The sequence below is a fragment of the Lethenteron reissneri genome, chromosome 5, assembly GCF_015708825.2.
Source record: "Lethenteron reissneri isolate LAM-NWPU_2019-01 chromosome 5, ASM1570882v1, whole genome shotgun sequence".
In the NCBI taxonomy this organism is placed as follows: domain Eukaryota; kingdom Metazoa; phylum Chordata; class Hyperoartia; order Petromyzontiformes; family Petromyzontidae; genus Lethenteron; species Lethenteron reissneri.
In genome coordinates, this window is record NC_083783.1 from 10529727 (window position 1) to 10601815 (window position 72089).

General features: G+C 49.3%; 1 protein-coding gene across 9 annotated transcripts; it reads left to right on the forward strand.

Moving 5' to 3' along the window:
- The first annotated feature begins 6762 nt into the window (after positions 1 to 6762).
- Positions 6763 to 55935, forward strand: LOC133352526 (ensconsin-like). 9 transcript variants are annotated; one of them, XM_061568284.1, is made up of 16 exons: positions 6763 to 7311; positions 15368 to 15460; positions 17886 to 18049; positions 31797 to 31917; positions 33705 to 33812; positions 36818 to 36931; positions 39765 to 39895; positions 40332 to 40459; positions 40639 to 40901; positions 42657 to 42783; positions 43232 to 43412; positions 44380 to 44484; positions 45081 to 45137; positions 45684 to 45791; positions 47601 to 47824; positions 49508 to 49716. In XM_061568284.1, the coding sequence occupies exons 1-16, from the start codon at positions 7308 to 7310 to the stop codon at positions 49563 to 49565; spliced, it is 1986 nt and encodes a 661-aa protein (XP_061424268.1). In that variant the 5' UTR covers positions 6763 to 7307; the 3' UTR covers positions 49566 to 49716. The 9 variants fall into 9 exon arrangements, with proteins under 9 accessions (XP_061424268.1, XP_061424224.1, XP_061424229.1 ...); XM_061568240.1 differs by having other exon boundaries at positions 6773 to 7311; positions 49495 to 55935; XM_061568245.1 differs by having other exon boundaries at positions 6774 to 7311; positions 45684 to 45792; positions 47611 to 47824; positions 49495 to 55935.
- The last annotated feature ends 16154 nt before the right edge of the window (positions 55936 to 72089 follow it).

Genomic DNA, 72089 nt, shown 5'->3' on the forward strand with positions numbered 1-72089 from the left:
GACAAAGAGCACGGAGGTGGACAGAGCATGGACCAAGTGCGGCAACGTCAACCACTCGGCAATCAACCTCCTGACACTTCATAATCAACGATTTTTGGGTTTAGAACGCGATCTAAACCCAAAAATCGTTGATTATGAATAACATTGGTCGCGAAAGCCTACGTGTTAAACTCCTGACACTTGTCTGTCTACGGACGGCGCACGCCGAGACACGAGAGGTGGAAGATGTCGTTCTCCGTGCGTGTGCGCCACCGCCAATGCGCAGTCTCTGTCACCAAATAATTTGTTCAACTAATGTGAGGACTCTGATTGTAAATCTGTCGTGGATTTGCCCTCCAACAAACCGGTGTGCTGTACTAGTACGTGACAAATCTTACTGATTGGCTGTCGGGTGGTGGCGGGTTTTAACGACACATGTATATATTTACGCGATCTAACCCCAAAAAACCTGTATTATGGATATTGATCGCGAAAGCCTTTCACGTGTTAAACTAATGTGAGGAATTCGCGGAAATTTCGCGGGAGGGGAGGAATAGAAGGCACCTTCATTCACAACCTTTTAGTGCTGGTTTTGCAACTATTTTTACCACTGGTTTTTTTGTCTCAAGGTTTTTGGCAAAGCCTTAAATCAATTCGCCCGGTTTCCTAGTCGCTTAATAGCAACGCGACGCATACTGAGGTTTCGTTGACGTAACATCACAAGCAGAACGTGTACCCTCCGCGTGTCTTCACGCTAAAACAGCAAAAGTATTTCTTACACGGACACACGTCAGCCGCAAGGCCTCCCGCGGGGTGCAGAACGTCAGCGGCATTGATTCAAGACCAGCAACGGTGGTCTGGTTTCGACGCACAGTGTCTCATCAGCAGAGTCGCCGCAATCAATACCGGTGAGCTGGACAATCGCACGGACGGCAAGGAAACCCTTCACGGTTTGGCGTGAAATTATATAGTAATACATAACTCAATGGACAATCTTTAGTGTCGTCGTGGAGAATATATATTTTTTTTAATGGTTTGCAAAGGATTATCTTTTCGGAACTTATGTTGCCTCCGCGATAAAGATTCTCCGAGCGATGCATGAACACTTGTAACCGTATACACTATTACGAAGTGGTCTTGCGCTGTGTATAGAAATAGATTCAGAACATTGTGGATATACTGGAGGAATCCGATGAGCTACAAAGCTCGTTTTCACATGTCCAGTCGGGACAGATAGGAACTTCACAAGAACAAGCGGTACAAAAACACACGATAGTCGTGCAGAGTCCAAGAAAGGTATAAACAAATCACCCAGACGCACACAAACGCAAACTGAACCATCTTCATCCTGCCAGAAACACATCGTCAGTGCAACACGCTTCCCTGGACTTCTAACACAAGGGGCAGGGAAAGCCAGCGTGTCCACCACACACACAGGACCACGGGCTCGCGTTTCGTGTCACACCGAACAGCAGCTGAATCGCGTGGCGAGGAAGTTGCGTGGGGCGCGTTGGGAGTTTGGGACCCAGTCAACATGGAACGTTGGGGCGACGTTGGTGCAACGGTTCCAACCACGTCACCAACGTTGTCTCAACATTGGCTCAAGGTTGCTTGTTTGAGTGTCAGGAGAGGTATGTTCCCCAGAAGGGCGTGGAGGAGCTCCAGGGGACACTTGAGACTCGAGGGCGATGTGGACACACGTGTGCACATCCTGTTCCTCCTCCTCCTCCCCACCGTGCCGCTGTATCCCCGTGTCAGCCGACGTGTCGCGATCCACACACCGCATCGGCGAATACAACTGAAGGATAAACCATGCAATGTCATAACAATAATAAAGTGTTGAAAGCTATACAAGTCATCTTCTTGGTTCTTTCGGTAAAGTCACGTAGAATGGAAATAATAAAATAAAACATTATATAATAATTAATAAATAATAATTAAAAATTTCCACATTCTCCATGACTTTACCGAAAGAACCAAGAAGATGAATCCCTGCAGTCACGAAAGCTTTAAATCGAAAGCTATACAAGTGTTGAAAGATGTATATATTATACTGTGGCTATATTGTGAATGTAAAAACAATGTAATAGTTCTGTTGGGTATTTGCAGCATCATCATTTGCACTGCAATAATGATGAGTCGCAATGTGGATTATCCCAGTCCACCACAGTTGCCTATCACTGCAACGCAGCTGCTGTTGGTGGGTCACGTTTGCTCGAATTTATTTTGATCGTCACCTCCGACAAAAGGTCCCAAGTGCACTTCTTGCTGCGGTTTTAAATGGAACATCACAAAACGTGTTCTTTACGCGTCGGTTGTGTGTGTGTGTGTTGTTTTAAAACGCATTGTATTTTTGTCGTAAATTTGTAACCAGTAAATGTTTATATTTTTAAACGTGTAAGCATTTACATTTTTACGCACGTTAAAAAAACTATTCTCACGAACCCCCCACTCACTCACTCACCCCAACATACTCGCTTAACATCTCGTATTGCCCAGCTTGCTTCGTTAAATCTTACATTGTCAGAGTGGATCATAAATTATTCAGGCGCAGTGCAAAGCGTGGCAGGAGACCTTCTACCAACTCCCACGTGGCTGCAGACAGAATTTCACACGTGAAGGTCACTGGCTCTCGGCGTCTGAGTTGTAGTTTTGACAAACAAGGCGGAACGCGCTCCTGTTATAACACGGAACGCGCCCTTTATAACACGAAACGCACCCGTTATAACACGGAACGCCCCCGTTATAACACGGAACGTGCCCTTTATAGCACGGAACGCCCCCGTTATAACACGGAACGCGCCCTTTATAGCACGGAACGCCCCCGTTATAACACGGAATGCGCCCTTTATAACACGGAATGCCCCCGTTATAACACGGGACGCTCTCGTTATAACACGGAACGCTCTCGTTATAACACGGAACGCCCCCGTTATAACACGGAACACGCCCATTATAACACGGAACGCGCCCGTTATAACACGGAACGCGCCCGTTATAACACGGCACTTTTTAGGAACGTATCCACTACCGCGTTTAGCGAGGGGTTGCCGGTGTATTCGGGCGCAGGACGTGAAAGTTCGTTGCACGGCAACTGCCACCGTGAATCCAGTCAATCTCTCCTCTCTCTCTTCTGTCTCAATATGGATGAGGTTAATTGGGCGAAATTCTGTGTATTTGTGTATAGAATATCATTGTAGAATATATTCTATTATACAGGCACAATACTGCATTCGAGAATTCTGGGAGGTGAGTTGTATCTCTGTGTGAGTGCCGTTCGTTGCTGGTCGCTTGTGTTTTTCATTTACATGAGTGGACCTGATCGTGCTGTTGAAATTAAAAAAAAAACAGCGCTCAGTCCATGCAGGAAGGGCACCGGAGATTCTGATGACTTCCCACAGAGCAGCAGCGGTGATGAGATTTGTCGACCTTCCGAATGTGAATCGAGGGCACGCGAACTGCACTGCCACCACATCGCTTGCCGGGTGGAATCATCGCCTTGCCGTTCAATGCTCCCATACCTCGGGCACCACGGTGTCTCAGAGATGTTGACTACCTCGCCTGGTACACAGGAGGTCGTGGGTTCGAGCCCGACCCTGACGCCTGCTGCTACTGTATATTTGAAGTCTGCGTGTCTCTCTCCCCGTGGTCGCGTGGATTTTTCTCCGGGTCCTCTGGGTTTTTCCCTCCACACTTATAAACACGAGTTTAGAGTATTTGGCTGCTATATAAATGTCCACGTGGTGATGATAAGCCACTGAGTTGAGCCATCACTTGTGGCCAGGTTACTTCTGAATAAGAGCTACAGTGGCCCTTAGCTGGTAAAATACAAAATAGTTTTAGTTTACGACTCATCTGCTTACCTACCTATTTGCATGCCTTCCTACTTACCTTCCCAACCCACTTACTAAACATGCAACGTTGATCCTCCGTTTGGCACGCGGTTGGAACCGTTGGACAAACGTCGGGCCAACGTTACTTCAACGCTCCACGTTGATTGGGTTCCACCTCTGCCTAGCTCTTACCCATTCACGCGGCCAGGCACTCCCGTAGATTATCCTACTACCTCTTATCCTACCGTCGTTCCCAGGAGACGACACGTCATCGTTTGGCTATATTTACTCTGGGATTTTTCGCAAGTACAATTTTTTTAAAATAATAATTACATTCCACAAAGCGAATTACTCGCAGATATTAACTGGCAAGTGTTGTCTATTATTATTGTTGTTATTGTATGTGTATGTGTGTAGCGGTGTGATTGTGGCTACATGCAAACGTGTGTAGTTTGTTGTGTTGTGTTTGTGTTGTCACGTGCAGTAGCAGTGTCAGGGGGAGCGGTGGCGCAGCGGTTAGCGAGGTTCTACTTCCGGTGATTATCAGAACCGGTCCCGGGGCCTCCCCTCCCTAAGTCGACTCGGCCTCAAATGAGCACACCTCGGTGCGGTGTGTCAAACAAAACAAACACATCGCCACGCGTGCTTTGCCCTCTTGGTGTCTTTGGATAAAGGTGCTTGCCAACAGCCCTTGCCCCTACAGCCTGGGGCAGGCTACACGGGGGATCTTTGCCTTTATCTCTATCTCCCTCTTCCCCCACCCACCCACTCACCACGCTTTTCAAGTGCAACAAGCCCTGGGAGGGTGATGTCATTGGCTCCGCATTGAACGAGGGGGTGGCTGGCGTCTTTGTAGTTGTTGTTGCTGCTGTTGTTGTTGCTGCTGTTGTTGCTGCTGTTGTTATTGCTGCTGTTGTTGCTGCTGTTGTTATTGCTGTTGTTATTGCTGCTGTTGTTGCTGCTGTTGTTATTGCTGCTGTTGTTGTTGCGATCAACATCACCGCACGGAGCGAATAGAGCCAGGCCACACCGAACCGCACCGGTCGGTCAGGTGAGCCAGCCCAGGTAGTGGGGTGAGCCAGCCCAGGTGGTGCGGTGAGCCAGCCCAGGTAGTGGGTGAGCCAGCCCAGGTAGTGGGGTGAGCCAGTCCAGGTGGTGAGGTGAGCCAGTCCAGGTGGTGAGGTGAGCCAGTCCAGGTGGTGCAGTGAGCCAGCCCAGGTGGTGGAGTGAGCCAGCCCAGGTAGTGGGGTGAGCCAGCCCAGGTAGTGGGTGAGCCAGCCCAGGTAGTGGGTGAGCCAGCCCAGGTGGTGGGGTGAGCCAGCCCAGGTGGTGGGTGAGCCAGCCCAGGTGGTGGGGTGAGCCAGTCCAGGTGGTGGGGTGAGCCAGCCCAGGTAGTGGGGTGAGCCAGCCCAGGTGGTGGGGTGAGCCAGCCGAGGTGGTGGGGTGAGCCAGCCCAGGTAGTGGGGTGAGCCAGCCCAGGTAGTGGGTGAGCCAGCCCAGGTAGTGGGGTGAGCCAGCCCAGGTAGTGGGGTGAGCCAGCCTAGGTAGTGGGGTGAGCCAGCCCAGGTAGTGGAGTGAGCCAGCCCAGGTGGTGAGGTGAGCCAGCCCAGGTGGTGGGTGAGCCAGCCCAGGTAGTGGGGTGAGCCAGTCCAGGTAGTGGGGTGAGCCAGCCCAGGTAGTGGGGTGAGCAAGCCCAGGTAGTGGGGTGAGCCAGCCCAGGTGGTGGGTGAGCCAGCCCAGGTGGTGGGGTGAGCCAGCCCAGGTGGTGGGGTGAGCCAGCCCAGGTGGTGAGGTGAGCCAGCCCAGGTAGTGGGGTGAGCCAGCCCAGGTGGTGAGGTGAGCCAGCCCAGGTGGTGGGGTGAGCCAGCCCAGGTGGTGAGGTGAGCCAGCCCAGGTAGTGGGGTGAGCCAGCCCAGGTGGTGAGGTGAGCCAGCCCAGGTGGTGGGGTGAGCTGGATAGTTGAATCCCCCGGTCAGTTAATTCGGCCAGCCGGTCAAGTCAGCTGTAGTCAGGCAGCTGGGGAACCAGCCAGTTATCTTAGCCAGTTATCTTCACTAGTTATCTTAGCCAGTTATCTTAGTCAGCCAGTTATCTTAGTCAGTTATCTTCACTAGTTATCTTAGCCAGTTATCTTCACTAGTTATCTTAGCCAGTTATCTTAGTCAGCCAGTTATCTTAGTCAGTTATCTTCACCAATCGGTTATCTTAGCCAGTTATCTTAGTTATCTTACACAGCCAGTTATTTTCACCAGCCAGTTATCTTAGCCAGTCGGTTATCTTAGCCAGTTATCTTAGCCAGTTATCTTAGCCAGCCAGTTATCTTAGCCAGTCAGTTATCTTAGTTATCTTCACCAGTTATCTTAGTTATCTTAGCCAGTTATCTTAGCCAGCCAGTTATCTTAGCCAGTCAGTTATCTTAGTTATCTTCACCAGTTATCTTAGCCAGTTATCTTAGCCAGCCAGTTATCTTAGCCAGTCAGTTATCTTAGTTATCTTCACCAGTTATCTTAGCCAGTTATCTTAGCCAGCCAGTTATCTTAGCCAGTCAGTTATCTTAGTCAGTTATCTTCACCAGTTATCTTCACCAGTTATCTCAGTTATCTTCACTAGTTATTTTCACCAGTTATCTTAGTTATCTTCACCAGTTATCTTCACCAGTTATCTTCACTAGTTATCTTCGCCAGTTATCTTCACCAGCCAGTTATCTTAGCTAGTTATCGTCACCAGTTATCTTCACCAGTTATCTTCACCAGTTATCTTAGTTATCTTCACCAGTTATCTTCACCAGTTATCTTCACCAGTTATCTTAGTTATCTTCACCAGTTATCTTCACCAGTTATCTTAGTTATCTTCACCAGTTATCTTCACCAGTTATCTTCACCAGTTATCTTAGTTATCTTCACCAGTTATCTTCACCAGTTATCTTAGTTATCTTCACCAGTTATCTTCACCAGTTATCTTAGTTATCTTCACCAGTTATCTTCACCAGTTATCTTAGTTATCTTCACCAGTTATCTTCACTAGTTATCTTCGCCAGTTATCTTCACCAGCCAGTTATCTTAGCTAGTTATCGTCACCAGTTATCTTCACCAGTTATCTTCACTAGTTATTTTCACCAGTTATCTTAGTTATCTTCACCAGTTATCTTCACCAGTTATCTTAGCTAGTTATCTTCGCCAGTTATCTTCGCCAGTTATCTTCACCAGCCCGCCTGCCAAGCCGCTCATTCATTCCGGCAGCCCGCGACGCCGGTCATCTCGCCAGCCCGCTGGTGACCTGGCGCAGTGTTCGTCTCGTCAGACACTCAGCCAGTCAGATCTCATCCTGTCGCTGTTGTAGTTACCTCCACAGTACAGAGAGAGAGATTATTGTAGTTACCTCCACAGTACAGAGAGAGAGATTATTGTAGTTACCTCCACAGTACAGAGAGAGAAGAGAGATTATTTAGAGACACTAATCCAGCCACAAGACATCAACACACCACGCCTGCAAGCAATGGGTGAGTGGAGCGCGCGTGTGTGTGCGCACCACAACGACGTGTATTATTGTCTAGTTTGTTTTTAATCATTACACAATAAAGATAATCACGTGAAGGAGGCAACACTGCAGCGGTACGAATGAGTTGACGATTGTGAAGACGAAATTCGTGAAATCGTGCGCGGCTCGCTGTGATGGTGGCCCACACAAGCCGCGGCAGACGCCTTCTTTACATGATCGCACAGCATATTTGTGTCATTATAAAGTGTTTTATTTACAATTTGTAACGTTGACAATGATGTAGATTCGTCGGAGACACGGGTTGGCGTGGATAATTGGGTTTTTAGTTCGATGCGATGATGTTAAATTAGCCGATCTAAACGCACGGATTATTATAATAATCGATAACGTCGCTCGGTTGGTACAAATACAATTTTTCCGATGCAAAAATGACCTTGCGAATGTAACTCTATTTAGTTAACGATATTTAGTATTCGTGTCGTAGACATTGCACGAATCGCGTGATAAACCACGAGGGATGTGTGTTACTAATGTACGCGTGATGTTTAAATGTTTAATATCTCGTGTACAGTATCGGGAAACAATCTTAGGGAAATATCCACCAATTATCAAACACGTTTGTTGTCTGTGAACATGGATATCTAATCAAACGTGATGATATTTATACCGATTTCTGCTGGCAGTAGCACACCAACAACACGAATACAGGCCCTGTAACAACGTTACACGCAAACATCGTGTGTGGCCTTCAAATAACAATACAAATACATTTAATAGGCGACGTTTCGGGCAAAGGCCCTTCATTAGACTTAGATCAAGTGTATAGTGCATGCATTGCCTTTGCTTGAAACACTAATGGCGTAACTAATTGAGGTACAGTATTTACATGTTATATTGTGTACTGTCTATTTCCCACATTCTATAGACGATAGCGTTCACAATTGTATAACACGCACATTTATATATCTGCAATGTCTAAAACACGCTGTCACATACATGCAGTATATACTGTGTGTACTGTCATCTCTGTTGTAATGTCAACACCGTGGCCCTGAAGGGGGAAAAATGTGTAATAGGCGACGTTTTGGGGGATGGCCCTTTTTCAGAGAACATAAATGAGAGTATAATAAAATAATACAAATATAACACTATTTTTTTATTGATTTCCTTCTACGTGACTTTACCGAAAGAACCAAGAATATGAATCCCTGCAGTCACGAAAGCTTTAAATCAAAAAATAAATGAGAGAGTTTATTGGCCCCAATGTGTTGGGTTTGTTGCTATTTGTGCTTTTGCATCACTGCCAACGCAGCAGCAGCAGCAGCACCATCATCAACATCTAATAATGTTCACTGTAAATGCAATGCATTTGGTTGATGTGTGCGTCTTGTGTGTGTGTCGTGTGTGTGCGTTAGTGTGTGACGTGTGTGTCTTGTGTTGTGTGTGCGTGTCGTGTGTGTGTGTCTTGTGTGTATGTGTCGTGTGTGTGTGTCGTGTGTGTGTCGTGTGTGTGTCTTGTGTGTGTGTGTCGTGTGTGCGTTAGTGTATGTGTGGCGTTTGAATATGTGATGTACACGATATGGTGTGCACATCAATGTGTGTGTCTTTCATGCGTGTGACATTGTGTGCGTGTACGTATTCACGAGCACGTGTATGCACGTGTGTTATTGCACGTCTGTGCATATTAGGTTCATTGTGATGTTAGAACACATACAGTATCTTCTGTAATTCCCCGTACTGTAGTCTCAGTCAAACAACCCCCTTTGTTCAGGGATGCATATTTGTTTTGTGTCTTTCAATGGGCGTGTGCCTTTGTGTCTTTTCATCACTGCATTTGCATTTTCATTAACAACTGTACGCATGAGAAGGGGTGTGTGTGTGTTCGTATGTATGTAGGTAAGGGTGTGTGTGTTCGTATGTAGGTAAGGGTGTGTGTGTTCGTATGTATGTAGGTAAGGGTGTGTGTGCTCGCTAACAGCACTTGCCCCTACAGTATGTGAAGGCTACACGGGGGATCTTCGTCTTTGTGATACGATGACATCACCGCTAGTGGCTCTCAGATGTCAACATCAAAACACAAGGTCACAGCGCAGGGCTTGGTGGAGGAGGCCAGTACTGCAAATCTTATTTTCCGATTACTGTACAAATAATTCCAACGCTGCAAATGATGTCCCCATCAACTGTTTATTACAAAATATAATCAGCCAGCACCCACGAGAGCATTTTTTAAAAATATTAACTCAAACCCATGAATACTTCTCATCATGATTACAGTATTATAGCATCGTCATCCCAGTGACCCGTTGAAACAGCGCTTGGTAATTGTGCCAAAGTGGGCTGAAACGTTTCCAGAGCTGGGCTATCCGATCCTGTGAGCAATCGATTACCAATAATCCAGTTGACTAATTGAGATAACACGGATATTTATATATTTGTACGTTAAATTGTGTGCCGCTGGACGGGAGGTAATGGTTGGGGATTGGCAATGTCATTGGCATCATTGTTCGCATCATTATTGGCGCCGGGAGTGGCTTTGTCGGGGGTTTCCTGCCTTAGGGAGGCAAAATTTGGGTGGTGGTGTGGGCGCCTATTTTAAACGGACTCATTTAATCAACCACAAAAAAAGTGATCGATCATATACACATATATTTTAGCTTAATCGACTTAATAGAATAATCATCCCGGCTTTCAATCACACAGGCGTACCAAATACGCGTAATTAGGGCACCGCAGTGGTGAGATGTTCACTAACCTCGCCTGGTAATAATAATTATGACATTTATAAGGCGACAGATTTTGCAGACGAGTCAACAACTCGGAGGTGCGGAGCCAATCTCAAGGGCTGCTCGAAAGCCTGACTAAACAGAAGGAGAGGCCTTTAGATGTTTCGTGAAAGTCAAAGTGCATTTGATGTTACGGATGTGCAAAGGGACAGAGTTTCACACTGAGGGGGCAACAGCAGCGGACAGACGTTGAGCTCTTCAGGAGGGTCTTGGGTTCGATCCCGACCCTGACGCCTGTACGTTTGGAGTGTTGCATGTTCTTCCCGTGGCCACGTGGAATTTTACACGTTTTCTTTTAACTCACCCTGTCTGTTGTTGTCGTTGTTGTATCCTTAAATCTTGTAACTCAATTCTAACCCACTTCCCAATGTGGTATCGACTGCAAATTTGGTATACTTATGTCATACTGATGACTACTATATTATATCATAAAAAATAAAAAAGATACGATTTTAAACATTCTTTTTTATATGTTATGTTTCGGCTTGGGTCTAATTGTCCACTGTAATTGGCAAGCTTCGGGGCCACTTCCTGGAGTCGTGGAGTTCTGCCATTACTAGTACATTGCATAAAAGCGTGTTAAAAAAAAGTTTTAAAAAATATTACTTATTTCTCCAAGTCTTCAGGTTTTTCCCTCCACAATTATGAATGAACATCACGCGTATTTATAGTGTTTGGCTGCTATACATTTCCACATGATAAGCCACTTCATTGGAATGTTATTTGTGGCCAGGTCGCTTCTGAAAAAGCACTTTATAGCTCATTGTGCCTTATCTGGTCAAATAAAAGTAGTTTAACAAGTGTTGGGTTGATAACCATTCATTTGTGATTTCCCGACCTTTTTAGAGTAACGTAAATACCACGTTTAGTCGTTAGGGGCCGTCCATAAATGACGTCACTCACCTAGGGGGGGTGGGGTTCAGACATTTGTGACGCCGTGTGACGAAGGGGGAGGGTAAAAAATCGTCCCAAATCGCGTGACGTCATTTATGGACGGCCCCTTATGAAATTAATGTGTTGTCATGTTAGATTAATTTAACCTCGGTGTATCCGATCCATGGGCACTGGCAGCTGCTGTCCTCACGTTCACCCGAGCCACTTATGTCATCATTTCCTAATAACAATTATTTTTTAATTTCTAAAGATGAAAGTACAGTGGACTGCCGATTATCCGCGCTAATGACGGGGAAGACAGCCACGGATTGGAAATCACGGATAATCGAACAATATCAATATTAATTGGATCTCGATGCCAACAACCACTAATATAAGTATACATTATGTTTAGGTTAAGAGAGTTGAGTTTACATCATTAGACAAAAAACACACTCTGATAATATATGCATTGTCCTTGAAACTGATTGGTCCACACCAGAGACAGTGCTCGACCAGATGAGAGTGTGTTTTTTGTTTGCATTTTGACTGCAAGTATTGTGGTTAATGCAGACATGAATCCTTGTAAAAAGGTTTCAGTTTTGTTGCCAGAAAAAAAAGGGGAAAAACTCTATTATTATATTTTGGTACTGGCAAAGGAGGTCTAATGATGTAGATGCTCACCCCGAGCCCTCATTACTGTGATAGAGCATTGTCTTTGAGCTGTACGCCTTTTGGCGTCATGTGGTCGAGCACCAATTGAGACGAGGCTCAAAAGAAAGCTGTCTCTGGTGTGGACCAATCCGTTTCAAGGACAATGCATATATTATCAGAGTGTGTTTTTTGTTTGCATTTTGACTGCAAGTATTGTGGTTAATGCAGACATGAATCCTTGTAAAAAGGTTTAAATTTTGTTGCCAGAAAAAAGGGGAAAAATCCTATTATTAAAATTGAGTTTATTATCACTGCGCGCGTGCTCAGTGATAACACTTTCCGGCTCCCACGCAGAAGAGTCTGCCCACTAAGTGGATGACAGCAGAGCCACGCCAATCAATATCAAACTTCACCCACTGTTGTAAACATTTGCAACTACTGTACTGTAGAGCGATCACGTGGATTTTGGATTAACCGGAGCAATATATTTGGTTGATTCAAGTACGTGATTTGTAATAAACATTTCCAAAAGTCACAATGTTTAACTTTTAAAATTATTAATCGGGGCTTAAGGGAAAATTCATGAGTTATTCATTCATGTTAAAATGTCAGGTGTGCGGTTAATCCGCAAATCGGATAAACTGCACGCAGATGATTGAAACACAAACCCCTGCAACAAACGGTGAATGCACTCGCGCTTGGGTGTATTGCCACTTCGTGGACATTCCACATTCCCATGGCAGGGACCAGTTACATGCACAGAATGATCATTATCACTCGGTTAAACCTGGCATAGTGGTGCACACCTCCGATTAACCGCTTTGGGAGGACGACCACTACGGGGATGGAGCAATGATGTCGGGTCAACTGCTGGACCCGTGGTGCCGCGCGGTTCATAAACATTAACAAAAAAAATTTAACAAAAAAAAGGAACAAAAATGTTAAAAGTGCATTCAAGAAGCGTGAAGATAATGCATGCTTGGGTATTACTTTGGGAGACGGAAAGAGATCACGGAATTTGAACTGATAAGAAATTCATGAGCTTTAGAAGGGCATGTTGCCAATTACGACCGATTGGTTGAAGGATATTGACGCAGTGGCAGCCAAGGAACAGAACACGTGGTAGAAGACGTCCGTTGCGGAGATGGAGTTCTGAAATTAGCTCGTGTTCATGTGTTAAGTAGATTGTCACATCGGTGGGATTGCAGGAGATGGCTGTACCTCGGGGAGCGCTTCATCCACCAGTGGATTGACCACGGCGGATGATAATGATGATGACGATGGCGACATCACTGCCACAAACAGTACTTTGCTTAATTTTGTAATAATCTTCTCTGGACTAATGGATGGGGGTTTTTGTTGGTGTGCCATTCAAGTTGGCTCGGCCATGGCGGACTGTAATGGCATAAGCTAATTTTGCAGACGCAGTCAGCACACACAATGGCAAAGCCCCCCCCCTCCGCGCCTGTGCAAGGGAGCAGCAGCGGGGCTGATGATACATTCTGCCCACACGCTGCAATGGAACATTATACCATCAGTAGAAATCTGCGGCATCCCTTAATTCGCTGTCATATTTCACCCACGGACTCGTGCAACGTGATGAATTTGTGATGCTCTTCACTGGAAGTTTTAGAGTAATTGAGAGCATTATTAATGCACTCGATCATAATCACCAGGGATTATTTTTGTCACGGACGATGTGCTTGTACAATAATGAGATTCATAAGTAACAGCAGCAGTTTTCAACGTGTTCTTCTGTCGTTTTAGAAAGTTAGTCCAACGTCACATATCCAACTATCACATCATCTCCCTGACCAATTAACTGTCTATAGATGTTCACATATCCACGTTTCCCTCAAGTTCAAGTTCATTTATTAGGTATAGCCCTGTGAGCCATTCGGCTCTTCAATCGGGTACAACCGCAACAAACAAAAAACTAAAACACGAACAAAAAACATCTTAAAGTGAATATGTGACTAAGTGCAAACAGAAAATCCAAGAAAAGACAGCAAAATATTGCAGAAAAAAACACTGTACACCAACGCTGTGTGCAAAAATCCCAGTGGGATGCAAGTCAAACAACAACAACCACAAGACAACTTAGATTAAGGCCATCAGTCTAACTCTGTACTACAACAAACAAACATGGCTAAACCAAAAAACTTTTCGAAATCACCAAAATAAAGCCATGAAAGCAATGAAAAAGCAATCATAGGAACTGTGACGGAATTTTCACAATAAATGGCATAAACATGTACTACCAGCGAGTCGGATATGCGACCGACGCTACTGTTAGTTGAAATATAGTGAATTCATTCATTAAAGCTTACGGGAATAATTTAATTAAATCCATACCCAGAAAGCCTCATGAAGTGTCAAGGCTCTACCGAGATGCTGCTGTGTTAAGATGTTTGGCCATCTACATTTACAGCGAGTGTCCCTTTTTTGCCATGGTAAGCAGACTGATTACCCCGAGAAAGGCCATCGCACAAAATGTCCACGCGGCTGGGCCGGCAGCCGCAATGTTGCACTGCAGTCTCCTGGCCACCTCGCAGCCCAGTGGAAGTCTCGCACCACGCGGTGATCTCTGGGCGATCCACCAACCCACCTGCACAGCGCCGTGTCACGTGCGTGCACCACCACAATTCGATGTCATATTTCAGCATACTCGATATTGTTGTGTTTAGTTCGTTGTCCTTCCCCCGCACCTCCGATTAGCGTGGTTGGCTACGTACGGTGCTAAATAAATTCAACATAGCTTTGTAATTGTTTTTTATGCGTTTTATTGCGTAGTCTTTGTGCGTTGCTGTATGAACAAAAAATGTTTCGGTTCCTCAACTGCATTTTACCAGCCGCAGGTCTTTTAGTTATTTAAATCTACCTTTCTTATAACGTACGTTCTGCCAGTAGCATATAAATTAGTACAATGATGACGTCCAGTAATCACCATGCTGTCAATTACTCCGAAATTCATTACGCAAAACATTAATGTAAATGCATAATATCTACATTATCTAACCACAAACATGAATTCTCGAGTTGGTAATTTTATTTTAGAAAATTTCAACGAGCAAAGACAATCAACGGCGGTGTGGCGACAATTTTCCGAAACGGGACTATGCGATTGTCTGTACAGTGCGGTGCAGTGTATCTCAGTCTGTCATCTCGCAACGAACCGAGTGGCTGCTGTGAATTTCACTTGCGCGAGGGATCAGAAGCTTAGGCGGTGATCATGCCTGCGTGGGCTTCGCCTCGTCGCAACGGATTAGCGTCACCATCGGCGTCGCTGGCAGTGGCCGTACTCTTTCTAAAGCCACAGCACGTCAGATACTTTCTTTGTTTTAAACATATTGGTCGAATAAAGCGGACGCGTTCCTGACATTCGGCTGCTCTGCTATCTACCGTATACGATCCCTTAACCCGTCGTGATCAGACCCTATTGCCAAGGTGGAGTGCTCTTCTGACTCGAACGTCTGTTAATCAAAGTCGCTTTTGGGTTGCTGGGTTTTTTTCTTTTTAACAGGCAGGACTGCTGATGAGAAAGTTATAAAACCAGCGCAGAGTTAGCCCGCTTAAAACATTGGAGCGGGGACAGCGTTGGTGAGGAAGGCCCCGTTGGCCGGCAGACAAAAACAAAACGTGGTTCTATGCGAAGACGGAGTGCTTTGCGTGGTTATTATTCCTGCATTGTTATTTATTCATCGATCAATTGTGTGCGTGCGTGTGTGTGTCTGTGCTCCTTCTCAGAAACCATCTCCGTCTTAGAGGGAGCCAACGGGAAGATGGAAGACAAGCTGAGACAAGCCAAGGAGCGCCGCGAGGAGCAGGAGAAGTTGCTGGGTGAGAGGGGACGTCGGTGGGATTGTGTCCGTTCCATGGGACGGGGGATTAATTTACGCGAGACGTACGTATGTACGTTGAACTTCTTTCGCACCGCACGTAGCGAACCGTGCTATTCGGAGGTGAGCGGGAAGGACAACAAACTGCAGTTGTAAATAAATAAGTTTTCAATCTAGATGATTTAAAAGTGCATAGCTTCAGTGGCTTCCTAATATCGGAAAAAAGAGTGTTCCAGACGGCTGCAAAAGTGCATCTGAAAGCACGTGATGCAGTGACCGTCTTTGTTCGATGGCAAGCCATGTCAACGTATATATTTTAAAATGTTATTTTAACGATTTGATGGTATCATCATGCCTAATATGACTTGGAATAGCTCTAGTGGCAGCAGGACATCGCCTCTCCTATGTGTGTGTTGAACTTCTTCCGCACCTTACATAGGCAATCGTGCTAATAGGAGGTGCGGAGGAAGTACAACAAGCGAAACACCAAAAGCAGTTCTAAAGAATTTGAGTTTGTCAATCGAGATGATTTGAAAGTGCATAGCTCCAGTGGCGTCCTAATATCGGAAGGAAGGGCGTTCCAGACAGCCGCAGAAGTGCATTTGAAAGCACGTGATGCGGTGACCGTCTGCGATAATCATAAATTGTTGTGGGGAAAATAAATTCAATGTTATCAGTGCAAATTAGTATGACTATGTTAATGATGAAGAATAATTCTAGTGCAAATACTGCTAAGAGGATTACTGCAGTTGCTATTACTGATACTGCATCTGCAGCTAATTAAGCTGCTGCTGATGATGATAATACCCTTACTGATCATATCTCTGCTGCCCTTTTTGTTGCTAGGAACAACGCTACTGCCAATACTCCTGCTCATTATAATGGCACTGATGCTAATAATACAACACTGTTATTAATTCTAGATTTGAAGCTTTCGTGACTGCAAAGATTTATACTCTTAGGTTATTTTCGGTAAAGTCACGTAGGCAAAAAATAAAAAAATAATACGTTTTACACTAAAAATCATAGCAATAATAATAGAAAAAAATTATTTTTTTTCCAACGTGACTTTACCGAAAAAACCTAAGAGTACTGTTATTAATGTTACTACAGTGCTCTGTTGCTACTGATACAGTACTGGTTATGCTACTGATGATAATGATGATGGTGATATTGGTATTGTTGATATTGGCTGTCATACCAAAAACATACAGTGTAACTGGTATGGGCCAAACATCCCAATGCTAATTTTTGTTTTTAAATTATTAAATTGAGTTGAAGCATCGCAACATTTGCCTGCTGTGGTGAATACTAGGGAAGGATTCTGAAAAAATCTTGAGACTGAGTGGGGCTCTCCTGGGCAGACAAGTGAAATAATAATAATAATGATGCTGCAGATTCCATTTATATTCTTTCATCATATGACACTACTGCTAACACCTACTAATGATCCGGCTACTGCTAACAGTGCTGCCTTTTCACCATTATTGCTGCCGCTGATTGTGATGTTGACATCTGCTGGCATGCTGCTGTTGCTGCAATGGGATGATCACGATGCCAACGATGACATTCGTACTGACGCGACTGCCCTACCACTGCAATCGCTGCTGCGGCTACCCGGGGACGATGATACACTCAATCAGCGAATCATAAGCGGCAGTGGGCACAATCCTAACCACTGGATCTATCCTCCGCATGCAGAGAACACGATGAAATGGCGACAGAGTTAATTTTCACTGTCTACTTTCCTGGTAGCTGATAAACTGGAAGTATGTGGCACACAACTCGTCGTGGCCACAGCCATAGCACGAGGTGTGCTGTGCTGATCATGGCTTTTTTTTGCTGATTGCTTTACGGGCGATCGGCAACTTGCATCTCCTCTTGTCTCAAACATATGAAAGAGCCCCCCCCAGTGGCAGCTGTCGCTGTGTGGCACAAGGATGACTCGGAACCTGGCCTGCTAGCGGGCATTGGTCTGCCAGTGGGGGGGGGGGGGGATGACCTCTATGTCACTGACCCCACGTGGACCCAACTGGAATCGATCCCTGGCGAAGGCCGCCACTCACGTGGCCTGGCAGAGGTTCGCAGTTCGAAACCCAGCGGCTGCCCTGATTAATACTGCAGTGTGCGTATAAACCACGAAGATACTCGCGCCCTCTAGAGTGGACGTTAACGATCCCGTGACGCCGTTCGCAAGAGTTAGGCCAAATGTGGGCCACCGACATCGCGGTCCGAATTTGATTACATTTCAAAACATTACGCGCAAAATTATGCAATCGGAGTCCATGTAAGTATCGTCACCCCGCCACTACGACAACATGGCAAGTGCCTCCTGGAAAGAACTCGCAGGACTCGGCGGATAAACGCAACGACGACGACAACATTCACGCCGCTGACCCCCGTGCCGTTGTGCTCGCACTGTGCAGCCGCCCGGGAGCGAGCGTGGCAGGAGCGGGAGGAGCGCGCTCGCCTGCACCAGGAGCAGCAGAGGGACGAGCGTAGGCGGCGCGTCGAGCAGCAGAGGGAGCGCGACGAGAAGCGGCGCGCGGCGGCCGACGAGAAACGGCGGCACCTGACCACGGTGGAGCAGGTACGGCACGAGCCGCGACACACACACTCGGAGACCTGTCCTCCGTAGTGAACCACCACACACGCACTCAGAGACCTGTCCTCCGTAGTGAACCGCCACAACAACCGCCATTTGCCACTAAGTGGCAGTGATGTCACCACGGCGCTTGTGCCAGGCTTTGTGCATGTTGAGGCCACGTGAAGTGTCGAACGCCCGCTGGCAGGAGGTCACGGGGCAGACCCAGATTACACAGGTCGACTGAGACGACTGGTTGATGCACCACCTGTGCCCCCTACTGTGCCAACTTGCGGTGCTTTAGCCACCCGGCACTCCGTTCGTTGTTGTGAGTGTCGCTCCTCCGCCCTCCGTTGTTGTTGGAAGACGACTGCCTCCAACTGCCCAGTAGCGTCCTTCACGAGCCTCCTCCACAGAGGCCGATCTTGACACCACTGGTACCAGTCATCGGCAAGTCCACTCAGCTCCACGTCCTCCTGTACCACATGACTCCATCTCTGCTCTAGCCCGTGCCGCGCCCGTTTAGCCCCCTCGATCCGGCCGAATAAAAGCTGTTTAGGCATGCGGTGGCTGGGCATGCGGGCTACATGACCCAGCCAATGCAGCCTTGCCTGCCGGAGGAGCTCACCGATGGGACCTTGCTCAGATCTTTCAAGGATTTGTGAGCTCCTCACACAATCCAGCCTCGTTAAACCCAGGATGGATCGTAGGTAGGCCAGCCTAAATGTTTCTAATTGGCGAAGATGCTCCATTAGGGGGGTCTACGTTTCGCAAGCGTAGAGAAGGGAGGGAATGACTGTGGCCGAGAAGACCTGAAGCTTTGTGCGGAGCGACAGACTAGGTTGCTTCCACACAGCGTTACGCAACCGATGAAAAGATATTGCCACTCGACTAATTCGGAGTGAGACTTCTGCTGTCAAATTGGAGCCGGTCATAAGCACACTGCTCAGCTATGGGAACTATCCACTCTTTCCACAACTGCCCCATCACCAATTGGGAGTTGTAGGGGTGGAGTGTCTGATGGTACAAAATACCCAGGCAGGTGCCTATTTTTGGTGGGGCTGATGGTAAGGCCCCCACCTCTTAGTGGCAGCGCCTCCAACTCCTCCTCTGAGTGAGCAGCAATTACCAGATCGGCATATGTAACATGGTTGACCGCACCCGGGCTTGGATCGGCCTCCCATTGTATCGAAGGCTTCACGAACTACGTGGTCAAAATAGATGTTAAATAATGTGGGAGCCAGAGGACATTCTTGTCGCACCCCAAGGTGAACAGGGAATGGCTCTGACTCCCGGCCATGTAGTTTTACCCAGGCCCACTCACCATCATCAAGGTCCTTAATGATCATGAGCAGAGAGTCAGGACTCCGAAAGCACGAAGAACAACCCAGAGCCCAGGCCTACTGATCGTATCATAGGCTTCTTCCTCCAATATTTTAGGCACCGCAGCCTCAGCAGGGTCATCCCCACTTTGCCCCACGATGTTTTCCAGGCAGAGAAATTTCCCCTCCCCAGGTCCTCACAGTAATGCTCAGCAAATCTGCAAACCTGTTCCTGGGGATCGGAGATTGTATCACCATTCTTTTCCCTAATAATGGTAATATGTGTGGCGCTGCACGTTACTTTTTTATGGAATTAAAAAGCGATTTGTGATCGCAGGCCACTGAGGCAGATTCCTTCTCCTCAGCAACCCGTGACCACCACCCATCCTTGCAGCGCCTCATGGCTCTCTGAACCTCCGAGCGAAGGTTTTGGTAAGTCTCCTCATTCTCTGATGTGGGATGCTGTAGACGTTGAGAGTGTGCCTGTCACTTATTCTCAGCCAGCCTGAACACCTCTGTCATCCAGAATCTCTGGGGAGGTAAGGACGGTGTACCCAATGCAGCCATTGCAGCTACATGAGCCACAGTCCTAAACCTCGCCCATTTCCCCTCGACATCAGGAGGAGTGGGGGACGATGCCAACCCCAGCCGCAATCGATGATTAAATTCTCGCTTGCAATTTTCATCACCTAGCTGAGACCAGGCCACTATGGGTTTAAATGGGGTCCTGGGTGTACACCCACCACCGGAGTGGAAGAATGGCAGGCGCATCTTACAGATGACAAATCGATGGTCAGTGGGCAGATCAGCTCCACGGTAGGCCCTGGTGTCAAGGACATGGGCCCGCATCCAATGTTCTGTCACTAAGTAGTCAAGCAGAAGTTCTTGCTTTGACCCGGCATGCATCCATGATGTTGTGTGGATGCGCCGATGCCGGAAGAGCGTGTTGGTGATTACAAGCCTATGGGCTGCACAAAAATCTAGCAGCCTCCTACCAATGTTATTGAGATGATCTGGCCCATGCCTTCCAATCACTCCAGACCAGGTGCCACTATCATTACCAACTCGGGCATTAAAGTCACCCAACAGGATGACTTTTTCTCGAGGGGCCACTTTAGCTAGCACCTGTGACAGGAGGTCATAGAAGGCATCTGACCATCGGCTTTGCCTGCATCCCTCCACGGATGTTCGTCTTCGGTGGGGCATAAGTAACCACGACCACCACTCCTCGCCTCTGGTTGATGGGAAGTGGCAGCCTTTCCTCCGAAGTGAGCGTTGGAACATTCCACGTAGCCCCCTGCAGTGTTTTGTTGTTGTTTTTGGAGGAACCCTGAGGGTAAGGATTCAACCTCCTGGCTCCGCCAAATGGGGTTTGGCCAGGAGACGTCATGGACGCCTGTCCCACTGGGGCCTCCTGCAAAGGTTTAATTAGATTTGTCTTCCATGGTATCGTAATCTATTTGAAGGTGGAGGGGTTACCAACCCCTCGCACCCATCCAGAGCCCCCATTTGGCTGCTGTGGTGGCTACAAACGCCATGAGGGGAATGGCACTGCTCACCACAGCGTGGCCGTCCAACACCAACGAGGAGGCGGGGTTGTTTTGCCAGACTGAACCGCCACACGCAGTCAGACACCCATCCTCCATAGTGAACCGCCACACACGCACTCAGAGACCTGTCCTCTGTAGTGGTGGGGACTGGCCCATGGCGTCCTGTACCACCGGGACACGTATACAGACCCCTGCTCTCCAGAGACGTAAAAAAAACCTCTTGACTGCCTTAAAAGCCGAGATGGAAAAAACATTTATAACGGTTGACATTCTGAGCAATCCCTCTCCAGTGGTGGTACCAGCCCAGTGATTTGATTAAGCAGATATCGACAAGAGATGGTGACATTTGACAAATGCAGACAAATCCCAACTAACCGAGATTGGTCAAACGGTCCCCATGACCATTACAACGTGGGGACACCCATCACCTCGCAATGGATTAACACAAGTACTGTACAAATGAGGGCATGCTATCTTATAAACGCACGTGTTACGTACGTGTGCAATGCTGTATATCTATTATGAACGGTAAAAAAAACGTACAGCTGTGGCCCTGCAGTTGCTTTCTTATTACACCGCTGGCAGAAGGCCCTCTGGTGGGCCCCACTCGAGGGTGTTATGGCCTACTCTTCCACATTGCACTTTACCTCGCCGCACGCGAACCTGCCTATCGGCTGTCTGGTCTACCCATTTATGATTCTAGGCGGACAGAGGTGGGTGCGGGGGTGGAATCAAAACAAGACTTGCTCCCATTATTTCAGCTGTGTTATATAATGCTCCCAATGTTGTAATATGTCGGTGATGAGTTGTATTACTTGGACTGGTGAAATAATGCAGCCATGCCCTGTAATGAATGATGCATCCATACACGAGCTCTCACTGGACCACTGGCATGCTAATGGTACACACATGCAATCAATAATGTGGGCAGATTAAATGCCTAATGGTTTGTGGCTATGAGTCACCCCCACCTAGCTACTTACACACAATGTTCCATAATAATAATAACGTTAGTTTAACACGTAGGCTTTCACGTTACCAATATTATCCACAATAGTTTTTTTGGGGGGGTTTATGCGATCTCACCCGAAATAACCTTATGAATCATAATGCGATGCACAAACATTACGGATTACAAATGTCTCCCTTATTAATATTCACATCGGGTGTAGCTGTGGTATTACTTGCGTTCTGATTTTGATTGTTTTTTTTTTTGCCATTATCGGTAACTCTAGATCACTCTTGCAAATGAGACTTATCCTGCCTGACTAAGGGAAATTAACGTGAAGCTCAGGCATGCGCTGCACGATGAACCCGGCGACCTGACTTTTAATTCTCGGCCACGGCCAACGGAATATTTTCTTCCCCTTACGAATGCGGCTGAAGCAAATTGCCGAGCTGAATATTCTGACCACCACGGCGTGCCGTTGTCGTGTTACTCCTTGCAACGTTACGGTGGCGGGGGAGGAGTCATGTCATTGTATGATGTCATGCAACGATGATGTCATTGCATGGCATCATCTGGCGACGTTGCATTTCGTGCACCACGCCCCATCGTCTCGTCGTGGTGCGTTACCGCCACCGGTTAAATACGAGGCCAAATGTACATTGGAGACGTGCATCTACATATTCCGTACATTTTGCGTGATTTTTTTTTGCTTCTCGAATATTCAATTGCACAGAACGTACGTTGTTTTTGACTCGGAAGCGTATCGCGGTTAGGGATGCTGCCATGGAGTAACGGTGAGGCACACGGTTCAACGCAACCTCCCGGCGCGTCAGGTGAAACGATGGAGCGGGTTCTTAAACCCCCCCCGGCCCCCCACCGAATGTAAAATGTGCGTACCCTCACCGCTTCCGTGATGTCTGGCCATCGTGGAAGAGTAGGCCAAATACCCTCAAGGTACTGTCTTGAGCTTCCTCGAGTGGAGGGGCCTTCCACCAGCAGTGCCGTGAGCACAGACAGTTGCGGGGCTGAACCTCTACCGAGCGTAGCGGTCATCGCTCACAGTTGGAAGGTTGCGAGTGGAAATTTTGGTTGGCGGTTGACTCGCCTCGTCATCATTGTTGCGATCGATAATCTTAAGTGGCTCCTTCCTAGGAAGCCAACAGTGGCTTTGTGTGTTCCCTTGAAGCCCATTACAAATTGTACTGGCTTGCCAGATTATTCATAATGCGTCCACTGGCCCAAAACAGGTTTGTTTCGTTATTAATAATGCATGCATCTTTGTTATTAATATCGTCTAATGATGTACAACCCTTTGTCAATCCAGAGCAGAAGGGCCTCCATAAGAGGGAGCGCCAGAGTGCCCCACTGGGGGGGGGGGGGGGGGTATTTTGGCCTACTCTTCCACGCTTAGCCGGACGTGCCGAGAAGAGACGGGAAGACCCACGCTTTAACCCCAACACACGCGACCGGTCGCCTGTCGGCTGACTGTGTTTGTACTCCATGGAGGGAGGCGGTCGCGAGAGATTTTAAGAAACGTGTCACCGTTGTTTTCAAGTGCTGCTGCTGCTGCCTGTCACACTACAGCAGCATCCCCTTGTTTCTTTCTCATGATGGAAGCTTTCAATGTTTCACACGGTCCCCCGGATTCACAGATGTCGGTGTGTGGCTGCTGAGGAAGAGACGTCCGTTTTCGTGGTTGTGACTTCCTTCGCTGGAATTTAGTTTCAAAGCAAAGCACTTTTGAGATGCCCTTTACACCCGAAATATAAATAAGTAAATGAATGTTGATTGGTTAATTTTAGGGAAAAACCCTCGCAAATAGAAAATTCCATAGAGCCTGGCCTTGCCAACAGACTCTCAGCCCTGGTAGCTGCTGCCTCGTTGTGCGAGGAGAGGAATGTTTTAAGGGGCATTAGTCCGTGTCATGTCAGCAACGTCGCAGTGCAAAGCGCAGTGCCTTGCCAAAGGAGGAAGAGGAGCCGTACTGATAAATAACAATAGTCTCTTCCACAAATTGTATGAGCATCGTATCGAAGGACCCAAGCTTTCCATTGGCACCTCTCGCAGAGCAGTGCAATGCGTCGTGTTCGGGAACGGCCTGCAGAAGTGGATATCCCAGAGCTGCCTCTGAGATCGCTTCTTCAAGTGACCCTCTGCTCCGCGCGGTAGGGAAGGCGGCACTTCGCACCTGAGAGTTACATTCGTCGCACAGCAGTCAAACCAACACTTGAAATGATTCGAGCTGAAATGTAACCGAATTTACTGTAGTGGTTTTTGCACGTCATTGGTGACGCGGCTGAGACCCATCAAGTTACAGCGCCTGGATTGAGTCCCATAATGACAGCGGTGGCTGCTTTTGTAGAGCTGTGACCTCTGAGCAACCCAGCCACCTTGGAAAAGGATCCTTGGAGGCAGACATGCAGAGAGGGTTGGAGAAAGAGGGACATGGAGAGAACACGATGGAGAGAGACGAATACAAACGTGAGAAACGGAATGGCACAGATACATGGGGCAGTCGTGGAGAGAGACGGAGGTGGGGACATTGAGACGGACACAGAGAAAGACGTGGAGAGAGAGAGGAGCTTAGAGACAGGGATGTGCATGCACAGACATTGAGATAAACACCAGGCTGAGACATGAAGAGAGACAGACAGCTGAAAGACTACAAGAGAGATTCAGAAATGTAAAGGCGGGTGGCGAGGGAGAGAGACAAACAGAGACACAGAGAGACAGAGAGCGAAAAATACACGGACACAGATATAGACAGATCTAGGAATCGGACTTTTGGCACAGATACCAAGAGAGGTACAGGTGGAGAGAGATGGAACTAGACAGACACGGACTCACATGGAGAAAGACAGAAGGAGAGGCAGTAACAGATACAGAGAGAGATGAAGACAGAGATAGACACACACACACACACCTACACTGATATGAATAAATACGGATACATGAAAAAAGAAAGACGTGACATAGACAAAAAAAACACAGTTGGGTGAGAAAAACACAGACACCCAGATAGACAGAGACACAATGAAGAGACACACGCAGAGATTCACACAGACATTCACACAGACATTCACACAGAGATTCACACAGATGGACAGACAGAGAGACACAAAGGAGAAGAAGAGGGACAGAGACACAGAGATATTCAAAAGCCAGTGACGGACAACAGACAATTTATTGTCCTTCCCCCGCACCTCTGACTCGCACGGTTGGCTACTTGTGGTGCAAAGTAAGTTCAACGTAGATACAGACAGAATGTTGAGGGTACCCATGATGTGGGGAGGGGGGGTGCTCTCAATACGCACAATGTAGCAGTCCCTGTTGTGTGCCCCTCCGATCGATGGGGCAAGGCGGTAGCAACAGTAAATGTTCTGCAGTGCAGTGTGTCTGAGTAAACCACGCCCATCGTGGACCCCCACGCGCAAAGCAATCCTCCTCCCACTCCGGCCATCCCCATCCCTTCCTCGCCTTCCCACGCTTGCTCATTCCCTGCTGAAGCCGAGAGCGACACCGCCCCTGGTCGGAAGGGAATCGTTTTCCAGCGACGTCACACTCGCTCGTGTGTGCGACGAGAAGCCCGCAGCGGGCGTATTGAGGAGCACGCCAAGGGGGTGTGTGCGTTGGTGCAAGCGCTCTTGGCGATCGGTAGCCGGGAGGCTTTGCGTCGCAGGCTTAATTGGATGTACGGTTAACTGCAGCGCTGGGTGAGGATTTGGCGATCCGACGGACCGCTCCGGTGGCGATAGGCTTGGTCGATCCCCCCCCCCCACCCGTTGGTTTTACGTGATGGGAGATTAGTTCTCAAGTCTGGGCTTGATTTGTTATCGGAAGGAATTTGTATCAGTACATGCCGTGCGATCTCGCTGCCCGAACACGGGACCAGCGCAATGTTGTGAAACGTCGGCCAAAATATTTTGAATAAATGTCACGTATTCTCACGGAGGGGACATTCGATTCGCGGCGGCTGTTTATGAAAAGGTTCGAGTGTTCTAATTCAAATCGATGATAATTTAGACAACGAGACATTGTATTTCAAGCTGCACAGCATCGCAGGTAAGGTCTGTGTTGATCTAATTGCAGTACGTGCTTTTGTGTAATATGTATAACCTACGTAGTTTTAATTAAGTACAGTATGCTTTTTTCGTCTTCTTTGGTTTTGTAAGCTGTGTGAATGTTCCACGTAGTAAATAATAATGATCATAATAATGGCATGTATATGTTCACGGTGGTCTCGCTGAGTCTCTAGGCTGTTGTTCAGGAGGGTCCTGCATTGGGATGTTTGGTTTTCATGTAGGAGGATATGGGAGTAACCAGATAAACCCACTTATACGTTTGGCCTGTTAAGTCTGTGCAGAATTGGGCGACGATAATAATGATTCTAGATTGACACGAAGTAAATATAAGCCACAAGTGTCTGTCCAGCGTGGAAGAGTAGGCCAAAAACACCCTTTAGTGGGGCTCTCTTGAGGTCCCCTGCCAGTGGAGGCCCTCTCCACCTGCATTGGCGTGAGCGAACACTTGCAGGACTGAAGTGATCTTTGACCATTCATTGGTGGCCTTGGGCCAGCGGTGGAAATTCCACGTTCCTATGGTGGGCACCGCTCCTCTACATGTGAGTAAACAGCATGTGTTGCACCCGTGCAGCACATTGTATGAGGGCCTCTCCACGCTGTGCGGGTCCTTGGGGGGCTGGGGGGTTCTTTAACCGTACTTCACCATGCTGGTCAGTGCGGGTTGACGGCGAGGAGCATAGATGTGGTTGCATGGAGTAACGTACAACATTGGGGCTTTGCTTTACCGCCTACCTTTGTTGGCCACCAGGAAGGCCCCCGCAGCAGCCTATAACAACCTGTCATGCACGCTGGTCGCCCGTCCTGGCACTATCCAGGCTCAACACAGCTGCGCTTCAGAGGTCTAATGACATCAGGGGCATTCTGGGCGATTTGGCCATAGGTTAGAATACCGCCCATACACACATCTGCTGCACCGTTATGACGTGTGTGTTTTTGGTGGTTAAAACGTAACAAACGCGAATGCGTATATGTTTTAAAATATGAACAATGCCTTCGCTGGGTGCGTATGTGATGAATGTGTGTGTTATTTGGGACTTACTGTACATACGCGATTTAGACTGATACAATCACACCGGCGCACATATTTCGCCGACGATGAATAATTTATCCTGAAAGCTTTGTTAAAATGACGAGCCTTTGCAGTGCATTACTGCCGATGGATAAAATCGTCAACAAACGACGGTCTGTTCGCACACTTTGAAGGGGAGAACAGAGGTAGAGAAGGGGCAGCCCTGCAACTGCCTGCTCATGCCACTGCCGGCGGAAGGGCGTGCACCGGAGTAACCTCAAAGAAGGCGCCGCGGGGGGGGGGGGGGGGCGGGAATTTGGCCAACTCTGCCACGCTTGGTCTGATGACTTGGCTAGCGGTGGGAGTACCCCACACTTTACCCCAACCATTCATCCTGCTCGGTCGACAGAGGCGGCGGGGCGGGTGGTGTAGATGGAATATTCCCCGTCGCCGCTCAAATACAGAGCCGGGAGATCGATTTGAACCCGGTGATTTCTGGGTTTGCAAGTCAAGTGCCGAGCTGACCGTTGCAACCACTGTACCAGAGTCAATTCCACCACTTTAAAAATAAAAAAAATTCCCGGTGGACCTTTCCAGAGCCAGCGTTTCCCAGCAACAATTGGTGAAGCGGAAGGCTGGACCCCTCCAGCCGCAGCACCCCGTCTCGGCAATCTGATCCCGTCGTTAGCAGGGCGTGGCCTCGAACACATTCGATCGACTGGTTGCCGGCAGCGTTTGGCCGACGGACCTGAACGTTGTTTCGACGTGGCGAAACGGACCCCATGTTTACTCAACTCGGCCTTATGCAAAAATCCACCGTGACGGAACGAAATAAATGTTTAGACAATTTTTCCCGGCATGGAATGAGGTGCCCTTCATCCAGCAGTGGATTGACAATGGCATTTGAATTAAATAACTATTACATTATTTCTCAGACAATGTATCTACATATAGACAGGACAAAATGTGTCCCAACGTTTAGAAATGTTTCAGAAATGAGCCTATGAACAAATCTCCCAGAATGCATCCGATCTCTTCAGATCTCAGAAGCTAAGTAGAGTTGAGCCTGAACAGTGAACGGAGGGGCAACCGCCATCCAAGACAGCTGTAATAGCTTTGTGGAGCTGTGAGGAGGAACAGCAGTAACATTATTGTTGTACTGTACTCATTTACTCCCACATATCCACGCCCGACTATTGACAATCTGTCACTATAGATCGAAAGTAGCGGAGGTGTTGCGTGAGCCACCTTTCTGTTACGTTTTGGAGTGTCGGTCCCACTCTCATCCTCGGACATGGTAACGTGGACAAGCCTAGCACCAGCTGTGCCCCAAATAACCTTGTGAGCGCTCGTTTTGCTGTGGTCTTAATTTAAAGGGGGTTGGATATAGGATGACAACAACTCGCATTGACCAGCACGGTGAAGTATAGTCAAACAACCCCCACGACCCACATGGCTTGGTGGGGGGGGCACGCTCTTATCCAGTGTCAGATTGACAAAAGGCCTTTTACGTGGTGCCACGCGCGCCTTTGTACGTGAGCCCGCGCGCACACGGTTAATGCCGTGGCTAACGACGTCTCGAAACGTACACCAGCTAAATAACGTCCCCCGCGTCTTGGCACAAACGTAGTGGGTGTTTGACCCAGGATGCACGGGGGTGGGGTGTGCCAGGGTTGTGGACGCGGCTTGCACACACACACAATTACACCATGCATTTACCGTCCGCTCGGAGGGACAAAATGAGACTTGTGCAACGTGCCGTGTATATTTGTTGGGCGATGAGATGAAACGCTCGATTCATAGCCGGGAAGCGGGCGATGGTTTGTGACCTGAACCTAGTGCTGCCCGTGGCATAGTGGTCGGCACGCCGGACTTGCAAACCGGACGTGGATTCGTTCTCCCGGCACGGCATCTTCAACAATTGTCGAGTTTCTTAAATTCCACCACCCCCACCCCCAGGGCTCGTCGATGGGCAGGTCGCGTGTGGTGGGGTGAGGCGTGGGTGCACGCGTCTACCTTCGAAGACATCTGGCCGGCTGGGAAGAGCAGGCCCCAAATACCACTTGAGTGAGCAATTGCTGCAGGGCTGCTGTTTTACCTCCTTGAACAAAAAAACCCGCAGACAAATTCAAGGCATTGGATGGCTTCCACCATTCGGCGCGATCGACTTGTGGCACGCTGATCGGTCGGCGCGACCGTGTTTTGTGCAAACTACTCGCTCGAGATGTGGTGCAAAAAGCGCCTTGCAGGCGTGGACCGAGTTGAGCGTGGTGGTTTGTACTGGTGGCTCGAGGTGCGGCCCCGGCCTGTTGACATTATTATTGTGAATCGCCTGGTGGTCGGCCTTGGTGGGGTAATTATTTTTAAAAAATTGCAAAAAGCACTCGGATCGTATCATTAATTGTGTTTACATTGTGTTGCTTTCATGTTCGTGTAGTTTTTTCTTTTACATCGTCACCTTTAATCTTACAGCAGTCCCGTTTATTGCTACCGTTGGACCTTGTTTTGTTATCCGCAATTATTTACAAATCCGCTGCATCGCAAAACTGATCCGGCTCTCTGTCGGCAAGGGTTGGTGGACCCACTGGGGGATTGAAACTCCAAAAACTGCAAGGCTGCGTTGTGGCCATGTGATGGCAGTACAGCAAGTGGGCCTGTGAACTCATCTGCGCGAAGTTTTTGGGTGTTAGCCCCTCTCATGCATGGTGGGTTTCCTCTTTTAAGAGGAATTTGCAAAGTTTCATGTTTCTTGGCTACATCGGTCAATGGTGCCGATTGATTTCCCATTCAAACGAGCATCGAGGCGTCGGCGCTCATTGCATGTTTACAGCCCTTAGCCAGTCGTGGAAATTCCACATTCCTATGGCAGGAGCGAGTTTGTCCGTACGACAACCACCGTTGACTTGCCCACAAAGTGGTACCTATTGTCATCGACCCCAGACGGATGATGGGCTGAATCAACCCCCCCCCTCCACAACCAGGATTTGAACTTGCTTCACTGCTGAGCCACCTGTGCTGACTGTGGGTAAATAAACATGATTATTGTTGTTGTGTTCTACTTTGACTTTTGAGTGCTTTTGTTGACAATAGCTTCTCATTGGAGGGGGGGAAGCCCTGTGTGCAGAGTCTTGGCCCGGCAGCGAAGTCCCTGGGTGGTGTTGGGTAACACAGCGCCCAGTGTGCAGAGCTTTACGCGGTCACCCTACAAATCATAGCGAACAAAGATCGTCTTTAAATTCCGCATGCTTGCGTTTGTAAAAAAACATGTGGACAATGGGGTTCTTTTGGGGTCCCACCCATTCATGAATTAATTTATTTCTCGTCTCATCACTCATTCATACCCTCCTCGTTTTATTCACTTAAATCATGAATTAATGTATTCACACAAACGTTCACCCATTTATTAATTTATACTTTAGTCTATACTGGATTATACACATTTAAAACATGGATGGCAGCCTCCCCATGCCACTTGGGTCACAGTGTACATAATATACAACCATGCAAGAATTGAATAATGTACAGCCCTTTGTCAATCCACTGCTGGATGAAGGCCTGCTCAGGCCACTGCCACCTCTCCCGATCCTGCACTTGAGCCGATATTGTCACTCCATCTCATCGGTCGACGTACGTCCGTACTCACGCGCACTCCGCCCCTCGGCTGCCACTCCGTTGTCATTCTAAACCATCATCCGCCGTCTCTGCTCGCCGCGCGTCCCTCCCAAGCCAACTTGCTCTTCCTCTCGGTTTGAGTGCCGTCGTTCTCCTGCGCGCGTCCTTAATTCCCACATGCTCCCTCATTCTGCTTCTCAGCGCAGTTCCAAGCGTGCGTCATCTCCCCCGTGCTTCTTTGCGCGCACCTTTCAACGCAACTTTATTACAAAGCGGGAGTGGGCCCGGGCCACTCGCCTTCCTTCTGGCGTTGGAGCCAGACGCGAGTGTTGCTTGGGGGGTGGGGTGGGGTCCTTCCACACACTTCTAAACTCCACAGCCAAAGCAGCCTGAGCGTGGAAGGTGGCATTATCTCCGTGTGACTTGTGGCTCTCTGCCACACGGAGATTTTGGTACGTGGCTCGCTCATAGGCTCCGGACGTGTGGCCGCTCCCATATCCACGCATACCCACATCTCAGAACTGCTTCTGCGTGAACTCTCAGTGCTAGGCGAACTGGAGTTTTTCATGCACCTCATCCACTTGAGAGGGTGTTTGTCATTTCGAAAGTCAAATATAATGACAATTCTTAGATCTGAGAGCTGGATATTTTGCCCAATGAAGTGAAACGTGTCAATGTAATAATGTCTGAAGGAACGTGACCTCCACACAAGGGGGGTGCACCGTTCATATCCCCCGTAAAGAGTGTCCTGTCATACGACAGGCAAAATAAATCTATTGCAGCTAAATTAAGTGAGCACCAGATTTCCAAAATGAACCTGATTGGGGATATTTGTACAGTCATTGGTGACAAAGATGAGACTATCAATCCTCCGAATATCAAGGTTTGGCTACGTACAGTGCGAACGAAGTTCAACAAACGTACATCAACTCGCTCCACTTGGCAAGATGGTTTAATAACGGGCAACTGGAACTCACATTCAGACTCTGCTATCTCAGCCGTGCCGACTCGGTGCTAAAATGAAGTGTAATATATTGTTTTTTGTTTTGTGCAGTCGTTGGTGTCCAGGCTGAGAGCAAAGACTCGCTCGCATTCAGGAACCCGGTTCAATCACAGGGTCTCAGTGGTGGCGGCTCGGTGTCGCTGACACGGCATTTACCTCCTGAGCCACCTGGGTCATCTCTACTTTTGCCACTCTTACCCCCCCCCCCCCCCCATTCGATGGGCAGGTGCAGCCGATCATCCAGCGGTCATTGGAGAGACGCGGAAGTTTGGACACACGGCGCAAACGCTGGTCCTGGGGAGGGAGCAGCTCCGTGGTCGCCACTCCTAACTCGCCCGTGCAAGAAGGTGAGCTTACAGCGGCCACTCGCCTGTTCACGGGTGCGATGCGTGTCTCCGTGTCCCCCGTGCATGGTCACGTACCGTTTGTACGAATCGCATGTGTACGATCTCTCACGTGCGTGTACGGCTCTCTCCCCCGACGCGTTTTCGGGTTGTGCCGCGAGTCGTCCGGCGTGACGTCCGAAATTTCGCACCACTCACCGGAAGGACATGTAATCCTGTGTTTGGCCCGTGTACGAAAATGCGTAGAGCAAACTGTTATCATCTTTTCTCATCTCCAGCCGGCATTTCCTACTGCAGAGGCATCTTGCAGTGTTACTTTCATCACGTGTCGTAGTATCGCCATCTCGTGGCCAGCCCTGATGAATACCAAAGCTAGGTAGCAGCGTTCTCGTGTATTAAATTGTCTCGGTACCAGCCTTGTGGCCGACGCATCACGACAGCACACGTGTTTCCGCGGGTATGCGAGGTTTACCCTTGCTTGGCCAAGTCTCTTCTTGTTTGTGATGGAATACGCAATCGTCGACGCCCCCCCCCCTAGTGCTCGCTAAACGTGTCGCCACCGCCACCAGGCTGTTGTGTACTTGTGAATTCACAGTTTGGGTCACATTTTTGTGGCTAATTCCGAAATAGGCGCGGCTCACGGAGTTTGAGGAACGGTAGTAGTTTTTTTGTTGTTGCCACAGTTTCTTCCGCAGTCGGGGCCAGTCGTGCTATACTCACCAGCGGTTCAACTCCAAAGCACCCAAGTTTTTTGCGTTTCATTTATTTTCGTGCTCCGTAAAGTTTGCTTCGGAGGGGAATCGTAATGGATCTTAGGGTCCAGTGTTTGCGTCTAAATTCTGCGGCGCCGCAGAACAGAAAAGGTAAGGACATTCGCAAATTGTTTTGCGCTGGTGCAGTAGTTAACCCGCTGCGAACCCGGCGACCCGACTATTGATGAGTATTGATTCCTGGCCACAACTGACATCAATGGCTCGTAATATCGGGACCAGTCTTTGCCTGCTCGCTCCCCTCCAGCAACCCGCACTGCCCCGGCGTGGCGCAGTACGGTCACACAGCCCCCTGTGGCTGACATGGCATCCTGTGAGAGAGGCCCTCATCTGCTGGCAGATTGATAATCTGCGGAGTTAACTTATATTGTTTATTATACGGTAGTGGTTGTCCGATTGAGAGATTGGCCACCACCTCGGTTGAATATGGAGTTTCCGCCGCCGCTGGGTTACAGTTTGCAAACTGCGATGGGTGCCGCACCGTGCTCGCCAGTTTGAACGGGGGGGGGGGGGGGGGGGATACTTGACTTTGACTTGACGTCATTATTGTTATTGTGCTCATCCATTGAATGATCTCAGCCCCATTAAAGAATTATATATATGCACATCGCATAGATGAAGGGGGAAACCCTTCATTAGCTCACGCCACTGCTGGAGGAAGGTGCCCGGGAGATCTAAAGAGCCCCTCTAGAAGGTGTTTGGTCTACTCTTCCACGCCGCGTCTCGGAAGGAGGAGTCCCCAGACTTGACTCCGCCGCCCGTGGCCTGCCGATGGACTAACTGTGGCAGCACCGCTTTACGCTGATGCAGCTTTACGCTGATGCTGGGTGCACAGACGCCGGGATATAAACAAAAAACTTGCCCCATTGTTTTTACTGCGACGTCGGGGGAATAGAATCGCAATGGAGCCTGCGCCTTCAACCTACGAAAGATGCGTTTGGGATGTGTCGACCCCAGGCGTCGGGACGCTGGTTTTAGAGTCGCTCGGTCAGTCCAAGTTGTATTCTCGTTGTCTTGCAGGAGGGAGATCCCTGGCCTCAAACATGAGCCAACCTAAGCCCGGGGATTCTTTCATCAACAGAAGATTCTCAGCCTCTTCCGCAGGCATCTGTGGGTCACCTGACAGAGGTGATTTGACCAACCCAGGGCTGGGATTATTTAATCCGATTATTTAGGTAATCAATTGCTCTGCCCATTATCATGTGGCTTCGCTCGACTAATCAGATAACAAAGAGATAGTCATGGAGCAAAGAGTTGAGCTTATGTTTGTCATCTTGTCCCCGCGTGTGCCGCTGGACAGGAGGTGATTGGCGGTACTTGACGATGTCATGAGTACCATCAGGCCGTGTTGTCAGGCTGGTTGTGGCTTGTCAGGGGGCGTTTCCCGCCTTCAGGTAGAAGGGTGTCCGGATTATCATAAATTTGTTTTGAGACCCAAGGTATCGGCCACAATAAAGTTAGTTAATCGACTAATCATCCCAGCTGGAGGCCAACTCGCCCTGCATGTGCCTGATCCTGTCAGATCTCAGATGCTCACTTGGATAGGAGACTGCCCGGGAGTGCCAGGCGTTGTAGACTCAGGCTGAGGTAGTGGCAATACAGAAATGGATTCTTAAATCTATCTGTATGGAGATGTTGATTGTTACCCTCTCGAATGCTTGGGGTTTCTCCAGGTTCTCCGGTTTCCTCCCACATGAAGCCAAACTCTCATGAATGGAATTGGCTAAACGCCCCAATTACGCAACCCTGCCTCTAAAGGTCTTAGGACACTGAGTCTTTCCTGGGTGAATGGCATTATCATCATCATCGATATTATTTCCAACGTGTTTTCGGGTTGTGCCCGCGCGTTGTTTTGTATGGCAACGGAAAGTTTACGCTCCGCGAGCCCCCGGGAGCTTCTGCAGGAACCGGATTTTAGAACAGTAAGCAGCGCAAATCTACAAACGCGTCGGAGAGACGTACAGCACGTCGCGTTATTGTCGCGAAAACTTTCACCCGTGGCACACCGCAGGAAGGTAAGTCGGTGACGGTCTCAAGGTGAGCATAAAGAAAGAAAGAAGGAGCGTTGGGCAAGCAGGGGAGAGGGTGAGAATGAATGACTGGGCCAAGATCTAAACTAAAACTAAACTAATCTATTTTTATTTTACCAGGTAAGGCCCCACTGAGCTATGTAGCTTTTTTTCAGTAGCGACCCGGATGTCACCAATGGTAGCTCAACAAAGTGGCTCATCATCGTGTGGAAATTAATAGCAGTAGCCAAATACTCTAAACGCGTGGTGATGTTGATTCTAAATGTGGATGGAAAAACCGGAGGACCCGGAGAAAAAACTGCGCGACCACGTGGAGAGAGAGGTGCAAACTCCAAATATGCAACAGGCGTCGGAGTCGGGGTCGGGATCGAACCCACGCCCTCCCTCCTGCATTCCAGGCGAGGGAGTAACCATCCCGCCACCGCGGCACCCCATAGATGTCGGGGATGAGATGGTGACGGTGAGAGGGGGAGGTAGGGAGAAGGCCGGAGCCAGTAGCAGAAGTGAGCCGCACGGAGCGGCCGTCTCTGTTCACAGCGGGCGGCGGGGCAGAGGCAATGGGTTCGAAGTTGTGGTGGCCACGCACAGAAGTCACGTGGCTTGAGCTGATTCACAGATGTAGATGAATCGTATGGCATTAGGGCTCGAAATGATTTCCGAATGCACATGTAATGTGGCAAAAATACACTTAATTGCGCGTGCATTGCATTGCTTTTATGTCTGCGTTTATTTTCCGCAACTACGCTTTTCATTCTCCATTTTCCGTTTGTTTTTGTTAAACATAATTTTTGCGCTCCAAAGTTGTTTACAATCCATTGCATTGCTTGACATCATGTTACATGCTTGTTCGTGTTTGGCTGTGTGCACTCGTCATTGTTAATACGAATGTTGGCTGAGAAGTCGGTGTCCTCACAGCGAGTGGCCTCGGCGACGCTGCGTTATTTCTCTACACAGTCCCCTCAAAGTGCAATCCGCATGGTCCATCATCATCATCACAGTTCCAATCTACTCGTCAAGCCACTCTCTCATAACACAATCATCACTCGGGTCCATTGGAACCTCCTTTGCCGGTAGCAAAATATGATAATTGGTTTTTTAACCCTTTTATCTGGCAACAAAACTGACACCTTTTTTACAAGGAGTCATGTTTGTATTGACCATAATACCTGCGGTCGTAATGAAAACAAAACACAACTCTGATAATGTATGCACTGTCCTTGAAATTGATTGGTCCAAACCCAAGACAGCTTTTCTTAGAGCCTAGTCTCACATGCTATTGGACCAGATGACGCCAAAAGTGAAAAGCTGTCTCGGGTGTGGACCAATCAATTTCAAGGACAGTGCATACATTTTCAGAGTTGTGTGTTTTTTGTTTGCATTACGACCGCAGGTATTGTGGTCAATGCAAACATGACTCCTTGAAAAAAGGTGTCAGTTTTGTTGCCAGATAAAAGGGTAAAAAAACAATTATCATCTCTCGGGTCATTAAAGTAATCATTGGCGTCGTATTCATCGCACGTGTCGTTTCATCATCATGAGAAAATCGCCTTCCCTCTCGGCAAGCGATCCTCTTTCTGCGGAGACATTTGGGAGGCGCACACCAGGAGCCGGGTCTGACTATCTCCCATTAGAAACTTTTTCAAATTCTATAATTTGTACCTTTTAGCACGCAGAGCGAGACCATTTTAATGGCCTGTAACAAAAAATATAATTCTACCGTATGTCCAATTCATCTTTGGCGGCCGCTTCGGGGGGGATCCCTTCATCACAGTATCTGATTGCTCATGGCTGATGATGATGATGACGACGGCGATGATGCTGTCGATCTCATTCTGTGACATCCGGCAATCCCGCTTAAATGCCACGTGCTCGCGATTAGCTTTCGCCCTGTGTTGTCACGCCACTCTCGTGTGGGGCCCACCGACTTTTCAAACGCTCGCACCGATTGTGTTTTCGTTTCGAGCAAAACTCTCTTGCTCTTCGTAATTGTGCACGCAGCCAAATGACAATCCATCTTGTTCCATCTCATGCTTGTTTTGTTTTCTTTTGTGCGCGTGCGCGTATGGTGTGTGTGTGTGTGCGTGTGTACGTGCGTGGGTTTAGCACCATCTTCGTTTGAACGCCAGCCTTCCGACCTTAATGTTGTTAGTCGGTTGATGGCCCCAACGCGTTCATCTTTAGCACGCAGCCGGAGCTGTGCTGTCCTCTCCCTGACCGGTAAAGCTATGGAGATATTCAGCGTGGCAAGAAAGTAACACTGAAAGATCCCGTTGACTTGAAAGTGGCCGGGTGTCTGTGTTCACGAACGGGATTTCGCCAGCCACTCGCAGTCCCAAGAGTGGCCTTCCAGGTTAGGCCACGTGTTGTGAGTTTTTTTTTCTCTCTCAAGCTTTGCCCATGAAACTACTGCGGACGTCACTCAACTCCACGAAGATGTCGTACTCTGCGGACATCTGGAAGATGCACGCGGTAGTGCGTGTGGCGAAAGCGTGAGAGCAGAACGGTTCAACTCGTGGCCCAGCCCACAACACCCGCCAATTGTCTATCTCAGGCGGTACCATAATGGCCACATCATATCCACTGAGCCAGCACATTTGAGATTATGGGTTTGAGCCCTGAGTCTGAGTGGGTGCTCTATTTCCCCAGTGGCTTCACAATGCCTATGTTCAAAGACACTGAGCCAGAGAGAAAAAAAGATCCTTGGATTGAACACTGGGTCTGAGTGTTTTTGTTTTCAGTGGGTTTCCTAATGGCTATGTAAAGGACAGTAAGACGGAACATCTGTGTTTGGGTTTCTTGACTTCCGAGGCTCGGTGTCTCCATTATTCCGATTTGTAATAGCAGCCGTTTAACACATAGTAGCAGGCTTACGCGACCAATATTATCCATAATAGAGGGTTTTTTGGAGGTTAAAAACGCGTAAATATAAATGTGTCGTTAAACCCAATGATAGATATCCATTGTAATCAATATGAATACATTAACCCTCCCCATCGCCCTCTGGTCTTCTAACGACTTCACATTCATCCCCCGTCGATTTAAAACCGAAACAGGAGGAGAATTTCTCTTCAACGCTGGCCGTCGTCTGATGATGCTGGTTGTTGTAATTACCGGTGAAACGTCACGGCACTCGGATTGTAAATGTAGTCGTGAGTTTACTCTCCAACACACAACCAGTGTGTTCTGTACTTGTAGCGAATTGGCATGTTTTGTTTTCGTGACAAACCTTACTAATTGGCTGTGTTGTGGTGGTGGTGGTGGCGGGTTTAACGACACGTTTATATATTTACGCGATCTAACCCAATAAACCTTTTATTGATAATAATGGCCGTGTGAGGGACACTGAGGCCCTGGGTAGAGACCTTTTTGCCACAAATATAGGATGACGGTTTGTTACGAAACAGTGTTGCTGCGGTTCTCACACTGCGCTACGAACCCGGCGACCAGAGTTGGATTCCTGGCAACGGCTAACACCAGTGACAAAGCGATGTTCGAACCGGTGTACGGTAAAACAACCTCCATGACCGACAAAGCATGTGGGGATGCCTTCATCCAGCAGTGGAGTCGATCGACAGAAGGGGGCTGTGAAATTTATGATGAAGTTGCCACTATCGCAATTCCACGGTCACATTTAGCCGAGCGTCGTTCGTGTATTTAAATTTATTAGTTCGCTTTGTCTTTGCGATACGAAAGTCGGCCCTCAGCAACCACTTTGGCGATATTTTTTTAAATATATAAAATATTTTTCATTTCACGTCCTCCCCCACATCATAACATTGCAACATCCTGACATTTTGGACGGCACTACCAGTTGCATCGACGGTATCAGGCACACCGAACTCATCAGAACAGGCAGGGGGAAGGGATTTTACTTTTCTAACTTGCCGGCCCGACTTTATTTGCATCTCGCCTTAGGCTGGAGGCTTTATTTATCAAGCGGTCCCGTGATGCGTCAGTATATTTTGGAATAGTTTTACGCGTCCTGATAAGCTGCATCCCCTTGCTCTGAAAGCGAATTGCATTTTTCACTTACAATGAACCATTGACAATTGTAGTGATGGCCATGTTTTTATCGTGCTTTTAACGTTTCTTTATTAACTCCCAGTCTGTCTAATTGTTCATCTGTGCTTCTGTCGGTCTCCGTCTATTTGTATCTCTGTCCGTCTGTATGTATGTCAATCTGTCTTCTGTGTGTTGCGCTGTAATGTTATCTGGTTTCACATCCATCTGTTTTTTTCTGTTCATCTGTCTGCCCAAGTTTCTCTCTGCCCATCTATTTGTCTATCTATCTAGTACAATGTACCTGCCTCTCCATGAACCCCATCCGTCTGCCTGTCCATCTGCCTGTGGATCTGGTTTTCCCATCTGTCTGCTTATCTGTCCATTCGCCTGTCTTCACATGTGTCCATCTGTCTATTTGTGTCTGTCTCATCCATCCATACGTCTGTGCTATCATTGTTTGACTTGATAATTGTTTTTACCCTTTTATATGGCAACAAAACTGACACCTTTTTTACAAGGAGTCATGATTTCATTGACCACAAATACCTGCGGTTGGAATGCAAACAAAAAACACAACTCTGATAATGTCTGCACTGTCCTTGAAATTGATTGGTCCATACGCGAGACAGATTTTCTTAGAGCCTAGTCTCACATGGTGTTGGACCAGATGACGCCAAAAGGCGCATTTAAAAAAAGGTGTCATTTTTGTTGCCAGATAAAAGGGTAAAAAACTTATTATATTTTGCTACTGGCAAAGGAGGTTCCAATGGTGATTGTCTGACTTTCGACTGTCTATCCATTTGTCTGTTGCTCTCTCTCTCTCTCTGCCCACCTGTTATTATGTCTGTCCATCTATCAATTTTTCCACTGTCTTGTCTGTTTATTCATCTCTCAGTGTGTCTCATGTCTATTGCCCCTTTGTCCAATCATCTATCTGTATATGTTTTTGTGTCTGCTTCTCTCAGTAGCTTTCTATCTATTCGCTTGTTTTTTTTTAATAGTCTGATCTTCTGTTCATCTATAAATCTGTCCGTCTTCCCTTGCTTAGGGCTGGCATCCGGAGGTCGTGTTGGGTCTTCGGGAGGCCCGGTTATTCCTCCGAACCGCCCCTTGCGGAGCCGGAGTGGAGACAGACTGAGCAAGGACTCTTCAGACAATGGCTCTAGCCAGGACTTAGAGGTGGCTCATACGCACACACCACATACGTACACACCACGTGCGTACACTCCGCGTACGCACACACAAGATACGAACCCCCCACGTACGTACACACCACATACGTACCCCCCCCCCACGTACGTACACACCACACACGTACCTCCCCGCGTACGCACACGCCGCGTACGCACACTCGCGATGTGCTCCCAGCTTTCAGATTAACCCCTTAACAGCCAATGCGTCATTTTTTGACTGGACGTCACCCTGCAGCCAGCCAGTTGTTTATCCTTTATTAAACCTGTTTTAATTCCGACGATAATCACAACTCGAATGTTAATGGTGCTGTTGATGATGCCATTGCTCATGCTGCTGCTGATGATAATTATGCCAATGCCCATGCTACTGCTGCTGATTCCGCTGATGATGATGACGACTTTCTTGCCGCGTATTTTCGCAGACGAGCTCTAGGAGTCAGGAGACGCTTCCGGCCATGAGACGCGAAGCGGCGCACTCAAAGCGCTCCCCTTCCCCGGCCACCGAGGCCAACGACAAAACCCCGACCTCGCCTGCGGGCGGCATGGCCAGGTACGGCGGCGCGGTGCCCCGTGATCTACCGCCGCGGAGGGCGAGGGCGCACGCACGGCGCGCGACAAAAGCGCGTCGGAGCTAAACGAGCGTCGGGCGAACGCCGGCGCTTTGAGCGTCGCTTACACACGCGGGCACTCGGCCAAACGGCGGGACGTACGGTCGCGCTTGTTCCGCAGGCTGCCCTCTCCGGCGAAATCGTCTCCCGCGCGACGCCGCAGGACGTCCCCCGGCAACGCGACCCCCCAGTCGCCCTCTCGCCATCGCCCGCCGTCGCCCAGCAACCCGCGGCAGGCGCGGCGATCGGGCGAGCGGACGAAGGAGCGAGCGACCACGCCGGGAGACGTCAAGTCGCCCGGCACGCCTGAGAAGAAGCTGCCGCGCGGAGCCAAACCCAAGGACAAGGAGGCCTCCGAGGCCCCGGCTGAACAGGCGAACGCCGGTAACGGTGTCACACCTGCGTCCTTTTTCTTCCACTGGGGGGTGACTCTCAGGCCGTGGCCGGCATCGAGATCCATCGAGATACAGAGGCCCATAGAGACACACAGAGATCCATAGAGATACGTACAGAACCATAGACTAAACTCAGCTATTTTTATTTTACCAGGTAAAGCCCACTGAGCTATATGGCTCTTTTTCAAAGCGGTCTGGCCACAAATGATGGTTTATCACGTGCAAGTTTATAGCAGCAGACAATTACTTTAAACGCACATTTATTCTAAATATGGAGGGAAAAACCGGAGGACCCGGAGAAAAATCCACACGACCACCACGGGGAGAGAGAGAGACACGCAAACTCCAAATATACAGCGAGCGGACGTCAGGGTCAGGATCGAACCTACGACCTCCTGCATACCAGGTGCAGGAGTTTTAACATCTCGCCACCGTGGCGTTTATCTTGTCATTTTGGAGTAAATGTATTTTTAAGTCAACTTGAAACGCGCCGCTACCGCCGCGCAGTTTCCGGCTCGCTTGCGTGGCGCGAGGAGGAACCCACGGACGAGCGGCAGAAGCAGCAGCCAGGCGCTGAGCTGTAGCACCAGCGAATTGGCCAAGTTCTGCGGTCCTCTCTATATCGAGTTTGTTTTCAGTCGTTCAATAAGACTGTGTACATGTGGGAGAAAAACTGGAACGCCCGGAGGATACCCACGCTTGCGAGGCGGGAAACAACTCCGTTTCGCTCGGGTGGAACGGGTGCAGTACTAGGCATTTGATGGGCCGCCTTCTGACGAGCCAACGTATCTTGGCTCCCCGGACATCGACTAGAAGGGAGTTTCACCGCGTTCAAGTGACCCACTGACCGTCGCCTTCACATTGCCCGGAATTAACGTTCTTGTGTACTCCGCACTATTAAAACTGTCCCATTCCCCGACTTTAGATGAGTCTATCTAAGGGGCACGTTCCCACATATTGCGCATACTCCTTTGTGTTCTTGTTGGCAAGTCATCAGCGCTTGTCTTATGGATGGACTCGCCTCCGCCATAGGAATGTCGAAGTTTCTACCGCTGGCTCGGAGCTGTAAACGGGGGCCTTGAGCGCCGCCAATGATGCTTCCTTTTTAAAATGGCGTTGACTTTTGGGAACTTGACTTCCAATGTTGTACAACAATGGTGCGGTCATTGATTTGACCGCGTCGTCGTTATGGCGAGATGTTTACTGCCTCGCCTGGTGTACAGGAGGTCGTGGGTTCGATCCCGACCCTGACGCCTGCTGTATATTTGGAGTTTGCGTGTCTCTCTCACCGTGGTTGCGTGGAGTTTTCTCTGGGTCTTCCGGATTTTTCCCTCTATATTTAGAATGCACATCACGTTTATAGTATTTGGCTGCTAGAAATATTCACGTGCTGATAATCCACTTCATTGAGCTATCATTTGTGAGAGCCAGGTCGCTTTTGAAAAAAAGATAAAAAGTTCAGTGGGCCTTGCCTGGTAAAATAAAAATAAATAAATAGTTGAATTTGACTTTGACAGGCTGCTGAAATCTGGATTTGAACCAAGGAGCTCACCGTGGCAGTTCAATGCCCTGACCTGTTAGCCCCATCCGGCCACCGGCTCACCGCGTGTGCATTGTGTTTGTGTGGTGTGTGTGTGGTGTGTGTGGTGTGTGGTGTGTGTGTGGTGTGCGTGTGTGTGGTGTGTGGTGTGTGTGTGGTGTGGTGTGCGTGTGTGTGTGGTGTGGTGTGTGTGTGTACACGTAGGTGATAGCCGCGCTGGCACCAGTAATGCAGAGGAAGCCACGAGGCTGCTGGGAGAGAAGAGACGCCAGGCTCGGGAGCAGCGCGAGAGGGAGGAGGTGGAGCGTCGCGTCAGAGAGGAGAACGAGCGGTAAGAATACTTCGCTGTCACGGAGACAAAAATACCGAGATCCCCCGTGTAGCCTTATCAGACTGGCGGGGCAAGTGCTGTTAGCGAGCCCCTATTAAGGGCAACACGGCACACGACGGGGTGGGTGGCCAGCACCACGCCAGGCCAGCTTTGTCTCCGCAGTGCTGATGTTCTAGCACTTGCACCAGGTACTCATTTCACGCTGAGTCGACCGGTTCAGATATTGGTCACAGATGTTGGTTATGAGCGGGTTCGTAACGCAGTGCGCTAACCACTGCGCCATCGTTGCTTTCCACACGCACACATGGGCGAGGAGCGACTGATCGATTGATTGACTGATTGATCGATTCACCGCCATCACCATCGCTGGGAGATGGCTCACCAGAAGGTGTACGAGTAGTCGATTGACTTATTGATTGACTAATTGATTGATCGATCACCGTCGCAGGCTCATGAGAGAGGAGCTGGCTCGCCGGAAGGCGGAGGAGCGGCTGCGGCGGCAGGAGGAGGCGCGCCGCGCGGAGGAGCAGCGGGCGAGGGACGCGGCCGAGAGGGAGGCCCGCGCCGTGGTGGAGCGGCTGCAGCACGAGCGCGACGAGCACAACAAGCTCGTCGACCTGCAGCGGCAGGTGCGGCGCGGCACCGGCGACGACGCCGACGTCACCGGCGGCGACGCTTGTGATAATAATCATCATCACGATCGTCTCTTTTCCCCTGTTATGTTAGATGTCCTTCGCCTTACTCCCCCCCCCGCCCCGCCTCTATATCGTGCCTGACAACCCCTTATCAGTGCCTACCTTATTACAGACTAATTCAGACCTCATTGGTCACCCCGTGCCCTTATAAATCTCAACGTTCATCAGAAACACAAATAAATTATATTTTTGCCCGTATTGAAACGTCTGTACGCCATACGGACCTGAAAACTACATTTTCCTGCGCAAGAATACGGGTGAACCATATGGGTTGACAGGTATGAACCTCCCCACCTGGGCGTGGCATTGAGCCCAACTTAACCCCCTTCGCTGAGCCCTCTCACACCGATCTCGGGCTCTTGAGCGTGGGATTTTTGTTCTTGTTCCGTGATTGGTGCCTTGTTGCGTGCTCAAGTGGAGTTACAATAAAAACACAATAAATACGTAAGAAGTTACAATAACATCGACTCGTAACGCGCCGCCGCCACCGCCACGCGGTGTTCGCTCCTCGCTCTCGAAGAGAGAGGACGACTCGGCAGCGCGGCGAGTAACCAGCGGACGAGCGGGGAAAGGCGGCGGCGGCAGCAGCCGCCGAGTGCTGCCTCGCGAGCTGCCCTTTGCCCCCCTACTGGCAGACCGATGACCCTTCGCCGTGGCAGGTGCCGAGCGACCGTGTGCCGCTCGGGGACGGCTGCCGTTAGGGGGGTGATCTGCACTCCGGAGGCGCTTCGTTCCGTGACGGGAGAGCGCGCGGTAAACCTGCAAGCTCGTTTCGTCCGTTCATCCGTTCGTTCGTGTGCTCGTGCCACCACGGCGCACGAAGGGGGGTGATGTGGCCGACGCCGCGAACGCGTTTCCTTCTCTCCGCACCCCTCCACCGTCTGCCCCCCGCCGGTGGCAGAGAGAGGAGGCTGAGGCGCGGGCTCTGGAGGAGGCGGAGCGGCAGCGTCAGGAGCGCGAGAAGGTTTTCCAGCGGGAGGAGCAGGAGCGACAGGAGAGGAAGAAGGTGCGCGCGTGCGGCTTCCCCGGTGCAGTTGCACCGCCTGCGCACTCTCGCTCGTTAGCTGTTGCCACCGGTGGAGACGCGCGGCCGTTGTGCCAATGCACCGCTAGATGAGGGCCCCTCCCGCGCCGTTGCGGGCCACGGTAGCCGTGCGACCATCCTTGACCACGATGGTCAGTGCGCGTTTGATGAACGCGGGGAACGTGGGCATTGGAGCACGGTGCAATATAACGGTGGAGTTTGCTGCTTTTCCCTCTGATTACCAGTTAACCCCGCAGCAGCCGATGACACCTGCTTTATGCATGGTTTGTCATCCCATGCAAGCAGTATAAGCAGGCTCGGCTTGGCGTCTAAGAGCTTGATGAGATTGTGAGCTTGAGCGGCTTCTGGGCAACAAACAAACAAAACAAGTTTACGTTTAACTGCGTTTGTTTAAACAGCAAACCACACTGGATGGGGTTGCAACTGAGTCTCACCGCTGTGTTGTTTTTTATTCCTGCTGCTGTGGCGTTGTAGACAAGATAGGAACTGGGTTCTCCCAGATGTGGCTCAGGGTACTCCGAGTACGAAGGCTGTTTTCTTGTGTTTCCTGTTTTCAGCGCTTGGAACAAATCATGAGCAGGACCCGCAAGCCGTACAAAGCGGACGTGGGGAAGGTAAGACTCTCTCTTCAGCATTGCTTTCTACACTCATCTACTGACGTAGTCGCATTACAAGGGTGAGCAGGAGGTGGCTGAGCGAGTGACTGGAGTAAATGGAATGACATGGCACAAGAGGATATGGAGCTGAGTGGACTTGCCAATGAGTGGTACAAGCGGTGTCAAGATCGGCCTCTGGAGGAGGCTCGTGATGGACGCTACTACTGAGCAGTTAGAGGCAGTCGCCCTCCAGCAACAATGGAGGTCAGAGAAAAGACGCTCACAGCAATGAGCAGAGCGCCAGGCAGCTAAAACAAAGCACAGTAGGGGGCATAGTTGGTGCATCTGCCAGTCATCTTCAGTCAGTCAACCCATGGCACCTGGGTCTGTCCCGTGACCTCCTACCAACGAGCTTTTGACACTTCACGTGGCCTCAAGGTACACATAGCCTGGCACAAGTGCCGTGGTGACGTCACCGCCACTTAGTGGCGAATGGTGGTTGTTGTTGTTTGGAGTGAATTGGTGAGTTCTGATTCTTGCAGTCTTATCAATTATCATGGATAGTTATGCTTCCTCTCGTTGCAGTCTGTGCTGGAACCCATCGTTGCCGTTGAAGAATCACAGAACAAGGGCCTGGATTTTATTTCGGAGGATGGTAGTGAACAAACAGAAGGTTAAACATACACGGATAACAATGCCTACACTGCATACCTACACACACGTGCCCAACACAATGCCCACAGAACCACTTTCGCACGTCAGTATGCCCTTAACAGATACTAGGACTGTCATCTGTAGCAGCAGCAGCATCATCATTAGAAACAGCACTACCATCATCACTGCCATCATCATCATCATCGGTAGCACCGATAATAGCGGCATCGTCGTCGTTGGAGCTAGCATTTCCACCACCATCACGTCATCTATGTCATTGTCATTATCAACAACATTGTTATTAACTTCGTCATCATCATGATCATTGTATTAAACATATTTAGGTATACAGCACTTTGTTACATTTTTGTCATATAACCTGACTGTATTATCACTAAATATATATATTCTACAATATATACATAAAATATAACAAGCTGACTAACATATCTCCTAAGCCAACTTATATAAACCTGGTGTTGGTACTAGCGATTGGTGTAGAGGTTTTGTGGTTTTCATACAAAAAAAACATGTGAAGTGGCCCTTGGATGGACAGACATAGAAATGAGTGGGCCCGATCAGTTCACTTGAAAACATTAAAATATCACTCACCAGCGACTGCACGAAAAAAAACCCAACCACATTAAATCCCTTTCTGCGCTTAATGTGTGATACTGACGCACAGTTTTCTCACGTGCGCGAGCGGAGTGGCCAAGTGCTTCCCCCGCTTCCTGTGTGTGGACCAGAATGTCACTTTAATAAAGAAGATCTCAGAGGTAGCTCTGGGACTTCCACTTCTGCGGGCCACTCTCTAGCACGGGGGAGGGGCTGCGCTGCTCTGGGAGAGATCCCAATGGATGGATTCTTCTGCTTCTCGTGACGACGCAACGCCTAAAATTAGTCGCGTATTACAAAATGCTGGATACTAAAGGGAGAAAATTAACATAGCGTGTCAAGTGCCCTCTTGGGAATGGAACAGACAGACGCAACGTTATATGCGCAATAGGGTGCTACTCACGATGCATATAGAAAGTTAATTTTAAATTTTCTTGGATTGCATCCTCCTCTCTGTTACCCTTGAGTGTAAAAGTGAGACTCTCATTCTCCTCGGGTTCGTGTCGACTACAAGGTGCTCCAGATCCCCTCTTCTGCGTCTGTGCCTCTATACTCTGTGACTCTGTGTATTGAGTGGCACAAAGCTACTCACTCGCCTACACACTCAACTATTCACTCACCTATTCACTTAGGATCCCCTCCTATTCTTCACTGCTTCTGTGCCTCGATACTGTGACCTTAAAAATAACAAACTTGAAATTTGACTGGCACCCTAATGCGCATAGTTTAAACACAGTTCCCTTAAACAACATGCAATGCACATAGGCGTGGTGCATTGCATGTACAGAAGCTCTCTGCCTTGTTCAGACCACAAGCTCAGAAGCACTGTGTGTGTGGCCAATTTGTCGTTTTTTCGACCAGCAACTCAAAGAGTTTATAAATATTTGGCCATCCCACCAGCCAGCAATGAACCAGACACACGACTTGACACCAGACTTGTCTTTATCCGGGCCCCTGAGCCCAGCGCCGTCGCCAATCGCACCTCCGATTAGCACGGTTGGCTATGTATGGTGCGAAAGAAGTTGAACATACACACAGCACGTGCAACGTTCACCGCCGCCGCGTGCCTACAGAAGCCCCATACGAGGACGACTTCTACTCTACGGGGGACTCCCCCCCCCCCCCCCCCCCCCCCCCCCCCCCCCCCCCCGTCAGCAACGTCAGCCTAAAGGTGGCCAACGTTGAACGAGCTGACCAAAGGTGTATCTGGCGGATTTCGCAGCTGAGGAGGACAAAGAGGAGGAGGAGGAGGCCCTGTTGGGCGGAAGCCCCGACGGGTGTGAGAGTGGAGGAGGGGACGACGCCCTGGGGTCGGCGCTGGCAGCGGACGACGGGAGTCTGGCGGAGAAAGAGGGGAACGCGCCGGGGAAGGTTCCTGGGCACATCCTCTCAGCGGTCGCGGAGGCTTTCGACGAGGTGCAGTCGATGGACGTAAGGTAAAGAGACGAAGGTTTCGACCGTCACCATTGTCGTCGTCGTCTTCGACGTCATTAACGTCGTAGTGAACGCCACGTCCGTTATCGCCGTGAACGCCGCCACCATCGACGCCATCGTGTGGCCACCGTTATTATCGGCACCATCATCGACATCACAATATTTCGTCTTCATAACTACAACTGTAATTTTAACTGACACTACAATTATCATTCAATGTCATAGCTATCATCATGGCATCATGGCCAGTGGTGTAAATGTGCCGGTATACGGCAGTACGCCATGTCGGAACTTACGACACCAAACACAAGTGGCCTCAGTTTGCACAGCAGTTGCTATTCCGATGCCACGATGTTCCCGCAGAGGGGCCAAGGCAGTGGATGTGGACTGCATGCCGAGTAGGTTTTATCACCAGCACTTTGACCCATTTCGATCGCCGAGTATAGCGACGTCTCCGGAACGTTACTTCCACCAGTTTCGAAACAAATTCAGTGCAGTGATGTCACTTGAGGAGCTGTGCTCGGATCTTGGAAGCTGAGCAGGGTTTAGCCTCTTCATTTCCTCGGGTGGGACGGCCACATTGCATAACAGGTCTCGTTGGCTGTAGGGCTGTGTTGGTGGGCAGCAGAGCCGTGCAGAGAAATCCACTGTTGTGCTGTACTTCTGTGCTCCTACACTCTCCACCGTCACCAACCCACACTGACCACTGTGCCGATGTACAGTCAAATATGTGTGTGGATAGCTTTATAATCATCCAGAATGCACCTGATCTCCATAGATTGCGTAGGTGAAGCGGGGTTGAGCCTGGATAGTGCTTGGATGGGCGAGCAGCATGCACGGCAGGTTGTTATAGGCCGCTGCGAGGGCCTCGGTTGTGGCCAACAGCGGAAGGCAGTGCAGTAGAACGCCAATGTTGTACTGTACTCTATGCCACCACGCCTATGCTCCTTGCCTTCAACCGACACTGACTGGCATGAAGTACGGTTAAATAACCAACACCTCAAGGAACCTGCACGGTGTTGGTAGGCCCTCATCCAACAGTGGATTACAGAAGGGTTGTAGATGTACTCTTCTGCCTGACATCACCACACACACCTCCTAGGTAAGCACCGAGAAATGTTTGGTTTGACGTAGTTTTCACCTTCGTTAAAATAGGTGTTTACATTTGGGATTTGAGTCGTCTTCATCGTTGTGAAGCTGTCGGACCCCGACTGTCCTCACCCCCCCTCCCCCCCAACGACTATGCAGCCCAGCTCAGGCCTGTGGCCAGAGGAAGGGGCGATGCCTAAACAGAAAAAGAAGTGGGCAGGTTCTAAAAAGGAAAGACGCGAAACCTGAAGCAAAAAAAAATGGTCTAAGAAGGAGTCGGGGGCTTTAATCCGTAAGGGGCCGAGTTAGGAAGGGGAGGAGCCTAAATGTGAAGAGGTGGGGTCTAAACAGGAAGGGGTGGGGCATGAGTAAGGGGATGGGGCATAGAGGAATTGACGGGGGGGCCTACATTCGGTTAACCTTCCCTGTTGAGTTCAGGTAACAAACGTGTCGACTCAAATACGTGCAGCAGGCAGCAGCAGGCAGCAGCAAAGCTTCAGTGCCACCGACGTGGCCAGAGGCCAACTGGGCGTCCTTTTCTCTTGGGCCTCAAACGCCAACCGATGTGTGCGCTGTCTGCCAGCCCTGTCTCTAAGGATGACGGCTTGTCGGGGCCCGACTTCTCCCCCCTCTACGAGCCCGGCCCGGCACTGACGGGCGTCCCGGGGTGCGACGAAGACGACCTCCTCTCCTCCCGCGGGGACGGCGACGGCGCCGAGGACCAGGACGACGCGGGCGACGGCGGCGACGACGGCGGCGGGAGCCCGCTGGGACGCCGCCGCCGCCCCCCGCCCGCGTCCCTCGCCGCCGACTTCGGCCCGCCGGCCGCACACCGCGCGGACGACATGTCCAACAGCAACGTCGTCCCCGCGTCTGTGATCGTGTCCGCTGTGTCCTCCTCCGACATCTGTCCGAGTATTCCCAGCGTGGGAAACGGATCCTTGCTCGAGCTTTAGGTCCCGTAGGGCGCGCGGAGGATAGGCCGCCACCTGTCCCGGTGTTACCCGGGACCGCTCTTACAGCCTCATCGCCCCTATCACCATCTGGCTCTTTCAATCTTCTCTTCCCCATGGTCACCAAGCTCTTGAGTGCTGCCACTCCAGTGCCTGTCTCAGCGATCTGACCTGCTCCACCCTGCACCCATGATAACCGACAGCACCATCATTGGTGACTCAGGCTGGAGAGTTCCTATTTATGGAACGGAGTCCTAGAGTAATATGGCTGAACACATTGACGCTGCTTCTGACATCTTGCATCTGAGGCTGGCTGTAAGCTTCTCGCCACCAGTAGAGAAATAATTGCCATCAAATCTGTAATAAATATAATGCTCTTGTTGTTTTACCCATGCTTTAAGCAAACTATTTCTACAAGCATGGAAATTCAGAGTTTGTTTTTAAATAGCCGTCAAATGTTCTTTAACGCAGCGCTCGAATTACAGTGTGAGCAACAGCGTCGGCCTACGTCAGACGGGGGCATCAATTCCACCGCTGTTTTAATTGACCTATAAATTGACGAGTGGTGGTGGTGGTGATGCGATCTTGACTGCTTCATAGCTGCTTTGGAATCGATAAGAGTGAGCGGATCTGCAATGAGCCACTGTGGGGAATATTCAGTACGGGTGATGGGGAAGTGAATGCCTCTCCTACCCGTGGGTATTGCAGAGCAGCGTTTTGAACCCGGAGGGCCACGGCAAGAGTCTCCGTGGGCCTCATGTGGCCCGCCAAGTTTCTCACAGCCCCCGCTGAGAGGTCCGGCTCACGGAGACATCAAGAGATGAGTGATGTCTGAGATGTCGACGAGAGATACAGAAATAAACGGAGGTGAACAAGGTAGAGCCGTGAGAGAGCTGCAGATGAGAGATGCAGATTTAGTGGGCGTCGTGTGTACGGACGTGTTGCGACGTCGCGACGCCCCAGACTTGTGTCACGTGACTTCGCATGAATCGCTCGCACACGCCGAATTCTGTTCCAGAGCCCATCAGAAAGTGTAGTTGAAAAACGTTGCTGTGTAGGACCGACTACATAGGCATGCGACCAGTTCACCACCTGCACTTTTCCACGAGATTCTCCGTGAATTGTCGCAGGTCAATTTAAGAATCTCTCGTCTCGTACCGGATCGTCGATACCGCCCGTATCAGGGTCTTCATTTCTCACCTGAGTGTTTCCCACATCGCTGGTGAGGCTGGAGTAGGTGGCACTTGACAAAAGTAGTGGTCACGGCCATTGCGAGAGCTATAGTCCGCTTGTGGTGTGACGGGCGTGGAAAATATCGCCGGCACATACAGACCCCGGCTAAAGTTAATCCCTGGCCTGTAGTCTGTCTTATGTGTTTTCCTTATATCTCTACGTGTTACCTATATCATCATTTGTTCCTTCCGTATATCGTGTACCATTTGTCTCGATTGTGCCGTTCCATTGATGTGCGTATTTTTTGTTCTTGTTTTTGGTGTCAATGGTACCGTTTCGATTGCGCTGCTCGCTTTGTACTCCCAATGTTGTAATTTCTACATCGTTTGTATCGTCCGCCTCTCGTGCGCCGTTGTGTCCCTCACCGCCTGTGGGCACCGGTGCGGGTGCAGCGCCTTGCACACACTCCGATAGCAACACCACCCTGGGCTGTCAATCTTAAGGGCACTGCCCGTGCGTGGGAGTTACCGTTTAGCCACCGTATGAGTTACTCGAAGAGCCATCTAGTAAATATCGCCTGTAAATTATGACAAGTTAAGGGGGGGGGGTTACTGCCAAGTAATTTGTGTCAATTGGATTTAGGGGTCACTACTCGCATGCGAATGAGTCACTGTTGCGATGGCATCACTGTTGCGATGGCATGCGCTTTTAAGCACGTGTGTGAGTGTGTGGGTGTCTGAGACGGCCGTGTGTTATATTCACTAGGCGGTGATCAACCTGGATGATGCTTTGGTGTTTTTTCCCAATATCCCAATGCTTTATTTAATAGGGAAAATCATTCCGATGTCGGATGTTGCGTTACTTGGTGTATAGGCGATGCATTTGTGTTGCCTGAGGCAACGGTGGATATTCTCCAGGTAGCTGTTCGACTGAAGAAGGCACGTGACTGACAGCCGCCATGGCGCGGGTTACGCTGGATGTGAAGCGCCGGGTGTGGAAATATTACGTGGGTCTCCAACCCATACAGACCCGGCTGAAATTAATCCCGAATATCGCCCCCTAATACCAAGGATATTCTCAATACAGGCAAATAATTAGTACATACGTACGAATGGAAGCCCTTTTCCCAATCCGCTGCTGGATGAGGGCCTCGTCACGCCATGTGGGTCGTAAGAAGTTATATAACCATACTTCACCACGATGGTCATTGTGGATTGGTAAAATTATTACCATGATCGGAATCCGTGTCTGCTACCCGCTTTTGACGTGTGGTTCAGTAACACGGTTGTTAACAAAAATGTTTCACGTAAACTGAAAATTGCTCAAATCAGCAAGGAATGCTGCACTCCGAGGACACGCCAATTGGTTCTCTGTACTCGGTATTATAAAGGTAAGAGCGCAGCCCCGCAACAGCTTGCTCACACCACTGCTAGCGAAAAGGACCTCCACTGGAAGAAGCTCTAGAGAGGCCCTCTGGAGCAGACTTGGCCTATTCTTTCTTTTGCACGCTGGCCAGATGTCTTGTAAATGGTTGGGAGTACCCACGCATTACCCCAGCACGCGCGACCTGGCAATCGACGAGCCGCGCCGTACACCCGATTGGCACCGCTGGTTGGGCAGAGCGTGGTGGAGAGGGGTGGAGGGGGGGCATTTAAGAAACTCACACCGTTGTTTCACCCGCCACGCCGGGAGATGGAATCGAACTGGCGACCTCTGGATCGTAAGTCCAGCGCCTTGCTGCTGCTGCTGCTGCGCTGCTGACCGTGACACCGCGTCGCAGTCGATAATGTAAACTTGGATAAATACGTAAGCGTTGTTATCACACAACTCGCTGAATTCATTTATACAACATAATTTACGTGCGAAATATAGCCACAGAAGTGAAACATTGTGTCCGTGGCAGTAGGAAATGTATGACTGCGCAGTGTGTGTATGGATTATTATACAGATATAGCATCGTACCTGAATGAAATAAAATGCTTTAAATGTACTGCTAAATTATTATTACGCAATAGATGTTAAGTTAGAAATAGCAAATCGTATAAGCTAACCAAGTACAGCTGTATAATCGCAATGCGAAGTGGATATGATATTAGGTGACCATTTAGCTCGTGTGTTAGATAATTGAGTAGGCAACGCTGCAGAAAAACTGTGTTCGAGTCCAGGTTTCAGTCATCGTTAATTAAACCAGCTTTTCAATTTGTAGTGAATTCATGGTCTCAGCCAGGTTACCAATGACTTACTGCACAAACACAAAAAAAATGTCAAATGTGCTTTGCACTCGGGCAAATTTCAACCCTGGCAATTAAACATTTTGCTTTGATTGTATGCCATGAACGTTTGTAATCAGTAGGGACCTCAGTAGTAGTTCTGTGTTGTCACCTTCCAGAGGCTGTACTCTAACAACACTGCCTTCAGCAACAATACTGAATGGATATCTATCTGCCAAATTACTTAATTTCAGTTAGCAAAGTTGGAATATAATCCAGGAATAGGACAAGTTCATATGGCCATATGTTCATGGTAATGGGACACTGGCGGGTAGTTAAGCGATTTATTTTACTGGCTTGTGTATTTAATACATTATTGCGTTTTCCTGTTTTACTTGAAATTGAGGGATTGCTAAATTGTGAATACTAAATGCGTGTGTTATATAGAAACAATTAGACATGCACATTGAATATTATTCAGAAAAGAGTTCTATTTTTATGATTTACTGTTGTGCGTACTGCCGCTTAATGTCATTTCGTTCCTGTTATTGTAGGTTAGTTATTTAAACTTATTTTAAGTTAATATTTATATATGCGAAGTAGTGGTCTTATCACCCTTACTTAGACATAATCATAAACAAATGTACCAATTAACATCAATTATATATCTACAAGTCAAAACTATATTTGACATGCCAACATCGTTAAATATATCATTCGCCATAATTGTTATCTAAAGTCAACACATCATCAACTGAATCATCATCAGCAGCTGTACACATTAGCATCACTCGGGCAATATTGTTGTTATGTCAAACGTTTCAGTTATTATAAGTTCGTTATAAATCTCCTAAGTCGGTTCTAAATCTTCATAAGCCAGTTAGAAAAAAAACATTGAGAATTGAGGCCTTGACGGCAACTGCCATATACAGATTTTGATTGCATGTCAAGTGCCCAGCTTTGAACATGTGGGTACTTGAGATCAACTCGAGGTGGCCAGGCAGCTCAGATGGGGTTAAACCCTCGGTCGTAGACACTGAGCTGAGAACTTGGGTTTGAATTCTGGTGTTTCAGCTGCCTGTGATGAATGATCCCTGCTGGTCACCAATGATTGCACAAATAAATTTACACGCACAGCCCTTACGTAAATCCGCGGTTTGTGCGAGGGCCTCGCCGTGCCGGTCATTACTTTACTTCCACCACGCTGGTCCGTGCAGTTGGGTGGTGTGGAGCGTATTTGTGGGAGCATAGTACGATGCAGCAGTGGCTCTTGCGGCATTTCCCTCTGCGTCCCACAATGTAGCACCGCGCGCGCACAAAACGAAACAATTTGCCGTAAAAAAATGTTCGGATTTTCGAGTCTGCGAATTCCAGCTTGCGGGGGGAGTCATGCGGCCAGGGTGGTAATTTGCCACGGGCCTGGTTGCGGATCGCTGAACACGAGAGCTTGGCGCGTCACCCCCAGAAGCGGTTCTGTGGTGACCCCCAGAAGCGGTTTTGTGACCCCTGCAGCATCTGTGACCCCCCCCCCCTCCATCGCGCTATTATGGCAATTCTGGCATACGAATAGAATTTTAGTGCGTGTCGCGACAGCGTCGATGCCGATGGAACAATTTGAATACTGTAGCGATTGGGAGAATTTTATCCGTGTGATCAGAAGCGGTCGGTCGTGACGCTGCCGCGACCCCCCCCCCCCCCCCCACGATGTCTCGCATTGATATTCGGGGTTGACTGTGAGCACTGCCATTGAATTCGTAATGTTGGCAGGACGCGGCGCGGAAACTAATTTTGCGTGCCCCCCCCCCCCCCCAAATGCGGAACAAGTAAACCGCGTACTCCAGACTGTGAGACGCTCTGGAACTTTGGGGACATTTTGCAAACAAAAAAACCCACGTGTTTTACCATCTTGGAGAATTCGGTATTGCTGGCGAAGAGCCACCACCACCAACGTCTTCCAGAAGATGATTATAGTTGTCTTCTGGAAGGTGGTTCTTGAGAGGCAGCAAGATGGCTTGGTTGGTCTTCTGCTCACGTACGGCTACGGAGAACGAACGGTCTTCCAGTAGATGATTCTGAACAACTGGATTAAAACACGACATCTTAAAGGAGAACGTGATCTTGATTTGAAGCTTTCGTGACTGCAGGAATCCACACTCTTTGGTTCTTTCGGTAAAGTCACGTAGGTAAAAAAATAAAATAAGTGATTTATTAATTTTATTTTTCTACCTACGTGACTTTACCGAAAGAACCACAGAGAATGGAGAACGTCATCTCTGGATTGCAAGACACGCACGCAGGTGTTGCTTTCAAATAGAAGGGGGGGGGGGAAGTGGTGTGTCTAATACGTTGGACAATATCGTATGTTTAGTGTTGCGAAACTTGAAGAGATAGAGCAAACTTGGTTACACCGCTATCGAGACAATATAATTAATGTGCATCAAAACTGAGCTTAAATTGCATTGAATGTTTGAAATGTCAAACTACTGCAATACAAATAGCAACAATTATAACGTGTGTGTGTGTGTTACAGCTTTGTCCCTTGCTACACTGAAAAATACGATTGGGGAAAAGCATTGCGCAATATAGCAATGCAATGGAAACCACGTTGTTTACGCAGGTGATGTGGTTTAAGTCCGTGTGGTTATGTATGGAAGGTTGTACGGTCACTTTCCCCATGTGAATAAATATACCCACTCAAGCTGACGTTCTCAGTCTCTCTCATACGGGTAGGAGCCTCCTGGTTACACCAGCCCACAGGGGATTATTCTGTCCGTCGTGCATTCAAAAATGGGAGGGGTGGGGCTGGGTTCAGAGGGGAGGGTGGGGAGGGGCTGGGTGGGGAGGGGCTGGTCACCCCGTGGTGCCCTTATAAAACTCAACGTTTAACTCACGCCGGCTTGTGCCCGCCCTCACAGTCGGGCATATTTGCGGAATACACCACGCCGCCGTTGACCCTGGCCATTGACCGAGCAACCCAACGTTCTTACCAGCTCCCTCTGCAGGAATGTGTTCTAAATGGGTGATCGCTCTTGAGGGTTTGGTGAGATACGATGAAACAATGCGTCTTGTTTAACGGGTACACGCCAACCGGTTTGCGTGGTCTCTGTGACCGCACACGATGGGCGGCGTGGCTTGGTTGAAGACGGGGGCATGGACGTGCAAGTCGGTCCCACCGCGCGAGTCGTCCTGCCCAGGGAGAGGCTGTCTCCCTGTCATGTCTCCAGGGCGGTCGGCAAACCGAAATAACGAGGAGGGACATTTCTATTATTTCGAATTGGGTAACAAAACTCTTAATTATAATTGTTTATTAGGAGCCGCAGTGAAACTGCAGCGGTGAACACCGGAACGGCGCCCCTTGGTGAGCGACGTCACGAAGAGCCGCACGCGGCTGCGGAGTTTGTGGGCGGGCGGCCCCGAGAGCGATGTGCACAGGTGAAGTGAATGTGCGCTCCCAGCCATGGGGTGGCGCGCCTCTCAAGTGCGGCGAGCAAAATACAATGGCACTCGCGGGGGTTGAACGAGACCGCGTGGTTTGGAGATGGCAACAATCACCGTGAGACGTCATAAAAAATAACATTTCATGATTAGTTTTTTTTTAACAGGCACAAAAATAGTTAGCTGTTGCGTAACATACAAAACTTTTTGTATATACTAATTTAACTAATTTACATTAAAAGTACAGTTATATTATTGTCGGCTCATTGCATTGTGGGGAGTTGCGTAACAGACAAATCCTTCATTTAAAACATCTTTAATTATATGATCGTTATGGCGCTACCCCGGGGTAACAATACGCAATGGCCGAGGCAATTCAACATTTTATTTCTGGGACACTATTTTTTCCAGGGGTGTACTTCACTCCGCGACTGGGGTACCAACCAATCCCAAATCGGTGCTACTCCGCGATGTCGAAACGCCAAACATCAGCAGAACAAAATCCGTTCTCGAAAAATTCAACTTTGAATCGTGCTGATCGTGCACAGCTCGTCGCGAGATGAGTCGATTGCCGCATCGCCACCATCCACAGAGACTCACAGTGACTGCATCACGGACATTGTGCGAGAGCCGGGGAACTATAGTATCCATAAGGTTCATATACTAAATTAATTTACATTTTTTTACAAAGTACAATTATTAAGAGTTTCCGGCACGATGAATCGTGGGGAGTTGCGGCGAGGACCTTGAGGGATTCTCCCTCCACGAGGTCTCAGGCCGCCCTCCCAAGGCAAGAACATTTTAAATAAATAAAACGAGGGCACACAAAATATGTGAAAGTTCAATAACAAAAAATCACACTGAAAAGGCACAAGCTTGGTCTCGCGCTCCACAATCAACGTTGGAACGGTTCAAGCGCGAAGCTCCGGACGATTTCACTGAAGTCGTGCCATGGCCTGGAGTCGGTAGGTTCGGGTTGTCGACACGAGGCTGCCCCCCCCCCCCCCCGTTCCCACCATCCCCGCGAGAGGCCAAAGGCGAGGCCACGCGTCCCCCTTTGTGGGGGGCTGCCATGCCCCCCCCCCCATCCCTGCTGTACGTGCAGGAATGGGGGTGCTCCCCCCACCCCACCCGAACAAATGTGTTGCTCCGGTTAATCAGAAATCCACGCGATCGCCTCTACAGTACAGTAGTTGCACATATTTACAACAGTGGGCGGAGTTTGATGTTGATTGGCATGGCTTTGCTATCCCCTGAGCGGGCCGAGTCTTCTGATCGGGAGCAGGGAAGCGTTACTATCACTGAGCACGCTCATCTATCCCTGTGATCGTTAGTATCCGTTCCAAATTGAAAGAGTAACTGTCAACATCTTCAGTTGTGCTTCATTTTGAGTGATTTATACGATCATTTATTTCGTGAGCTTTAATTAACACCTATATTCCTGGTTTTTGGCATAGAGACCCGCGGAAAATTCATATTTTTTCATTATCCGCTATTTTCAATTATCCGCGTCGGTCCTCCCCGTCATTAGCGCGCATGATCGAAAGTCGACCGTACGTACGCGCAAGCGACGGAAGCGGAGATGGAATGAGATTCCTGTGTTTTAGACTGAGAGAGAACGGGGGGGGGGGGGGGGGGGAAAACTGCCCTCTCGCTGTGGGCACGGTGACGCGTAGAGAGTCGTGGGCTGTCGGGTTGTAGGCGGCCCCGTGTGGACCGCCTCTGTCCCCTCGGATCGACGACGGATGGTCCCCGATGTCAACAGAGAGGAGAGGCTCTCCGTCTGTCTTCCGTCGTTAACCCCAAGCGAATCGTATCGCCGGGTGAAATTTGTGAACACATTTGTGCGGAGGCAATGGGTTCCCGCTTTCAGGTTGTTTGTTAATGTTTAATCAATTAGAACCGTGTTATTGACGAATGTGTCGAGTTTTCTTTTTCCTCTCTTTCAATTAAGTTTGGATGCCTTCATGCATTCGCTGTCCGTCTGTCCCTTCTGTCTGCCCATAACGGGGTGTTCTGCGCATTTCGAATATCCAACACGAGCCCAAATAAATACATGAGACCCACAGTCTAACATCGGACCCATAGACCAACACCAGACCCATAGACCAACACCGGACCCATAGACCAACGTAGGACCATAGCCAACACCAGGTCTCATAGCCAACACTGAGTCCCATAGCCAACAGATCTTTAATGTTACCCGTGCCAGTCAACGTGCTTTCTCAGTCCAATTCTGCCCAGGAAAATAAATCATCAGAGGCTGGCTCCAAGCTGCCTCGTGATCCAAGCCTTTAGGCAAATTGGCACAAAGCCGATAGCTGGCCCAGTGGGAGCATGCCTCCGTGTGCTCACTGTTGACAAATAGAGAACAAAGGTTTAGAAAAAGTAGAGACTATGTGATGATGTTCGTATCTTTTGGGTGAGTTACGTCGGTCAGGGGATAGTTTCGCGTGATGTGTATGGTGTATGTGTTTGGGTGATCTGTTTACCTTTATTGTACTTTGCTGTTCTCTCTTGTTTTGTATTGCTAGTTGTTGTAACGTTCTTGTAAAAAAGAGCTTTATAGCTCATCGGATTCCCCCAGTTTAAATCAATATTAAAATTCTGACGATATTTCACCCGTGCAGGTTTGCAAAAAAAACTGAAAAGTGCACCAAGAAATGACACCGATCGGCGAGGAACACGTGGCTCAGAGAAAATGCGCGGGTTCATGTCATCATCATTCAGACTGTTGGGGGAGTTTTGACTTGGGCCGGACGCGGCACGGGCCAGAAGCGGCGATGGCCCGACGACGGTCAGGAATCGTGACGGAGTGGAAGTCAGAGGCGACGGGACGCGGCCTAGAGAGAGACCACGTCCACGGAGGAGGCGGAGCGACGAAACCAACTCGCGTGCGGTGAGGTTGCCGGTTGGATTACTGCATCGCAGGCGGCTCGGATGGGAAGCCCTTCATCCGGCGGTGGATAGATCATGACCGACGGTGGTGATCAACAGCGATTCAATCGCATTAAGGAGCTCTTGGAATCGTGTTTCTTTCTGCAAGGGACAATGATTTAGTCGTGGCAGACGGCGCGCCCATCCACTTCACGTGAACGCAATTATTTGTTTTGCTTCCGCGAGGGCGCTCTGTGGAGCCGCTCCACCGGCTCCGCGGGCTTCAAGGTGTCTCGCTCATCGTCGATCGGTCTCGCTTCGGGTGGAGGCCGAAGGCGCCGGGAACCCTGCAAATCGCTCGCTCACGCCGCCGCTTGGTGGCGAGGCCGCCGCGAGAGGGGAGGTCGAGGTGGCCACTTGGCCTCCTCTTCTCGCGCTGCTCACACCTTAAATTTCGATTTAAAGGTTTCGTGACTGCAGGGATTCATCTTCTTGGTTCTTTCGGTAAAGTCACGTAGAAGGGAAGTAATAAAATAATAAAAATTAAACATGATAAAATAATTCTCACGACGTTTCGGCCACAATGCAAGCAGCCGTCCTCAGGTGAAGACCAGGGCTGTCGGGGAGATAGCGTCTGCTTGCGTTGTGGCCGAAACGTGAGAATTATTTTATTATGTTTTATTTTTATTATTTTATTACTTCCCTTCTACGTGACTTTACCGAAAGAACCAAGAAGATGCCCACACCTTCTTTGGAAGAGGTGTGAGCACCCACACTTTACCCCACCACGCGAGACCTTCCGATCGATTCAACTGTGCTGGTACCAATTCCTACTACTGTGCTGGTACCATTCCTACTACTGTGGTGGTACCCATTCCTACTACTGTGCTGGTACCATTCCTACTACTGTGGTGGTACCCATTCCTACTACTGTGGTGGTACCCATTCCTACTACTGTGGTGGTACCAATTCCTACTACTGTGGTGGTACCCATTCCTACTACTGTGGTGGTACCCATTCCTACTACTGTGGTGGTACCCATTCCTACTACTGTGCTGGTACCATTCCTACTACTGTGGTGGTACCCATTCCTACTACTGTGCTGGTACCATTCCTACTACTGTGCTGGTACCAATTCCTACTACTGTGGTGGTACCCATTCCTACTACTGTGGTGGTACCCATTCCTACTACTGTGGTGGTACCCATTCCTACTACTGTGCTGGTACCATTCCTACTACTGTGCTGGTACCATTCCTACTACTGTGCTGGTACCAATTCCTACTACTGTGGTGGTACCCATTCCTACTACTGTGGTGGTACCCATTCCTACTACTGTGGTGGTACCCATTCCTACTACTGTGGTGGTACCCATTCCTACTACTGTGGTGGTACCCATTCCTACTACTGTGGTGGTACCCATTCCTACTGGTGGGAGTGGGCACGTCACAAACTTTAAGCAATATTCCATCTTCCGCGCCGGGAGATGGGATTTGACATCTTTTGTCTAAATATCTATTTTAAAACTCGCTCAAGGACATTTCGCGATAACCACGTTTCTAACCATCGTTCGTTCCATTTGACCCTTACTGCTTTTCATTGAAGCATCGACGTAGCATAGAAATCTTATTAACCTTGGTGGAATATTGCATTGGTGATGTAGGTGGCAGAATGGCATGGGAAATGAATTCACAGTGACAAGTTACATCCAATGATGGCTTCGTATTTTCCATCAATTGCCGGAATGCAGCACGCGTTATAAATGCGGCGCTGGGCTGTTGTCGTTATGCTGATGCGAGGGAATTAAATAAATAAATAACCCTGCCATCGATTCTTCTCGACATGTTATTGAGATGTCTAGTGACGTAATTCAGGGATGGCCCGAGTACACGTGATCACTAAACACGACGTGCAGAAACACAGGGCCTGGTTCCGCGTGGGTAGTGGCTACCGTTTGTGTTGACGGCCCAGCACACGACCTAACCGGAACGGGAGTTAAAACGATTGGAACGGTTTTGTTCATCAAAGCCTCTGTCCACCCAGAGGTACAGTAGACTCTCGATTATCCGCCTGTGGTTTATTCGATTTGCGGATTAACCGCGCACCCGAGATTTTGACGTAAATTAATAAACTCGTGGATTTTCCCTCGAGCCCAAATTAATCATCTAAAATCAGTGAAGCTTTGTTATTCTTGTAAATGTTTATTGAAAGTCACGTGCTTAAACCGAACAAATATGTTGCTCCGGTTAGTCAGAAATCCACGTGATCGCCTCTACAGTACAGTAGTTGCAAATATTTACAACAGTGGGCGGAGTTTGATTGATGTTGATTGGCGTGGCTGCTATCCACTTAGTGGGCAGACTCTTCTGCATGGGAGCAGGAAAGTGCTGAGCACACGCAGCGATTGGTCGATCGTTAGTATTCGTTCTCAATTTTATGAACTTAAACATCATTTATATCTATATATATTGTCAATTGTCTTAACTTAAACATAATTTATACCTATAAATAGTCTAAATTTTCTTAACTTAAACATAATGTATACCTATATTAGTGGTTTTTGGCATAGAAATCCGTGGAAAATGTTCATTATCTGCGGCCGCCCTCACCGTCATTAGCGCGGATAATCTTATGTATGAATGGGTTAACATCACTGTTGATGGGCACGTCTGTGCGGCGAGGGCTAAAGTATCGGTTTACTCCCCCGCATCTCGCAAGACGTCTGGCCCGCGTGGCAGAGGAGGCCCCAGTGACCCTCTGCAGGGATTCCTCTCCCCGTCTGGCAACATATCTATATATATTGTCAATTGCCACCTGCGCGGCTGCTCCTGCGCCGGCGTTTACCCAGGAGACACTCGGACCAGGCTCCAACACAACGTGCACTGAGCCCAGGTAACTTGGGATCCGATTCCACTGCACAGATCACTACAGAGACAAAGGTGCCCTCGTAAGGCCTTTGTCAGGCTGTTAGGGCCAAGTGCCGTCAGCAAGCACTCGTGAAGGCACACGAGGGGCGATGTTGTGACCAGTGCCACGCCCGGCCACCCTTTCTCTCCCCCAGTGCTGCTGTGTATACGCAGCGTTTAGGGCTGAGTTGACCTAGAGCCGGTTCAGATATTTATGGTGGCCACCGTGGCCGGGAATCAAACTCGGTTGCTTTAGCGGTGGCGCGCTGACCGCCGTGCCACTGCTCCCCCACCACGAACACCAACACACATTCCCCTAAGCAGCCCTCTTTATTAGCAATATTATTTTCATGCCAAACATATTAAAGGGCTACGAGCGAATCACTTGACTCATCCTCTCATTCGCAATTGTCAGGGTTTTCCCAGGATAACGTTGGCCGTTGAAGTGTCTGCGAGAGACACTGTTTTGCGTCGGCGCCAAATGACCGCAAGCCTCTCTTCCGCCCGACGAACTTGCCAGCGTCTCATTTCCAAAGTCTATGATGCCCTTATGGGCAATGTGAGCTCCATTATTGTGATTGTTCTCAGCCGAGGTTAGCCAAGGGCCTCGTTTGGTGGAAGTCGACTGAATGCAGAAATGCTGCAGGGAAATTATGTTGTGGAGGTGTTTGGTGTTTACCAGCTAGGAACAGAAAAAATAACTGGCCGCTCGCATATCATGAACGTGATCACCATCACTCCCATCATCACTCGTGTATCCTAGCCAACATCATCACTCACAGAACATCATCATCATCATCGCTAGTTCCGCCATTAGGTATTCAATAAATCACTGAATATAATGGTATAAAGTGTGGGATTTGAACCCAGGTCAACTGCTGCAAAGGCAACGGTGCTAGCCACTAAAGCGATCGGTGGAGGTTGTAAATATCCCGGTTGTTAAATAATCCTCGTTTTAATTATGTTCTAATTCATTATTACTTTGTTGTCATTTATTATTGAGTGGAATGCATTATTAAGCTCAATATAAAATGCGGATTTAACGGAAGCTCAGCTCTGGCGTTAAACAGTTTGCTCTCCAACATTCCGAGTTTTGCTGATACACAAAATCAATTTGCGTGTTTTCCCACACCGTGGCAACTTCGCCTACAGCGACGGTCTAACCCCAGTAGAAAAGCAGCGATGGATCACGACCACGTTGGTCGTGAAAGGCCCGCGTGTGAAATGAAGGTGGATTGATAATCGAGGTTTTTGTATTGGGGGAGGGGGGGTTAGATCGCGTGAATATGAATGTGTCGTTAAACCCGCCACCACCCGACACGGCCAACTAGTAAGGTTTGTCACGTAACACAAAACGTGCCAATTCGCGACTTCGTCCAGTACACGGGCTGTGTGTTGGAGAGTGACCCCAGCACCACATCTACAACTGGCGGGTGAATTTCGATTTAAAGCTTTCGTGACTGCAGGGATTCATCTTCTTGGTTCTTTCGGTAAAGTCACGTAGAAGGGAAATAATAAAATAATAAATAATAAAACATAATAAAATAATTCTCACGACGTTTCGGCCACCTGAGGACGGCTGCTTGCGTTGTGGCCGAAACGTCGTGAGAATTATTTTATTATGTTTTATTTTTATTATTTTATTATTTCCCTTCTACGTGACTTTACCGACAGAACCAAGAAGATGAACTGACGGGTGTTCTGGGGTGGTGGAGTGACGGCGCAGCGGGTCGCGACGCTGCGCTGTGAGCCGAGCGCGATCTGAAGGGACAACGATCAGGCGTCTTGCGAAGCCGCCATATTCTCTACGCGTCTGTCTCAATGGATTGTCACCGTCACCGAGAGCGCACGAGACCAGCGGCTCTTCGCCTGGGGGGGTGGCACGCCGCACTCCCTGGAGGTGCCACGCCACACTCCCTGGGGGTGCGGGATGTCCTCTCTGGGGGGTACGAGACGCGGAGAGGTTTGTCTTAGAAGGTAAATCATCGCAAACACAAATCAAGCACGGGCACGTAGTGACAACTCACTTTGTTTCATCAAACCCTAAGCGTGTGTTAACATTGTACTTTTTAACGATCAAGAACCATCGGGTTGCAAGGCAGCAAATCAGGGTGAAGAACCACTGCACTCAACACACACAATGGACCCGGCGAAATATCCCCAGGGATCACAACAACAGCAGCAGCAGCAGCAAAATCGCCCCCTGACTGCGAAAGCCTTCCTAGATGTACACGTCCCTTTGTCATTCCACTGCTGGATGAAGGCCCCTTCCCCACTCAATGGTCACCGCCAACCCATTAACAGCAGAGGCTTGGGTGGCCCCTGGCGCTGTCGCCCGTCTACTGTAGCCTGTCGTGCCCAGCAGGTGGCATTGCTGCTGCCGCTGCTGCTGCTGCTGACCCCTATTCCATCGGGGCAGCAGCAGCAGCAGCGGCACCACCGCTCAGTGACGTCATCAGCTCAAGCCTCCGGTAACCCACGTGACCACCCCCGCTCTGAATCGCTCTGCTCAGCCCCCGTTGCCCGCTCCGACAAGAACACACAGAGGCTGCCCCCTCCCCGTGCAGCTTCGCTTGTGCTCGCTCCTCTCACTCCTCATCCACCCTCCCTCCCTCCCTTCCATCACGCTCTCATCATCACCACCACCACCACCAACCCGCTCTGTTCATCCCCGACATCTTGGCCCGGTTATTCCTTCTCCTCCCCTCCTGCCCGGTGCTTCTCCTCCTCCTCCTTCCTGCTGCTGCTGCTCTTCTTGGGCCATGCGCTCCACCGTTTTGTCCACCGTGGGGAATTCCGTCCCGGATATTCCTCCTGACCCTTGCCCGCTCATCGTGCCCTCCACCTCCCCCCCCCCCCCCAATTCTGCCCCCGCCACCCCACCGCACCAACCACCCTGTGGCATATTGCCACGGGTGGACGGGTGAATGGCGCGAGAGTCCACAGGGATATGGATTTTGCCAGATGCCGTGTGGCCTAAATTGCAGCGACTGCTGGACTCAGAGGCGACACTTTGTCTGCAGCGTCGTGTGGACGATGTGCCAGCGTGTGCCGGTGTGTGCCGGTGTGTGCCGGTGTGTGTGCTTGTAAATTGCCGCGATATGTTCCTGATTTCGGGATTAGTCCGAAGAAGCAAAGCAAATTAGGATCTTAATATTTAGGAAATATCGGACGATCCGAATGTAGCGATGTTTGGGAATGATCCGAAAGCCAGGAAAACGACGTCGCTAATGCATATTTTTTATAAGTTCACACATTCATCCATAACACTACGGCCTTAAAAGAAAAACAATACATAACAGGCAATGTTTCGGGCAATGGCCCTCCATTACACGTAAAAAAAATGTGCGTAGATCATGAAATGTGCCATTTAGTTTTTACACAAAATACGTATTTCACATTGCCGCACTGAAGCACCTTCCCATCCAGAGCCATACTTTGCATTTTGAATAAGGACAGAAAACAGCAAGCTGTGCAAGCCAGGGCTTGTCTGGCTTCCGTCCCAGTAAACATGTAAACTGTGTAACAAAAAACTTCCTTTTATTTTTTACCAGGTAAGGCCCACGGAGCTGTGCAGCTCTTTTTCAGAAGCGACCTGGCCACAAATTATCACAAAAAAGTGGCTTATCACGTTGAAATGTATCGCAGCCAAATACTCTAAACGCGCGATGTCGATTCTAAACGTGGAGGGGGAAACATGGAGGACCCGGAGATAAATTCACGCGACCACGGGGAGAGAGAGAGACGCAAACTCCAAATATACAGCAGCAGCAGGCGTCATCTGGGTCGGGATCGAACCCACGACCTCCTGTGTACCAGGCGAGGCAGTCAACATTTTGGCGAGATATTAATGAAGAGGTTCGTGTGATTAGTGTGTGGTTAGTGTGTTGTTAGTCTGTGGTTACTCTGTGGTTAGTGTGTGGTTAGTGTGTGGTTAGTGTGTGGTTAGTGTGTGGCTAGTGTGTGGTTAGTGTGTGGCTAGTGTGCGGCGAGTGACACGTTGGGCTACGGTGGCATTCATATAAATGTGTAAATACAAATATAAACGTTCACGAGCCTTAGTGGGGAAAGGCAAGAGAGCGAAGAACGGACGGTGCCAGATGTCACTGCGATGATGACTGGCGGGATCATCGTGTCTCTCATTGTGTCAACGCTCGCGATCGTGTCAATGCTCGTGGACCACCAGTGGCAAATTCGCCGACAGATCTGGGGCCCAGTCCGGTAGACCTGGCTCAGTCCAGTAGACGTGGCCCAGTCCGGCAGATCTGGCCCAGTCCGGTAGACGTGGCCCAGGCAGGTAGACGTGGCCCAGGCAGGTAGACCTGGCCCAGTCCGGTAGACCTGGCCCAGGCAGGTAGACGTGGCCCAGGCAGGTAGACGTGGCCCAGGCAGGTAGACCTCGCCCAGGCTGTCGGCGCACCAAAGTGGGTGGCGGGTTGGTGCAGCCAGCGCCACCACGCCGACGAGCACGCACCGCGCCAGGCACTCTCGTTTGGGGCTGAGTTGACCTTTAGCGATGCCCGGGCCCGGTGCGGATAATCACCGGCGATGTTCGCCGCGGAGGCCGGGAATTGAATTTCGTGCCACCGACTTCGTGGTTCCGTGGCGTGGCCGCGCTCCTGCCCGCTGCGCCCACCGCTCCCCGCGCCAAGCGCAGCCACACGCGTACACAATCCACACACTCGCTCGCTGTACCGTGATTGCACACGTATCAATTCTCCAATTATTTCACCTTTTCCTAATTGAGAAATCGTGTTCTCGCGGTGCGCGGGCTTGGGGTTTAAATGAAGATTGAGTGGGGGGGGGGGAAAACTGAAATGAGACTCTGTCCGAGAAAAACCAGTAACACCCAGACATGACCCATTCATTTGCACCCACACGCTTGACTGAATTATTAACACCAAGGAAAAACCCCGTAACACATTGAGAGCGGATATTAAGCAGCTGAACGGTTCAACGTGGAGTTTTTGGCTGCAATGGAACGCTTTTTGATTTCTTTCGCGAACACAACTGATGTTTATAGTCGGAGTGTGTGTTTTTGTCATTCTTTTTTTTATCTCGGATTGAACCGAAATATCTTGGACGATTCGAGGACTCAGATTGTAAATGTTGTGGCTTGGCTCTCCAACAAACCGGTTAGTGCTGTACTAGTGACGAATTGGCCACGTTCTGTTTACGTGACAACCCTTACTAGTTGGCTGTGTCGGGTGGTGGCGGGTTTTAACGACACATTTATATATTGACGCGATCTAACCCCAAAAAAATCTCAATTATGGACGATTAGAATTTGTTAACATTTTTCGGATAGTCTGCAAATGAGTCATCGCAGGACATTATATTGCAGGCACATTTTCACACGCACACACACACATGATGACAGAGCTGTGAATTGCTATTCTCCTTAATATATTAATTGTCAGGGCTCACCACTCATTATTGTGAACTTACACCAACGACACGTGCAGAATGACACGCTTGGCTGGCTACAATTACGCAAATAACACTCAATTTTATAATGGTTTTAATGTCCTATGGAAGTCACTTTCCAGACGACATTACATTTGAATTAGCCACGATTTGCCAGATCACCTAAATTGTCTCATGGATGTCAAGTTAAAGGGTTGATTGTATGTCATTTGAACATGATTTGGTACTCAACAACATGATTTGGTACGCAACAATTTGCATCTGTTTGAATTCACGGCGACACTCCCATTCGCGTTGTTGAATCTGTGCACGCATTGACCGCCGTAGACTCAGGTCGACCACTGTTGGCGTCTCCACGAAGAGTTGGTACTCGCTTTATCGACCACGGAAGTGAGGGATGATGGGCCGAGTCACCACCCCCCCCCCCCCCCAAACCAGAATGTGAACTTGGAACTCCCCGATTGTGAACCGCTCACTGTGGGCGCCACGGTGGCGAGGAGATGTTAACTCCCTCGCCCGGTATGCAGGAGGTCGTGGGTTTGATCTCGACCCTGACGCCTGCTGCTGTATATTTGGAGTTTGCGTGTCTCTCTCTCTCATCACCATCACGGTGGCTAGGAGATGTTAACTCCCTCGCCCGGTATGCAGGAGGTCGTGGGTTCGATCCCGACCCTGACGCCTGCTGCTGTATATGTGGAGTTTGTGTGTCTCTCATCATCATCGTCACGGTGGCTAGGTGATGTTAACTCCCTCGCCCGGTATACAGCAGGTCGTGGGTTTGATCCCGACCCTGACGCCTGCTGCTGTATATTTGGAGTTTGCGTGTCTCTCTCTCCGTGGTCGTGTGGATTTTTCTCCGGGTCCTCCGGTTGTTTTGCCTCCACATTTAGAATGAACGTGCCTTTTAGAGTATGTGGCTGCTCTCTATTTCCCACGTGATCAGCCACTTGGTTGAGTTATCGTCCATGACCAGCTCGCTTCTGAAGAGCTACCCAGCTTGGTAGGCCTTGCCTGGTCACACAAAGATAGTTTTTAACTCGTTGTTGAGTCTCTACTCCCGCTGAGCAGGGCCGGATCCACCGCTCGGAAACCTCCTCTAGGCCCTCCGTTGCACGATGAAGGAGCCCGACCATCGCCACATTCTTCGTCTTCAAATTGACCCTGACAGCATTCGTGGCTTTGTCACAGCAGCTAAAGCTTCTATTAAAAAAAAACGAATTATAGTTAAAGAAATTAGTGCAGTAAGTCATTTATATTTGATTAAATTACCTCGCGTGGATTTTTTTCGTAAATTTTACATAACTAAATAAATACACATGGTTAGTGACTTCATCATTTAATTTTGGCCCAGAGGCAGGCAGTACATCTAAAATGCGGACTCCGTCTGTATGGGATATAGTGTTTCCCCCTCGCAGGCGTGGGTTGTCTCCGGCTATTGTGGTTTTCTCCCACCTGTATAGATACTCATTAATTGGCTGAAAGCATCTTAATATGTAGAGGACCGCAGAGCTTGGGGGCTGCTGCTGCCTTCCCGCTTCTCGTCCGTGGTTCCTCCTCCTGGCGCCTCCGAGTCGTCCTCTCTCTCTCTCAGAGTCGTCCTCTCTTTCTGAGTCGTCCCCTTTCTCTCTGAGTTGTCCTCTCTCTCTCTCTGAGTCGTCCCCTCTCTCTCTGAGTCGTCCTCTCTCTCTGAGTCGTCCTTTTCTCTCTGAGTCGTGTTCTCTCTCTTTCTGAGTCGTCATCTCTCTATCTGAGTCGTCGTCTCTCTCTCTCTGAGTCGTCCTCTCTCTCTGAGTCGTCCTCTCTCTCTGAGTCGTCCTCTCTCCGAGTCATCCCCTTTCTCTCTCTTCGAGAGCGAGGAGCGGATTCCGCACGGCAAGGACGCAGTATTTACGAGTTGGCATTGTTATTAATTGAGTGTCTTTTAGTTTTGTTACACCTTTGATGATTGTTTATTTATTTCGTAATCATCATTTCTGGGACATTATTTTGTAAACATGAAATATGCAGCGATATTCGCAGTGTGACGATAGTTTCAAAAACGGACGATACGATAATTATCATTAGAAGATGAACACAAGATTTAGCAGTTATTTGAAATACGTGGTCAACCAGGTAAGTGTCTGTGTTGTTGGCCGACTGATTTGCATCGCATTAAGTTTATAAGGTTTGCTGAGTTCGCGTCTCCCATCTTCTTGCTGTATTTGCCTCCGTGCAGTTTGCCGTGCTCTGTGTGCTCTGTGTGTGATGTCCCTCTGTGTGTGATGTCCCTCTGTGTGTGATGTCTGTGTGCTCTGTGTGTGATGTCCCTCTGTGTGTGATGTCTGTGTGCTCTGTGTGTGATGTCCCTCTGTGTGTGATGTCTGTGTGCTCTGTGTGCGATGTCCCTCTGTGTGCTCTGTGTGTGATGTCTGTGTGCTCTGTGTGTGATGTTTGTGTGCTCTGTGTGCGATGTCCCTCTGTGTGCTCTGTGTGTGATGTCTGTGTGCTCTGTGTGCGATGTCCCTCTGTGTGCTCTGTGTGTGATGTCTGTGTGCTCTGTGTGTGATGTCTGTGTGCTCTGTGTGTGATGTCCCTCTGTGTGTGATGTCTGTGTGCTCTGTGTGCGATGTCCCTCTGTGTGCTCTGTGTGTGATGTCTGTGTGCTCTGTGTGTGATGTCTGTGTGCTCTGTGTGTCATGTCCCTCCGTGTGTTCCCTGGCTGTGTAGTTTACGTCATTTTCACCTGAGGACGAGCGCTTGAGTTGCGTTCGAAACGTCGTGATCTATTCTATTTTTATTTTATTTCTACATACGTAACTTTACCGAAAGACCCAATGAGTATAGTAATTCCTGCAGTCATGAAAGCTTCAATCCGAGATTAATTATTATTGATCTTAATAGCAAAACATATTTATTGCTGTAATATGCTACGGTATTATATTTGGAGCCTGCGTGTCTCTTTTCCTCGTGGCCGCGTGAATGTTTCTCCGGGTCCTCCAGTTCGTTTCCCTCCACATTCAGAATCAGCGTCACCACGCAGTTTCAGAATCTTTGTCCGCTGTAAATGGCCACGTGATGATGATGATGATGAGCCCGCTTCGTTGAGCTGTCATTTGGCATGGGCCAGGAGGCTCACTGAAGAACACCTACATACCAACTCAGTGGACCTCATCTGGAAGAAAAAAACATATGAGAACATATAAACAATATAAAGACCCGTCCGTTGGCATTCGTGGATTACTACAACGTTGCATGTTTACAAGGGCATGAGGCTCGACACACCCTGGGTTTGCCCAGCTTGCTGTTTTCTGTCCTTATTCAAAATGCAATCAATGAGCTCTGGAAGGGAAGGCGCTTCAATGTAGCGATGTGAAAAATAAAAATCAATCTTTTGTGTAAAACTAAATGGCTTTTGGGTTTTAATCAATAGCACCCTAAAGATGAACAAAGCCTGCACGTGCGCGCGCGCGTGTGGGCGCGCGCGGGGAGCGGCGGCGCAGTGATTAGCGCACACGGCCAACACCGGTGAAGATTATTTGAAATGGTCCTGGGCGTCCCCTAGGTCGACTCAGCCTCAATTGACTACCTAGTGCAGTGTAAACATCGCCACTGGGGAGACAAAGGCTGTCGGGCGTGGTTCTGGCCACTCACCTACTGGTGTGCCGTTCCGTCCTTCATAGGTGCTCGCTAACAGCACTTTCCCCAACCGTCTGTTAAGGCTATACGGGGGGTCTTTGTTTTTGTGTTTTTGTGTTCACGTGTGTGTCTCTCAATCACTGTTCTCTGCATGCCCGTCTCTGTATCTGTCTTCCTATCTGCTACCTGCCTGCCTGCCTCCCAGTGGGCGCATTTCTCTCCATGTAGCTGTATCTCTCTGCCTGTCTCTCTGCCTATGAGCATGTTTAACTTCTATCGCACCGTACGTAGCCAATCGTGCTAATCGATGTATGCCTGTCCACCCCTCTGCCTGTCTGCCAGCTTCTCTGTTAACCCGTATGTCTGTCTGTCTGCCTGTGAGCGTTCACGCGTTTGTCGGTATGTATGCCTGCACACCTGCCTGTCTGACTGTATTTCAGCGTGTCTGTTTGCTTAGGCTGCCTGCCTGCCATGCGCGTCTCTGTCTGCCTGTCATCAGTCACACGGACAGGACACACACACACGCACGAGAGAGAGAGAGAGACGCGTGTGCACGAGTGGTGAGTGAGTGTTGGGTGGGTGG

Bases quoted from the DNA above. Each gene is read 5' to 3' on its own strand.
- LOC133352526 (XM_061568240.1), top strand. The intron at 33,813-36,817 runs GTGATTTGACCA...GCGTGGGTTTAG, and splicing joins CTGTGGGTCACCTGACAGAG to CACCATCTTCGTTTGAACGC. The intron at 45,792-47,600 runs GGTTAAACATAC...GTGTATCTGGCG, and splicing joins ATGGTAGTGAACAAACAGAA to GATTTCGCAGCTGAGGAGGA.